Source organism: Pseudorasbora parva, chromosome 3 (assembly GCF_024679245.1).
Source record: "Pseudorasbora parva isolate DD20220531a chromosome 3, ASM2467924v1, whole genome shotgun sequence".
Classification (NCBI taxonomy): domain Eukaryota; kingdom Metazoa; phylum Chordata; class Actinopteri; order Cypriniformes; family Gobionidae; genus Pseudorasbora; species Pseudorasbora parva.
Genome location: NC_090174.1, coordinates 46,672,474 through 46,729,425, shown reverse-complemented (window position 1 = coordinate 46,729,425; position 56,952 = coordinate 46,672,474). Strand labels below are relative to the sequence as shown.

The window sequence follows — 56,952 nt, the reverse complement described above, 5'->3', positions numbered from 1 at the left end:
ATAAATGTCTATAGTTATAGATAAAAGGAGGTTTTGAAGTCTTGAGCACCAGACTGGTGACATTTCAGAGATATGGTGATTATGACAAAATGATTTTTACTATATCTCTAATATATTATTTATTTATTTATTTATTTTTACCTAAAATCTCAAAAAAAAAAAATCTATATTAAAGGTGGGGTAAGTGTTATTTCAAAACCGTTTTAGAAAAAGGACTCGGGCCGAGTGGAGTAACAAACTTGTAGCCAATCAGCAGGTAAGGGGCGTGTCTATGGTGAGAAGAGGGGCTCGGTTTTCATTATTCAAAACACACAAGTCACACAGGACGGAAATTAGCCAAGAACAAATTAGTATATGCTGGCTTTTGCTTGAATATGCTTGTGTGTCATGTTCGCTTGTTTGTCCATTTGCGATCGTATTGTCGCTCACTTCAGCGATGATAAAGACCCATTCATTTCCACACCGTATGGAGCATCTAAAACCCCTCAGTGTGTCAAGGTTTCAAGCGTCAGCTCACAAAATGTGTCCGACAGGTAAGATACTACTAATATTTGTTTGTTTCCTCTTTTCCTCTATATAACCCATCCGGTCATAATTGTAATATGTTGTTAGCTGGACTATCGAACTTGTATACTAACGTTATCGAGTTGTTCATGAGAACTGTTTGTGATTTGTGATCACTATAACTTTAATCTTGTCATAATTGTAATATGTCGTTAGCTGGACCGTCGGCTCATGTTGTATTGAGTTGTTCATGAAAATGTTTTGTGTTTTTGTGATGGAAGGGATTAGCCTGACAAGCCAGAGCCACATCAAGATGTTTGGTCTGGAAACTGCATTGACAGGGCTCAATCCAAGGGGCGGGATAAACGGTTGTCTTTCAAACTCCCTCTGCACACGATAGGATAGCGCTACAACCAACCAGAGCAACGAAGGTGAAACAGAGTTTGTTGATAGATTAAACATTCGCCGTATCCGGTCGGCAAAACTCCGAACACATCTTCCTTTTTTAAGAATGACTTCAGTGCCGTTCTTTGTTCTTTTCTCAGAGAAAAACTTAACTCCAAGTCTTCCAGAGTCGTGGTCAAAGTTAATTCGAAAGACCGCCGTTCGCCAGTTTCTGTGTTTACTAGAAGCACGCAAGCGCAACTTGGCAGTCGTCATTATGGCCCCGCCCACCGACTCTATACACGATGTGATTGGCCCGGCAAGAGTTAGGGGATTACAGCTCAGAAGGGAGTTGCTATAGACGACACTCGCGGGCAGATTAGATTTGCTGCCGCTAGGGTGCGTCTAGATTTCTAGGCTAGGAAGGGATGACTTTTTCATTGAATATTCGTTGCCTGGGTTACGTATGTGTGGGGTGGAGCTATAAAAATAGGGCGGAGACCCTTTTTGGGGGTAGGGGCGTGTTTGTTTCGGTGATTTGAAATATGAACAACGGTTACCAGATATCACTTATCCCACCTTTAATATTAAAAATATATGGCCTGGTTTCAGAGACAGGGCTTAAAGGGTTACTTCAGCGATTAGCATATGGCTTTGTATCAGTAGAAACCCTGGAGAATATTCAAATTATTGTGCTTTCCCCCCTCATATCTCCCTGAGACAAGAGATTTATGCATTTTATTTCTGGAAAAATTCCTCCTATGATGCAAAATGACGATTTTTGCATCATAGGAGGAATGTTTGCCCAGAGGCTAAAGACTACAGCCAGCAGAGGGAGCTATTTCCGCATGTTTTAAATCTGCGCATGGGGGATGGGAGATAACACTCAGCTGGCAGGGAGAGCTCAGCTTGCAGACAGGATCATTTAAACGGAGCTATGGTGAGCAATGTAAGTCTTTTAACTTCTCAAATTCATTTCTATGAAAGTTAAGCTTGCAAAGGCATGAACTGAAACGCGTGCCAGACTGAACTCCTGTGTGAATGTATGCCGCGAATGTAGTCGCGATTCCCTCAGCTCTCATCACTCGTGCAGTTAGTGCTCAAGGCTGTGACACTCGCGCGGTGACTCACTCATTATATTGAACAGACACGTTCAGTTTTTAATTGTAGTGTCTTCTCCAACTCAGTCACAGTAATGAAGTTGGTGGTGTTGGGAATGGCCTCACAGGGCAGCGAAGCATTCTGGGAATTGTAGTCTTTCATCCCCATGGGACAAAAATACATTTTCTGTCTTTTCTCAGTCTAGAAGACACCAAATTCAAAAATAATTTCACATTTCTACTGCATTGATGACCCAGTTTAAATACAGATTCATCTTCCCAGCGCTGAAGTACCCCTTTAAAGCAAGAAATAGCTTTTTAGATCAATTATAACATTTAAGTGACGTGTTTAATGCGCATCAGAAAAATCTTGAGGGGGAAAAAACAATGACACTGACATATTTTAAGATATGTCAGTGCAATTGCTTTCAGTTAAAACAGCTCAAACATCTAGCCTGGGACTATGCTTAAGCCTTGTCTGTTAAATCGGGCATACAAATACTTTTAAAATTTAAAGTAGTACACAAAAGGGATTTTGTAGTACAGTGGCACTGATATGCTCCATATTCATACACTACTTATTTGCATGATTCTACAAGTTTTCAAAATAAATAAATAGGCCTACTATTAAAACTGCTTAAGTGTAAATCAGCACACAAGAGGGCGTTGGTAGTACAATGTATATAATGGTAAATGATCTCCATATTTATAGACTGTTTATTTACATAGTTCTAAGGTATACTTCAAAGAATGCCTTGGTAACGTTATTAACTTAGCATAACGTTATGGTATTGTCCAAGAACATGGTTCCATGTCCAGAAGTTTCTTTCCCATGATAAATAAAAAGAGACAATCGCAATAATAACGAAAGTACAAGCTTGTCTATACAAACTCTCCAATACCCATGTGTGTGCATGACATCTGGGATGATTGCCAAGGCTGTTAAGGGAGCGAGAGAACGAGACTGAAGGCTTATGTAATATACTCTCTCCTGAGAAAGAGACTCATCACACCGCTTCGTGCCAATGCGGAATCATCAACATGCACACGCAAACCATGTGGAAATAGGTCATATTAAAATCTGGCCATTGTACAGTTCTGGTGTTATGCCAAAACTAGTGTGGATCCTGTGTAGGCCTAATACACTTTCTTACAATGTGCACTTACAGAGTTCAGTGAACCAGCCATCTGTTTAAATTCAGGCAAACGTACATAATGTCGACAGTCATTCCTCTCACAGTAGAGTCGAGAAAAACATTTCAAAGTGCTGAGCGGGCAATAAACAAACTCTGAATAATGTGTTTTCCCCCTTTGTAATAAAATACTGCGTTGCATAGTAACCGTGTTTGCATTTTTCACGTCTATGATTTTTCAGTGATGCAATGGAATGCTGCATGCTGATTGGTTGAGGTCAGGACTGAGTGAGGACGTAAACAGACAACCTCATCTACTGTAGTCAGTGTACTTCAAATGCTTTCCAACTTTTAACTAAATCTACATCAGTTGTGCATACGCTGTGACTCACCTGCAGGACTAAGCTTTTGTAAGTTCTTTTAAGCACCAGAACTACACACGCAGTTCTGAGTTCTACTTGGCTGTTTCACTTGAATTTTAGGTGCGAGGTCCCCCTAATGGAGTGGCGGACTCGCCCCTAGGAAAATACATAGGGAAAATATAGCTATTTAGAAATTTAAAATAGAGCTCTTTGCCTGCATCTTACTGGGCATATACTATCCGTCCTATATAGTACGTGACATCAGTAATATTTAATACTATTTAGGGTGGATAGTATGGATATTGGGATGCAGGGTTTAACATCGTGAGCAGAAAGGAAACTTTGGTTTGCCTTTTTTGTTGTTGACAAAAACCAAAAAAATATATTATATTATATAATATATAATTATATTAATATTAATTCCATGTTGTAGCCTATTTCTCATTTGTAAATCGTTGTGGGTAAAGGCAAATGCTAAATAAATTTAGCTAAATGCGTAAATTTATACCTATACCTATTTTGTAGTAATTAATTCATTTAGGCAACAATAACGGTGGCGTCAACAAAGACCTGTCAACACATACCATACTAAGGTTTACAAATGGACACACGTGTAAGATTTAATTAAATAATTAAGTTACATGAAATATGTTTTTATTATAATAATAACGTCCTCCTTCGGTTTGATAGTGTAAAATGATTCACTAAATAGTATATCCGCACAAAATGTTTCTATTAATTGTAGTCTAAGCTTTGATACGTTTACACACAATTTCACCAGTAGAGGGAGCCAAACCCTGATGTGATACTAAAGTGATAGCGGATTCTCTTATATTTATAATGCACATACTGACATGTATAGAAAAAAAGGAAAAGCGAGCGGAAAGGCAGCGAAAGACAATATGACACATCATTTGCTGTCAGTCACGAATTGCCTACATTTATTCTTTTCTCCCCAGCTCATAACAAAAAGACGTGCACGACAGCTTCAACCAGTTTCCATGACAACTAGAGCCTCCTTGACTTTAGAACGGAAACCACCTGCCAATCAAATAAAGCATCAGCACAGCTAATCAGGCAAATCCCTTGTAGCTTAGAAAATAATAAGGCACCGACCAATGCTATTTCACCCACCACATTTGTGATGCATTAGCCTAGTTACTTTTTTTCTACATAAGCAATTGCTTTCAAACAAACTGAATTACAGTGCACAAGTCAGTGCATGAGAAATACCTATGATTGGTCACACATTACTGTTTGGTTTGGTATAGGTCATAACTTTATATTCTAATTTTTGTCATTAAAATAGGCATTACAGTCTTGGTAGGTCAAACAGAGTTAAACTTTTATACTGTCACAATAATTGTTAAGCACAAGCATGCTTTTATGCTGATGGGGTTAATTTTGCTTCCAATATGAGATTGTATCTATAACCCCCCCCCCCCCCCCCCCCGTGTAAGCATGCTGAAAAAGCTCAAAATCTGATTCTTTTCAGACACTGCATGCAAAAAGACCAATGACATGCTAACAAAACAACTGCCGTTTCAAACACCAGCACTTTTGATGGTACTAAAAACATTCCACAAACTTGCAGTACTGAAGTCTCAAAGGTTTATTTCAGTCAATGTTGATTCCTTTGTTGAAAGAGGTTGTGTTAAGGAGTACGATGGAGTTTATATGTTGATATGATATGTTGATATGAGGCTAATGAATGTCAACTTTAACTGAGATGTTCTAACATTCTTTGTCTGTATGTACATCCTTGTATATATATAAAAAAAACACCAAAACACACACAAAAAAATACTTTTCTGATTGGGGGGGTACCAAATGCAAGAAATGAACAGAGCATTACAGAACAGCACTAGATTCCTTTGCGGGGGATAAACAAAGGTTGGTTAATTCTTAAAAGCTGAATATAAGCACTGGCAAAAATGGTAAGTGCACTAAGCTTTGGCATTCTGATGAGGGTAGATGATTGTGACGGTAGTACAACAGCAGAGGACAATCAAATTACGTCATTAAAGGCTTTACTCACATTCTGTCTTAAATGACTCAAGATAGTACCCTTTGATTAACAACTACATAGATCATATGATTATGATCTTTAACATAGATTACTGAAGACTTTAGGCCAGATCTGATTCGCATGTATGCAGAGAATAAGCAAATATATCCATACAGTTGATATAGAACGTTATGTACTCCCGACCAATCACACACTGTTTAGCAGCAAAAAAAGGAAAATAAACCAGATTCTAAACACATTTCCTTGAGTCTTCAGTAAATAGTGGGGGTATTCAAAATACAACTGAATATGGCAGATGTGATTTAACAATGAATGTAGTCTGTGCTATGCCAAAAACAAAAATAACCATATAAAATAAGAAATTGAATGCAACTAGCTAAACAAGATGTTTAAAATGTTCCAAGATGTAAACATTTATACTTATAACATACAGCACATTTTCAAATTCAAAAGTGTTGTATTAAAAAAAAATTATCAATTCAAACCAAGTTTGCTATTTGAACAGGATTTAAAGGTGATATTGTTTCAATGTTCTAATTACGTTTTTTTTTTATTCTTATGCTAAAATAAGTAATTTATAGCATTGTTGTCTTTTTTTTTTTTTGCAAATATAATAATAGCATATCTAAAACATCCGAACAAAATGGATGAATTTCATTGGCAAAACCTGGCTACATAAATGCAAAGCAATATGGCATCTATATATAGACAGCACCTGCTGAGTAATGCTGTAACACACAAGGTACAAATACTCTTAAAATCACGGAAAAATAAAAATAGCTCAAAAACTACACAGTACATCACAAAAAAGAAAAGAAAAACATAGCTTATCCGGCAGTAACAGCAACTACAGTGTGTGTGTGTGTGTGAGAGAGAGTGTAAGTGTGAGTGTGAGTGTTTGAGTGTGTGTGTGTGTGATTCAATTCAAGAGTTTCAGTAAACATCCAGCATCGTCTTTGGTGACGAGACTTTCCTTATTTGTATTATTGTTTTATTTTGATTGGGAGTAATTGTTTATAATTTGGGTGGTGCAAGGGTAAAACTACCCTCTAGGTCCCCCCTCCTGTTCTTCATGGTAATTTCCCGATGGTCTGTGGATTGCTCGGAGCGAAGATGGGGCACACCTTGAGTGACTCCAACAGGTCGATTCTTCCATTGCGTGCCTGCAGGGGGATAACTGCAGGGATAAAGAGCATCGCCTCCACCAAACAAGATCTCCCCCTCACCATCCACTCTAGTGGCAACAGGGAGGTTATGTTTACGGCAGTTGTTCTTTAGGGGGAGATGTGAAGGTCTTACAGTGGATTGGCTCACATGTGGCACCTTCGGTTCTTGCTTAGAAGAGTTGGCATCAAAACCCCGCCCATAGCCCCGTCTCCAACTATCAATAGTAACCCTGCAGGGTTGCTTCTGTAAAGGCATATCACCACAATCATTAGTCCTACGCTGTGAAAATGCAGCCCCCTTTGAGTCATAGTTGGTTACGCTTGTGTAAAGCTCACTCTTAAACTCCAAACTGTCAGTGTCAAGAGAACGACTGCGTCGATTGAGTGCTAATGGGGCGGGGACTGGAGGACAAGGTCGACCCAAACTGAGGTGGCGTGGAAGGCTTGCAATGCCCCAAGGGTTACTGAGCAACAGACTTTGTTCGTAGGCATCGAAAGTACGCTGGTCACACTCTGCAAAGGCGTCTTGCTGAAGGTAACATCCATCATCCTCGAAGGGTTCGTAAGGAGACGCCAACTCTTCCTCTTCTTCGACAAGCTCAGTCTGCTGCTCACATTCACCCTCATTTTCCATGTCCACCACATCGAATGTGACAATGGCGGGCAAGGCACTCAGACTCGGACCAAAAGGAGAACTTGACTCTGAGCCATCAAGACTCTCAGTTGAGTTGCGGTAAAGCCGTGTGTTCTTTGTGAAATCTACCAGCGCTTGGGAGAAACAGACCATCAGCTCTTCTTGGGACTGGCTGCAGCCTCTGGCGAGTAGTAAGGGGCTTTGATCTTCAGATTGAGGCTGCGGTCTGGTTGTGTCAGTGACATGTGAGCTAAACCCAGAATCAGCACGCGGTGCAAATAATGGACTCTCCTGAATCTGACCCCTGTTGGTAAGAACTGGCTTTATGACAGCCTGGGATTTCTGTGGAGATTGGGGATAGTGCTGATTGATAACTTCTCCTAAAACGGTCTTACCGGTGTCGACTGTGGGAAGCCTTGAATCATCGTAGAAGCAGTCGACATGGAACAGAAGCTGATCTTTGGATGGGCTTCTGAGATTTTGAAGTTCACAACACAGAAGGGCATGCTGGATCTTGCTCAGACGCTCCTCCTCCGTCTCCATGGTTCCTGACTCTAGAGCAGTGGATGCCAGGGTGTATAGAGGATTTGTTGTATTCTTGTCACCCTGCAAGGCTGCACCAACAAATGAGTGGGCATCCTTGGGGGGAAGAGCAGGGCTGAGCAGATGATCATCAGGTTCAAAAAGTTCATAAAGGGCATCACCACTATAGCTGTCCCGTGGAAGCCTTTCCTGGTGTGGACGTTCTCTAATCTCTTCCTCCATTCCTGGCGTGGTGGAGTCATAGTATCCCTCATCACTGTTGGGTACAGATTCTTGCCTATCACTCTGTGGGCTTAAGAGCTCCGCAGATGTGAGGACCGTTTCTGTGCATCCCATTGGGCTGCTGTTGGAGGTGGCATGGATAGAGCTCATTTGCTCATTTGCATCGGGGGTGAGTGAAGGGCTTTCTGAGCCCCTGTCTGAGGGGATGTAGCAGACTTCATTACTAGTTTCAGATTCCCATAAGCTCTGCAAATAATCTGCATCGATCTCATCGGGAGTTGCCATCTCTTCCCCCCCACCTTGATATGTGACAAAACACGAGCTCCGTTTTCCTGCATTTCGGCTGCCTCTCTCGGCAGACACTGAGCTCTCAGCAACGCTGACGTCATCCTGATCTGCAATGATGTCTCCACAACCTGTCAGTGAATCAAAGCTCTTCAATGATGAAACATCAGCAAAGATTAAGTTTTCAGAAGAGCAGGATGCAGCAGGAGGCTCCCCATCAGGAACGTCCATATTCTGCTCAGCCAATCGGTCCAGTTCTGACTCCGCACACAAGGGTTGTTGATATGTCGCCAAGCCTTTCTGTCTCCCATTTTGCTTGTCACCCCCCTTTTCCTCTTCTTCTGCCTTCTTCCTCTTATCCAGCTCTGGTCTGCTCTTCCGTTTCTCAGGCACTAACGTTACATCTTTCGTACATTCGGTGGCAGCCAATGGCAGTTCACACTCACTGCCTGTGGTTTGAATAGGCACATCTGGCACGAACTCTTCACCCTGACTGTTGCCATGGTTATCGCTACGGTCACTGACGCTTGACAGTGCACCAGGCACTGTTTCGGCATGGATGCTTGAAGACATTTCAAGTGCCTCACGCTTTTCTGATTCCACATTTTTGTTTTTCCTGTGTCTCCGAATGCTGCTGAAAAGACTTCGAAGACCTCTACGTTGCCGTGGTAGAGACTGAGATTTCCCATGGTCCTCGTGTGATTTCTGAGGTTCATTGGAGGTGCAGAATTCAAAGTCCCCTGAGGCCACATCACCACTACCTTTGCCCAAATCTTCCCAGCATGCTCTACTCACCCCATCGTATGTTTGGCTCTTTGTTACACCTGTTTTTGATGACCCCTTTCTCTGACTTCTTCCACGGCTGCTGAAAAAGCTGGGCAGAACACAGATGTTCTTCCGACTTCCAAAAAACTTGAAAGTCGACTTTCGTATTTTCACAGTAGGGGGTGACTGAGGTTGAGGGGTGTCATGGGAAATGGAGTCTGACTGTGGACCCCCTATTGCACCAACAACCTCAGTTCCTGTGGCGGTCTCCATTGTGTCACAGATCACTGTGGCTAATGGAGCATGTCTGTGGTAAACACTCCTTCCTGAGAGGCAGGCTGGAAGGAATGTGGACTGTGTCTATTAGGCATCTGTGAAAAAAACAGAAGTCAACGACAAACTATTAGAAACAGTCAAAATTAATATAAAAAACAACAACAACAGAACTAATAAGAATTGTCCTTTGGGGATCAATTCAATTCAATTTTTCAATCAATAAATTAAGTTGTTGATTTTATGCATGTCATAAGTGTTTTTAGATGCTAAATAGTTGCTTTTTGCCCAGCATTTCAAACACCTCTAAGGCAGGCATAATGTAGTGTAAAACTTAAAACTTAAGCCCCATTTCCACCAAAATTACCCGGAACAATTTGTACCAGGAACTTTTCTCCACCCAGACCTACAAATTTCTGCGTTTCCACCGTGATCTAAAGTTCCGTGAAGATTAGGCAAATTAGTCCGGTGATGAAGGACTGCGCGCGACTGCTCCTCAAGTCAGTGACGGACAGTAATCATTTTTGCACGACACTAGCCACGTTTACAAGCACACTTTTTTTGTCATTCCGATTGAAAGATTTAGTGGACTGTTTACATGAGACATTATCTAAACCGAACTGGTGTTTACATGTGATGACTTTCAATCGCAATCATTTTGTGACATGCAGTTTGTCTGCTGCATCAAAAATGTCAACGCTGTTTTCTCCACCAACTGGAATGTATTAACTGTAGCCATAGCAACTCTTAACAGCCACCAGGACTACTACAGTATTATATAAGCTATTTATTTGTTGTAAAGTGTAATAATCATCTCAGAAAAAAAAATATTCTTCTGTCAGGTGCAGTTAAAGTAAAAACTGCCTGGGGCAATATACGCTGTGTCATTATTCCAACATTATCTTCATAACTTACTAAATAAAAAAGTTTACCCCTCAGAAAAATGAACTTTCCTCTCGTCAACATGAGCGCGGCGCGCGCTGTCACGTCATGTAAGGACGCACACTTAAAAGTAATGGGTCAGGTCGTTTACATGGTGAAAAACCGACTGTAAAAAAATGAATAAGGAGTATGGAAGAGATTCAAGCTGGGCTGCTTTTGCTGGTTGTGTATAGGTTTACTAAAGAGGTAATTAACAACGACAGAAAAGAGCACTATTCAGAAAGCTTGTAAAGCTAGATTTAAAATGACAATGTATATTATTATCAGCTATTACGGACATTGAACGCGAGATGGCTGAGACGAACGCCTGCCATCAGACAGAGAGCAAGACTGATATTTACTGAACGCAGAACGAACCTCGCAAAATACTTTTAAAAATGCCGGTTGAAATAAAATGCTAAACCAATCAGCATGTTCAGCGCCTTAGTGTAAAATCTTAAGCTGCGTTACCATTGTGTGCACACTGCAGGGCACTTGCAAAATAATATTGTTTAATGTACATGGAGGATTCTACTAGCATTCCACAAAATGTACCAAAAAAAACAACCTACTTCAAATAAGGAAATATGCATGTACAGAATATCTGTAATTTTGTTTTCATAGCTCCAAAATAATGCAAAAAACTACCTTGTAAATGTGAGGTATGAGCCTTATAGTCTATATAGGAAAAGTAAACGAAACAGCTTATGGGACCTTTTGATCAAATATTTTAATGCACTGGTGTATCAGGAGGCAGGGCCTAAATTTTGTTTCAGAAAATAGGGGGGAATTGCATTAGGTGACTCTTTTGGGAAGAATGTTTTTCATTTGAGGGGGATTTTAACATTTGAACTGAATTAATAACAAAGACAATAAAGAGTCAGTAATAAAGCAAGAGCAAATAAACTAATTACAAGCATTTGCACAAATACTTATAATAAAATAAAAATGCAAATTAAATAAACAGCCCCTTACTTTTTATTGGCCTAACAGAAGTATTCAGGTAAATACCACAGAACTTTAATAATCAAATATAAAATAGTAACTGTAAACATTAAATAAAGATTAATCCTTATTAAAGATACAAAAGTTATTCAGTCAAAAGCAGCCAGTGAGTGTTATTTTTAAATTCTTTGATTGATGACATATTAGGCTGCTGTCATTTTAAGGCCTAATGCACAGATCCAATATGCTGTTATATATATAGAATATATATAGAATATATATATATATATATATATATATATATATATATATATACACATGCATTTTCTTTTTAACTGTTCAATAAAGACATAAATTACTGATAATGTTTACGTAAATACTCACAGAGAGTACTGGCATTTTGACAGGCATTATAGTGGCATTTTTAACAATTTTGTGTGTATTTGAACGTTTAAGCATTAAAAACAATCTGGTAATCCGGTAGCCCACAGGGGATCCGGTACCCCCCAGTCTATTTTTAATTTCTTAAGGAGGGTCCTCTAAATTTCAAGAACTAATTATTAATTAACACAACCTTTTAAAAATGTAAACGCTGCATCTATAGACCGCTACATGAAGCTACAATTAATGCTAATAAACCCTCACTCAAGTCAGGAAGAGAAAGCTACTTGCTGGCTTTGATGGGCTAATTTTCTTCTAATCTTTCTACTGTATTTATTCACTCCATGTCAGGGCGTTTGCATTCCATACCTAATGTAGGTTACAGAAATAGCACACATGTAGGCATACTCATTTTTCATTATTACTATTCTAACATTTTATAAATATTGCAAAGTCATAAAAACTATCTTGTTTCATCAAAACAATTTTGTGACCAAAAAATTTGAAAAATACATCTAAATGATCATGCATGACATTCTTTTAACTATAAGCAACCCAATTATCGTAGATCTGTAATATTATTTCCCCTGTGTAATGAGATTGTCTTATACTTGCATGTATAACATATGTATATTTAGAAATTAGTTAGAAAAGCCCAACCAGGGACAGGAGTTGAGAATTAGCACTAGATATTAACTCTACAGGTCCTTCTCAAAAAAGTTCATTATTTTCCATAATGTAATGATAAAAATTAAACTTTCATATATTTTAGATTCATTGCACACCAACTGAAATATTTCAGGTCTTTTATTGTTTTAATACTGATGATTTTGGCATACAGCTCATGAAAACCCAAAATTCCTATCTCAAAAAATTAGCATATCATTAAAAGGTTCTCTAAATGAGCTATTAACCTAATCATCTGAATCAACTAATTAACTCTAAACACCTCCAAAAGATTCCTGAGGCTTTTAAAAACTCCCAGCCTGGTTCATTACTCAAAACTGCAATCATGGGTAAGACTGCCGACCTGACCGCTGTCCAGAAGGCCATCATTGACTCCCTCAAGCGAGAGGGTAACGAATAGGCTGTTACCAGAGTGCTGTATCAAGGCACCTCAGTGGGAAGTCTGTGGGAAGGAAAAAGTTTGGCAAAAAAACGCTGCACAACTAGAAGAGGTGACCGGACGCTGAAGAAGATTGTGGAGAAGGACCGATTCCAGACCTTGGGGGACCTGCGGAAGCAGTGGACTGAGTCTGGAGTAGAAACATCCAGAGCCACCGTGCACAGGCGTGTGCAGGAAATGGGCTACAGGTGCCGCATTCCCCAGGTCAAGCCACTTTGGGCTACAGAGAAGCAGCACTGGACTGTTGCTCAGTGGTCCAAAGTACTTTTTTCGGATGAAAGCAAATTTTGCATGTCATTCGAAATCAAGTAGCCAGAGTCTGGAGGAAGACTGGGGAGAAGGAAATGCCAAAATGCCTGAAGTCCAGTGTCAAGTACCCACAGTCAGTGATGGTCTGGGGTGCCATGTCAGCTGCTGGTGTTGGTCCACTGTGTTTTATCAAGGGCAGGGTCAATGCAGCTAGCTATCAGGAGATTTTGGAGCACTTCATGCTTCCATCTGCTGAAAAGCTTTATGGAGATGAAGATTTCGTTTTTCAGGACGACCTGGCACCTGCTCACTCACAGTGCCAAAATCACTGGTAAATGGTTTACTGACCATGGTATTACTGTGATCAACTGGCCTGCCAACTCTCCTGACCTGAACCCCATAGAGAATCTGTGGGATATTATGAAGAGAAAGTTGAAAGACGCAAGACCCAACACTCTGGATGAGCTTAAGGCTGCTATCAAACGCATCCTGGGCCTCCATAACACCTCAGCAGTGCCACAGGCTGATCGCCTCCATGCCACGCCGCATTGAAGCAGTCATTACTGCAAAAGGATTCCCAACCAAGTATTGAGTGCATAACTGAACATAATTATTTGAAGGTTGACTTTTTTTGTATTAAAAACACTTTTCTTTTATTGGTCGGATGAAATTTGCAAATTTGAGATTGAGATTCTGGGTTTTCATGAGCTGTATGCCAAAATCATCAGTATTAAAACAATAAAAGACCTGAAATATTTCAGTTGGTGTGCAATGAATCGAAAATATTTAAAAAGTTTAATTTTTATCATTACATTATGTTAAATAAATAAAGAAATGTTTTAAATTATACATTTTGTATTTTTATTATGCATTTTATACTTTGTGCAAGTGTTCATGGTCTCGCAGTCGTGTGATTTAATTAGCTTGTGAAATTACTTCTATGTAACAGTTTGCTGAGACAATTATGTAAATAAATACATAAATAAACAGGGTTCCTGTGGTTAAAGAGGGAATCAATAGCGTTTCCCCACTGGTTAAAACGAGCATCAATTACTAAAACATATTATTATGCAGTGTAATTTAGATATAAAATGAGTACATTGCATGTGCACATTAGGTGGATTAGATTTTTTTTGTTTGTTAATTATTTGTTTAAAATGTGTTAAGAATATTTTTCTTAACCAATGGGGCAGACAACCTACAATAACATGAACACAGTCAAAGCTAATGTTGAGTCTTGCAGTTGTAATGCATACATACACAATGCAATACATAACGTGAGTAAAGTTCCGCTGGATTAAATTCATCAAAACAAAAGCTGACTGAAGCCAACGGGCCTGAACACTCACTGAATATACATCATAAACAAAGGAAAAACGCATACAGATAGCGTACACTTAAAAGAGCTACACCGCACAAACTAATTACACCGACTATTGCACTGAACATATAATTTGTAACAAAAAACTTCTATCAACAGATTGCACAGTGTCCCCAGCTGGACACCATCACTGCGAATGAACGCGCAACTGGCGCGCGCTAGCCCAGACGCTAACCAGCTCCCGACCGCTTCACTGATATTCACATAACTTGCATATAAAAACAGCTGCTTATGCGTGCCTAGTCACACAGTGAAAAGGCAAATAACACAAAGGTGGGAACATGATCCATACTCGCCTTATTTTTCCATATTTTCCGCCGTAACGTGCAGTGATGTGCTCTCTCCTCGCGCAGCGCTGGAGGAGCTCGCGGTTGTGATTGACTTTGTTCAGAGCGCTGGAACGGCTGGCCGCTGGCGGCGTTTCCGTGTTACGTGCATTTTGGGAAGTGTAGTGGTATATCTGTTTCTTTTACTGCATTCATTGGCATGTACACAATAAACAGCAGTGGCAGGAAAACATAGGAAAGGAGACAGAATTAAAATGAATAAAATATTAGCAATGCACAATAAAAATAATAATAATTAAATTAATTAATTAAATAAATAATCTGTTGCACGTGTACAAGGAAAACAATTGAATATGGTCATTAAAACATTGCTATTTATGTGTGCAATGCAAATTTGAGCAACATATACAGTGAGGAAAATAAGTATTTAAACACCCTGCTATTTTGCAAGTTCTCCTACTTGGAAATCATGGAGGGGTCTGAAATTGTCATCATAGGTGCATGTCCACTGTGAGAGACATAATAAAAATAAATAAATCCAGAAATCGCAATATATGACTTTTTGCTGCATAAAGACACCTGTCCACCCCATACAATCAGTAAGAATTCAACTACTAACATGGCCAAGAACACAGAGCTGTCCCAAGACACTAAAGAGACAAAATTGTACACCTCCACAATGCTGGAAAGGGCTACGGTGAAATTGCCAAGGAGCTTGGTGAAAAAAGGTCCGCTGTTGGAGCAATCATTAGAAAATGAAAGAAGCTAAACATGTCAATCTCCCTCGGACTGAGGCTCCATGCAAGATCTAACCTCGTGGGGTCTCAATGATCATAAGAAAGGTGAGAAATCAAAGAGGAGCTAGTCAATGACATGAAAAGAGCTGGGACCACCGTTTCCAAGGTTACTGTTGGTAATACACTAAGACGTCATGGTTTGAAATCATGCATGGCATTAAAGGTTCCCCTGCTTAAACCAGCACATGTCCAAAGCCGTCTTAAGTTTGCCAATGACCATTTGGATGATCCAGAGGAGTCATGGGAGAAGTCATGTGGCCAGATGAGAACAAAATAGAACTTTTTGGTCATAATTCCACTAAACGTGTTTGGAGGAAGAAGAATGATGAGTACCATCCCAAGAACACCATCCTTACTGTGAAGCATGGTGGTGGTAGAATCATGCTTTGGGGGTGTTTTTCTGCACATGGGACAGGGTGACTGCACTGTATTAAGGAGAGGATAACCGGGGCCATGTATTGCGAAATTTTGGGGAGCAACCTCCTTCCCTCAGTTAGAGCATTAAAGATGGGTCAAGACTGGGTCTTCCAACATGACAATGACCCAAAGCACACAGCCAGGATAACCCAGGAGTGGCTCTGTAAGAAGCATATCAAGATTCTGGCGTGGCCTAGCCAGTCTCCAGACCTAAACCCAATAGAGAATCTTTGAAGGAAGCTCAAACTGTGTTTCTCAGTGACAGGCCAGAAACCTGACTGATCTAGAGAAGATCTGTGTGGAGGAGTGGGCCAAAATCCCTCCTGCAGTGTGTGCAAACCTGGTGAAAAATTACAGGAAATGTTTGACCTCTTTAATTGCAAACAAAGTCTACTGTACTAAATATTAACATTTATTTTCTCAGGTGTTCAAATACATATTTGCAGTTTTATCATAAAAATAAAAAATTATACATTGTGATTTCTGGATTTCTTTTTTTTAGATTATGTCTCTCACAGTGGACATGCACCGACAATTTCAGACCCCTCCATGATTTCCAAGGGGGAGAACTTGCAAAATTGCAGGGTGTTCAAATACTTATTTTCCTCACTGTACATGACTGGGATCTGGGGGTCCACAAAAAAAAAAAAAAAAAAAAAAACTGTGTTTAAGGTTGTCCACAAAACATTCTCTTTTTTGATGTTTTTTTAACCAAATTTGAACTTTTTTTTTTATGAAAAGCAATTTACATATACATTTGAATTGAATTAAAATGTTTATCTTTTGGGTTTTGCCTAACTTTAAAGAGGGGGTGAAACACTCAGTTTCAGTCAAGCTCATGTTAATCTTGAGTACCTATAGAGTAGTATTGCATCCTTCATATCTCCGAAAAGTCTTTAGTTTTATTATATTTATAAAAGAAATATGGGCTGTACCAAGTCTTTCCGGAAAAAAACGAGCGCCTGGAGGCGTATCGTGTGGGCGGAGCTAAAGAATGACGACCGTGCAAAGCGGTGACGTCCTCAAGCGTGGAGAAACCCATGGCTATCGATCTCAGCTTATAGATATATGATCCAGAATCAGATTCAGAGGCTGAAATATATTGAACAGGAGAAACAGCAACAGCAGGACGTCCATCTCTGTGGTATGTACTGTATTTAGTGGGCTGTCAACATTTGTGTGTGTTTACTCGCAGTTTATGAGGACATGATTCGGTTTATGGACTATTGTATGCGACTAAACCTTAGCAGCAGCAAGCAAAACGGTTTTGCACGTCAGACTAGTGTAACGTTATACATAGAACAACAATGAAGTCCGTTAGCGCATTTGAATGACGAAGCACGCGATCGTGTCGTTTACTGGTGTTTACTCACGCAACGATAGCCAACAGCACAGACATTTGAAGCAGTTTTATTGGAAGCTCGCCGGCTGCTTCCAAAGCAGGACCGAACCTTTATCGCTGGGACCGCTCCGTCAAAAACACACTTCTTTGGTATGATTTGGTAAAGTCCTGACAGCAGTGAACGGTGGAGAACTTTGTGACGCGACTGAAGCGATGTTGTGAAGCTTCCCATCATTTCTGCGTTCAAATCGGTTCAAATGCAGCGCTGCCTTCCCGGAATGCTGTGCTGAAGCGTTGAAGTCGCTTGATGTCACCCATAGGAATAAAGTGGAGCGCGGCGCGGTGTTGATGGGCGTGCATTTCCTCTCTCGCTCTAGTCACGTGTGCGCGCACCCTACCGGGAGAAGAGCCCGTACGGCCCATACAAGGACCTTCTGCTCTATTAACGTCAAGCGGACCCATACTCGAAAAAAACTCTCTGAAACTTGTGATTTTTGACACAGAAATACTCCATCAAACGTCCAACTTTAGTTTTTGAAACTTTGTTTTTGAAACTTTGTCTATGTTTAGGATGGGAATCCAAGTCTTTAACAGTGTAAAAAGCTCAGTATGCATGAAACAGCATCCCCCCCCCCCCTTTAATAACGGTATTGGGTAGAAGAAAAAGTATCCTAATAAAAATAAATATTGCCCAGATTAGTTTGTTTTAGTACAATGAGATTATAAAAGCCAATTATTTAATTTAAATGTAATTATTTTATTTACTTTAAAAAGGGGGTCTTTGACATCAAAACCTTTGAAACTGGTTTGTTAACTAAAACTATTAAAATCGGCTAAAATAAATTAAACTGAAAAAAAGTTTAAAAAAAAACATTTATTAAAAAAACAAAAGCACTAAAACTACTAAAAGTTAAACTAATATTAAAAAGAGCAAAGAAAAGGCAAATACAAGCTAATTCAAAATATGAATACATACTATAATAGTAGGCTAGTATATAAATAACATTGGATTTTAAAGCCCTGTTTTATTTCTGTATTTCTTGAGCAGTCTCTGCAATGTTTATCTCAGCTCCTCCATGCTAAATGCTAGTAATGTAGATTTTTCACATCAGTGCAAAAATAATTTTTATGAAGTGAATAAAAACCATTCTCTATATGGAAACCAGCTCCTCAAATTACCCCATAAATTTAAAGGAAAAACAACAACAGAAACATTGTGATGTACAGCACTTCATTTTTATGAATTAACAAGCCAGATGTCATCCATTGCAGAATAATGTTGTCAAATACACTTGCAGAAGCCGATATGTATATCCCATTAGCATAGATTGATACACGTTTCGATCTTTAAACTACATACTTCAATACCTGTCATAATTCTTTATGAAGACTCCGGAACCGATGTTCAGTTTGAAGCCTTGAACCTCACATGAACAGAATGATCTCCATTAGACTCTACATTCACAATGGAGGTTATACGACATCTGTTGATAGAGTGCATCTGCTCTAACAAGGGTTTCATAGAGAAGGACATCACAATGGATTTTATACATCATATTAAGACAGTTACCAACAATTTTACATCATTCATCAAGCCGTTACTAATTAAAAAATAATTTACAACAGCTCAATTTACTATGGCAAATGAAAACCTCCAGATGATCTTGAAAAGAGAGAACAAGGCTGTATGACAACAGTTCTAGAGCATTAACTCTATTACATACATATAACATATTACAAATTTGAATGACTATTGAGCAAATTAATGCATGAGAAGTATCCTAATAAAAGTTTAACACACACCATATATGTAAACCGAGGTTGTTAGCAGTATATCGGTCCGTCTGTGAGATTGCATATAACTGAGTCCATGTAATTTACTACAGAGCCTTCTCTCTAAATATCTGTATGTTCTACCTGTCCAATCTATGTGTGAGGGATTAAGTCTGTCCTTTAGTAAGGCACAGTTGAATATACTCTGGTTTGTCAGTAAACCAATACACTGCTCATGGACTTGTGTTTAAGGTAGTTGATGAGCCTGTGTGGAATCTCCAAAGTGTCCAAAGAGTGAATCTTGTTCACCTGTATCAGGTGTCTACGAATGGCCAATCTACACTGAGATGCCAGAGTCTTCGGACACCCTGTTAAAAAAAGACAGATTAATAAAACAGTTATTTAAAAAGTGCATGGCAATCAGTGTTATTTTAATATTATAGTATTCATTAATATTTTAAATAAGCTTTTTTATATTCTAAATAATTAATTTTGTGTTTTTGATATTATATATATATATATATATATATATATATATATATATATATATATATATATATATATATATATATATATATAGAGAGAGAGAGAGAGAGAGAGAGAGAGAGAGAGAGAGAGAGAGAGAGAGAGAGAGAGATTTATTTTTATTTCAGTTTTAGTAATTTTAGTAATCCAACTTAAACATTCTAATTTAAAATTTTAAAGAGAAACTTTATCTAATATTTATGTTTTATTTGCGGATGTAAATTGAATAAAATGTATACAGTGCCGATCAAAAGTTTATTAGATTAAGAATAAATAAAAAGTTGTTTTTATTTTAATATACTTTTAAAAAGCATTTTATTCTTGTGATGCATTGAATTTTGTGAATCATGTGAATTTTCAGCATCATTAATCCTACAGTCTCCTGTGTCACATTATGCTTCAGAAATCAATCTAATATGCTGATTTGCTGCTCAAGACATTTATTATTATTATCAATGTTGAAAACAGTTGTGTACATTGTTTTCAGGAATCTTTGATGAATAGAAAGTTCAAAAGAACAGCATTTATTTGAAACAGAATCTTTTGTAAAATTATAAATGTATTTAAGGTCTCTCTTTTACCCTTGCTGAATACAAACATTTATTTCTTTAATTTATTTCCACCAAAAAAAAAATTCTTACTGACCCCAAATTTTTGAACGGTAGTATATAATAATACAAAAACACTCTATCAGATAAATGTTTTTCTTTTGAACTTTCTATGCATCAAATAACTCTGAATAATAATAATAATAATAAATTTTTCTCGAGCAGTAAATCAGCATATTAGACTGATTTCCGAAGGAAAGCTTTGCCATCACAGGAATAAATTAAAAAATATATATATATATTCAATAAGAAAACAAAAGCAGTAAAATTGTAAAAAAGTAAAAACTGAAATAAAAGCAGTGTATATATTCTTAATAGTTTTGGTTACCAAAAACAACACTGATGGAATTTTTAAAAAGAAAAAAAGCATCATACTGCTAAAAACTATTTTCTCACCTCGCTCTTTCAGCAACAGCTCAACAGCTTCATTCTGTTTGGTGCTCTTCTCTATAATGAGCGTCGGCAGGTAGACGTTTGCCCCAAAGTCAATGAGCAGTTGAATGTATTCGACTCCACAGCCATGCCTCAAACACAATTCCAGGACCGTCTTTTGCTGCGTGGCCCTGCCGACCACCTTCTCTTCCGGGCTGTTATAGTTCGGATCAGCCCCATATAACAGCAACATTTTAAAGCAGTCCAAGTGTCCATATATGGCTGACAGGTAAAGCGGTCCACTGCACACAGCAACCCCAGATGCCCACAGCGTCACCTTTGACCTCGCGTTGACCTCTGCCCCGTGCTGAAGCAACTGGCGGAGGATCTCCGGGTCACCCTCTCGGGCGGCGGTGAGCACGGGTGAGCTGTTGTTCAGGTGACTTCCGTTCGGATTAGCCCCAGCACGGAGCAGGGCGAGCACACAGCTCAAGTAACGGCCACAAACGGCAGTGAAAAGAGGAGTCTGGGCTTTCACATCAAGGGGGTCCACCTCTGCCCCATGGGCCAGGAGCAACTGCAGGCACCTCAGGTGACCTGCAGGGGAAAAAACAGCTGCGTCTTGGTGTCCAAAAAACTCAGATGTGACATCAGCGAGTGCGTGCAACGGTGACGCATGTACCTTTGGACGCAGCCATGCGTAACGGGGTACCTGGGATACCCCAACCACTCTGCTGATTAATGCACTTTCTGTAGCGTTCTTGTGACAGTAGCTCAGCCAACAAGAAATGGTCATCGTCGGCCACAGCTCGGTTCAGTTCCAGACTCTCAGCAGCAGATTCATCCTCTTCCACTGGCCGTAGCTGGAGCATAGAGAAGAATAAACTGTGGAGAACTGTGAAGAAAAAGAAAGTTTGTGTAAACCTGCCTACATAGACAATGTTTATTTGTTATTTCAGTTTTAGTTATTTTAGTCCTTCAGTACATACTGATCACACTAACATAATAATTTGTTTTATTTCAGATTTATTTAAACTGACAAAGTATATATGTTTAATAGTTTTAGTTACCAAAAACAACACTGGTGGCTAGGCTAGATTTCCAGCAGAACAGTCAAGATAAATTGCATTCACTTCAATACGTAGTGTTGCACTTTCAGTTCAGTTGTGCACAACAACAAACCCTTAACGTTACATGTTGGGCATAACAACACATCCTTACATTGGGATGTTATTGTTATTATTGAGTAAATTATAATTATACTATATTATGCATGACAGCGTTCAAAGCATTAAAACGCTTCGTCATGATTAACTTTATTTATTTGGATTAACATTAGCTTGGCTTTAAAGCACTAGCAAGCAAACACAAGACCGGTTAGCCGGCTAGCAAATGAGATGACACCAAAAACACAAGCAAAACGGAATTCTTAAAGGCTGTAACATACGTTACTAAACTCAACTAAGAGTAACGTTATTACTAAGCGTATACGGAAGGAAATTCGCTCTCGAGCAACGTTAACGTTATCTGTAAATAACAGTTTGATGCGCTCTCTCTGACCTGCTGTCAAAAAACACATTTTAACGCTGTAAACTACTACAAACATACAACATGACCATTTAGCAGATATTTTAGTGTGTTTTCGTCTCAAGGACACTCACCAGCAAGCTAATAATAAGCCAAACACTGACGACGAGCAGCGGAAGATGTTCTGCGGGCGGCCACAGGGGCGCTGTGCGCTCACACACCACCATTGGGATTGGGACATTCCTGTATGTGAGATGATGAATGGGTTAAATATTCTCCTAAAACATAATGCAAATAATATGATCGATTAAAATAACGCACTTTTTTTTTTTATTAAAATCTGTTTATTTAAAGAAAATATACATTTAAATGTAATGGTGTACAAAAGAGGTACAAAACAGTGCAATGATCAAAAGCGTGTATAAAATTATGTAATTAGTAATTACACAGCAAAACAATAAATGTAACCAACAGTGTCATTTTCAGTGACAGCACTCATTACTTATTTCAAATTTCCCTTTTGACAATTGCTGAACATTTAATAAACAGATTTTTTTCTGCTTCTCAAATTTAATCAAATAATGTAATTATTGTAAACAAATGCTTCTCAATAAACAAAGAATTTTTTTCACTTAAGAAAAACCTGTCTGTTTCTCCACAGCAGCCAGGGTTCGAGAATTAAAGAATTCTAGAACTAATGCTGTAAAATCTTTCCCACATTTTACACATTGAGTAGACATAATTAAAAACAATATTGCTTCGCAAAACCATATATGAAATGTATTCAGAAGGCTTTATCAAAAGGTAATATTTTAAAAGGTCCCCCATCAAACTTTTTATGTACATCACATTATTTGCTTGGCAGAGCTAGGCTTTAGCAATCCGGCATTCTATTGCATTCGACCAGCAGCATTTCAGCTGTGTTTCTTTGGATTCAAAACAAACAGTGCTCATAGTATAGAACACCACAAATGTAATACCGCACCCTTGTGCAAAAAACAAAAACAAATTTATATATGACCCATTTTCTAATAGTGCGTTCCCTTTATCTACCTGAATCTCACACCAGAGGCTTATGTCTGAATAAATCAGCAACAGGGTCTGGTTTTCAAATGTACTATACATATTACAGAGATTAAAAGAAAGACATTGCAAAACAGTCTATTATACAAAATAATGCAAATGAAACACGGTCAAATTTGATCAGAATGGCATTTAAACAAAACAAATGTTTCTGATTGCCTATGATCAAAGCATATAGCTTCAATCCTCATGGACTGAAGGCCAACAAACGCACTCAAGTCCACAAAAATGTATTGAACATTTCATGAATGTTCAGAACAGACATAATGGGGTAAAGGAATACACATATACAATCTTATGTATAATAACACCAATTCACAAACTGGTGTGAATGTTCTTTTTCCGTATTATGGTGGCCTCAATTAAGGAAACAGTACTGCATATATCTTCAACACTCCGGACATTTGTTCTTAGGGTTTCAGTCAAAATATCCAATCTGTTACTATGGAGACTCAATAGGATTCTTGTACCTCCTCTTTGGAATGTTCTGTTTCCACAGAAACAGGTTTGTCCTTAGAGGAGGTCAGATCGTGTTCGGTGGCTGCTGGATCTGCCCCTTCTTTCTCATTGCACTTTCCCGCTCCTGGACCAGCCTCCTCTGTGTTGCCATTAATCAAAGGAGCAGTGCTTACATTTGATTGGACAACAGGAACAGTGGGGGTGTTATCATTTGAACTGTTCTGTTCTGCAGTTGTGTTGATTGGCCCAGATGGATCAGGGAGAACTCCATCTGCAACAGCCAGCTGCTGTAAATGGAGGAGACAGAGAGACAATGAGATGTCAATCAAATACCTTTCTACTCAAAAACTGCAACTCCCACAACCCCACTTACTCGCTGTAATTCAGTCATGGTTCTTTCTCCTTCTACCTGCTTCTGTGTGAGGGACAGCAGCCGGTCTAGAACAGACTGTTTTGGGTGCATGCCTCTGTCATAGTGGTTATACATCCCACACCAGAACCTGGGGAACACAATTACACAATATAGCACGTCATTAAAACCTTTGATTGAGTACATCATTGGTATATTTTTTACCATGCTTTTGGTGCTAAACTATTCAACTAATGAATTAATTTGGTTTTACGAACAGTATTTGAGCAGTATTAGATCACCATTATCTTTTTGTTTGTAGTAAGCACAGTAGAGTGTGAAGTTGTGCATTTGCACCCATCTGTGTTTGCTGGAAACAAGTGGCAAAGCTGTTTTGTTTATGTGTTTGAGAGCGTGTATTCATACTTGAAGTGCAGTGGTAAAGTGCTTGGTCTGAGAACTGTAGTCTCTACTGTACGTCTGTAAAAGGGGTTTCGATACTGATGCTGGTTCTCCAGAAGATGTGCCCACAGCGAAAACGTCTTTTCCTGCAACCTAAAATCCCACACAGGATGTTGAAGCAAAGCATTTAAAATCATTCAAGACTAAGAGTATGGTTGATTTATCTTCTGTTAGAATAAAGAATATTTGCTTTTAATTATGAAGCACACACATTAAATGCTGACTGATTTTTATTAGACATAAATGTATGCGTGTGTATGTGAATTCTGTCCTCAACCTCATTTCCAGTCGCTCTTTCTGGCAGTTGCCGATGAAGTTGCCGTACTGGCATGCGTAGACTTGGTTGTGTATTTCTATGAGGTAACGTTCACTGAACTCAAACACACAGGGAAATTGTTCTGACAGCTGCCACACGCACTCCAGGAACTGGGTGAACACTGGAGACACTTCCTTGGGGTCAGTGTCTAGATGGCCACACCTAGAGCACAAACGCATGATGTCACAAAATCTGACACAAACGTATTGACAATAATGACTACAGATAACTATTAATTAAGTAAGCCTTCTTATAGCATACAAAAGGTAATCACCACATTTTAGCACTATTATTTCAATATTTAACATATTAATAATACTGCTATATAGTATTTATATTTGTTGTTATTAAATGCTGTGGTACTTTTATTTACCAATTCATGTAACAACAGAGAAAGTTTTTACCTGTGACTGAATTTATGACCAAAAGAGATCCACTCCTTTTCTATTAAAACCTGTAAAAATAAAAAAGTCAAATGACGAATTAACCCTAACCCTAGCAAACTGAACACAATCAAGATAATAAATGCTATAATTTGACCTTTTCATTATGTTTTTTACTTTTTAATATACACTACTGTTCAAAAGTTTTGGGATTTTGTGAACTAAATTAATACTTTTCTTCAGCAAAGAGGCAAGACACAGCAAAAAAAAATATTTTTCTATTCCTCAGAGAATCCTGACAAACCAAGTATCATGGTTTCCACAAAACTATTTTCAACATAGTATTGCACCAAATCAGCATTTTATAATTATTTCTGAAGGATTATATGACACTAGAGACTGGAGTAATGATGCTGAAAGCTTTGTAATAGCAGGAATACATTACTTATTATAAAATTTAGAAAACAGTTCATTTTAAATTGTAATCATAATATTACAGTTTTGCTGTATTTTTTAATCTTACAACACTAAATTTTGAACAGCAGTATATTTTTGGTTACACAGAAATAGCTGATGACTTAATTAGCAAAGCCATGACCTGCCTAACAGTGACATAAATGTGAGCATGCACTTAAAATTCATAGGTGTCATGAGTGGAATGTAGAGGTTATAGGTTACTATCTCATTACCATGAGGCCTTTAATGGTTCTGTAGTATGGGTCCAATAGTATGCAAGCCAAAGAGCACACCTGAGCCGTTCTGTCCCATCCATCGGAACAGTGTACCAACACGCTCGCCCTCTCTTCACAGACAGCCTATACCACAAACAAAATGACTGAGTAAATCAGAAATACTTGCTGATCATTTGTGTTGGTGGTCAGTACCTTGGCGAGGAACACGCCTGCATCCATCACAGATTTGATGTGCCTCAGCCAGCCGGAATTCTCCAAACCTGTCAGATAGTCACTCATGGAAGGGGATTTCATAGAGCACACTGGAAAGAAAAAAAGGTACAACCAACTATCACTTTATCTACTACTGGCTTAAAAGGTATAACCAACACTCAACTAAGCTTAATTAGTTTATATAGAGTTCATACTGCATATACCAGTACAAATGAAAAAGCTTGTCCTCTCACCCTCCAGCAGTTTTTGCAGGCTGTTTCTCATAACGTGGATGTTTTCAATTCCTTGGAAATGAAACCTGATATTGGAGTAATTGTCCTCATTCTCATAGCCTTTACCAGCTGCACGGTTCGCCATTGCATTCAACTGACAAAGACAAAAAACGAGTATAAATATATGCACATGTTGCTCCAGATGATCAGGTCATGGCTTACAGTTGTTTCGCTCTACAACAATAGGGAAAGGAATGCAGCGTTGTTTGTCCAGTTATATTGATGAAACATGAGATGGGCAAAAATAAATAGAGCAGTATTTACAATATCTGCAATACATACAAAAAATGCATTGCATAACTAAAAACAAAAAATAAACTATGACTAGAATGTAATGGTTAACTAATCAGATTTTTTAAATGTTCATTACATAAATAGAAGAGTAGATGGGGTCAAAGGTCAGAGGGAGAAAGATTACACATGACACCTATGTGACTCCTACATGTATTGCAGAGCAGATGGGGTTGAATGTTTAAAGATAAACATTTACAAGTCGCATCATGGAGTTGTCCTCAAATGTATATAGAAAGGTTAAGGTTAAAGATCACACCTTAGGCCGTGTGTCCACTACATATATAAAAGGGCAGTTGGGGTTCGCTTGGCTGATGACCTGAAGCATCTGCTCGTCTTCTACACAGCGAGAGTTCAAACCCGACAAAGGCTGACTGCAGCGACAGATCGCAGCCTGCAAGACAGTAAAACAAAATACAAAGAACAGACGAGGAAGTTGTTAGCTGCAAAACTTCACATCTTTCCAGTATAACCCTAATGGTGCATTTATATGCCCTCAACATGGTGCACGGCCAACTGTAAAAATGCGATTAATAGACAAAGCCTAGTAAAGCATTTGCTGCCTTCTATCTAGGTTTAATCTACTATATAAAGTGTTTGTTTTATTTGTCCATATCTTTTTAGATAACTGGTAACAACCTCAGACATGTTTGTTAAAGTTTGCCAGGTCTTCTTAGGTAAATAGAAACCCTCCTTAAAGGCTGTGTTCCACATTATTAAGCAAATCACAGTTCTCATGCAATATGGGGAGGAAGAAAGATCTTTCTGAAGATGAAAAGCATGAAATGGTGCAATGTTATACAAAAGGCATGAAAACAACTAAGAATGTGTGAAAACTAAATGGAGATTTTAAAACTACCAAATGATTTGTAAGTAATTTACAGCACAAGAGAATGGCTTATAAAGGCTTATAAAGGCATGTTTGTCAAAAGGTATTTGGTAGCCATCAGGATTTTGAAGCTGCTGGAGTCTCAAGATCCTCTCCATGCAGGCTGGCAGTTGTGCATAAAGTTGCATTTCAGCCACCTAACCAAAGCTCACAAAGAGAAACACTTACAATGGGTTTAGAAATACTGTACATTTTCAAACAGTTTTAGTGCTGTGGTGTTTTTTGCAGCATGGGACAGTGCATTGACCTGAATGAAAATCCTTTTATTTCAGAAGGGGCTTTCATTCTTTTATACTATAGCAGAAAATGGCCAGTTATAAACTACATATCTTGCAGAAGTCATTTTGAAATCCTCAGAGACCCTAAATGGACTTTCCATCTCACTTCCCAGTATCACCCGTTAGCTCCTTGCTGATGTCGTAGTCTTGTTGGAACGTGGTGGCCACTGACCAACCATAAAAAAACGAGTCTTCATGTATTTCAACACCCAATGTAAATGTTTCTCTTTGTGGCTGAAATGCAACTTCATGCTCAACTGCCAGCCTGCATGGAGCGGATCTTGAGACGCTGCTCAACAGTGGCTTTTAATACAAGTCATTTCTTGACAGAGAATGTCCTTAAGCCTTTATCTGACAGTTCTCTTGTGCTGTAAATTACTCACAAATCTTATGATAGTTCGATAATCCCAGTTATTATTGCAAACAGTAAATTTAGTTTTTACTTTTCAGTTGTCACAAAGTCTTAGTTGTTTTCATGCCTTTTGTATAACATTGCACCATTTCATGCTTTTTTTCTTCAAAAAAGATCTTTCTTCCTCTGCATATTGCATGAGAACTGTGACTTGCTTAATAATGTGGAACAAAGTATTTAAGTAGAGTTTCCATTTAACCAAACAGACCTGGCAAACTATTTAACAAAATAAAACAAACACTTTCTTTGAACAACTAAAATCTGAATGCTTATCGTACTAAAATCCTATTGATATGTCACTTGAATAATAATTTGGAACACATCAATTATTCATTTAATTTATACATTAGATTTGACTTTTTATTCAATAACTGAATTTGATGAGTTTGTTGAAGTGCATTTTTGGGGCTCCATTATCTGTTAAGAATATAATGCTTTCTTAGAATTTGGCCATCTGTCATAATTAAGATGTCTACTGTTTGAAAAAGCCTTTGCATTAGAAGTGTGCCTATGATCCTGTCTAGGTGGGGAGCATTTAAGTGCATTCTATGTGCTTGTATACCTTTGTATCTTTGTGATAGTAAGACAGAACAGGCAATCTCCCTCGACTCCTAAACTTGGCACTGCCTGTTACCATAGCAACACTGGCACTTTTGGGGAGTCCAAGGATAGATGGATAAGTGCTACAGATCTGTGTTATAGAGAGAGGGAGACATTTTTGAGAAATCCACAATACAGAATATAAACTTTAAAAAGCATTATTATAATATAACACAATATATTTAACACTTAAGTTAAAAAGTTTGGGGTTTGTTGATCAGTCTCTTATGTTCACAAAGGCTGCTTTTATTTGATCAATTAAACCGTTAAAAGAGTAATTTTGTGAAATATCATTACAATTTATTTAAAGGTGGCCTAGAATGATTTGAAACAATATGTTAAATTGTTCTCTGATATCTACTACATAAAGGGTATGTGGCTTATTTAAGGGCAAAAATTGTCCAGATACAGTTTTACAGGTCCATTTACAACCCTAGAAATTGTCCCTAGGATGTAATGCTCTGTTTTTGCCTTATTTGGAAGGGTCATGAATATTAATATTGAGCTCTGCTCTGATTGGCTTATTTCAGCAGCTCACAGCAGTCCAGTTGTTTAGCGAAGCGGCTCGTGAGTCCTGACAGAACACAGACCGACTGAATGACACTTTAAGCAGAACATCTCAAATGGAGATTGATAAAATGCAGACCACTTGTTTATTGGCGTTTTCAGATCATCCGCGCGCGAGGAAGAGCTCGCGTTCGTGTGGTTGCCAGATTTCAGTCATTTAAATCTCCCAAACAGAGCTTTTCTGTGAAAAGAACACATACTTTAGGTGTTTTACCTAAACATGTCCAATCTGGCAACCATATGCATGCGAGCTCGCTCTCGCGCACGCGCGCGCGCACACACACACACGGATGATCTGAAAACACTGATAAAAAAGTAAGCTGCATTTCAGCAATCTCCATTTGAGATGTTCTGCTTAAAGTGTCATTCAGTCTACATTTTAGACTTGTTTTTTTTCGTCAACGATATTGCATGTTTATATAACGTTAGTCACAATGTAGGCTACGCAGTGACTGTGATGTACTCTGAAAGGTGCACTATGCAACTTTCCGTCCACTGGAGGGCACCTATTCAAAACAAATGCGTAGTTTGATGAGGCAAAGTGTGAGCACAGTATCTTGGGACATGTAGTCTTCACCTTACAGCCGGTGGAAAATAGGACTCAGGCAGAAATCACGTTCATGCATCAGGTAGGTTATTAACGTTACTGTAGTGTAAAGCAGAGCAGGACCGAGTGTTGTGGAGCTGAGCTCAGCTGCTGGAGCGATTGTTAAACAAACACACGTCTCGCGAACACCGGGACTTTTATTATGACGGGACGGGACAGTCGCCGGGCACCTGCACTGATCCGCTCTTCCGGTTATTATTATGAGGTAATGCAGCTCTGTTTATAATATTAGATACATTTAAGTGTTTTGAAAATGATGCTATGACGTTACTCCGTGCATTCACTTGTTCACACTGCTAAGAGTAAAGCGCTCCTGCCAAATAAAACCCGAAACCGAGGGTAGCGCAGATATGACGCAATTGACAAGCGACTTCCTCAAACGCTATGCTGAAACATCCCGGTCCTTAGTTAAAATAGCAATTTTCTCACAATTTACAAATATATAACAGTTGGAAACATTTGGGATATTGTAGGTACTCAACTGAACAAAATATATAACAACACCCTAGTGGTTTTTGGATATTTTACTGCAAAAATACTACACAGTGCCCCTTTAATACAAGCATGCAAAAACATTATAGGCCTACTTCAGTACTCAAAAATATAAATATATAACTTATATTTTTACAAAATGAATAGCCTTGTCAAATGAGTGTCGTTTTAACTTGGTGGAAAAGGTGACGTTTGCTAGAAAGATCGAGTGAACGATCTGTAAGCAACGTTTGTTTTTTGTAATACATAATAATATTAACCTTTGTCATTAGATACACTATTTAGTTTTGTATGGTACTTTGAGTTTCTTATTTTCACTGTACTATCATCTTGCGTCATCTAGACAACGTGCTCTCTCTAAGAAACCTCAATTTAATCAGAAATTGTTTAAACAGCTAGTCAATAAGTGGATAAAATCACTACCTACTGCTTGCAGGAATAGTTTCCCCTTTCTTCAGTTTAAGACGCTGAGCGAAGCTTGCTTGAAATGGGCCGAACAAACTAGCGATTTGTTGTTGTATCCGATATAATAAACCTCAACCATGACTGTTGACATATGACAAGTCCTCTCCTGCACAGCCTAGATCATAATGTGTGTCCGAGCTGCCGTTTTTGCTATCCTCAAGTGTCGTTTGATGATTGAGCTTCGTCAGTTCCGCCTGACAATGCACATGTTCGGACATATGCAAATGTTGGGGGCGTGCATATAAATGATCCCCAACGCTTGCGTCACGGTTGGCCTTATGTTGAGAAGCACTTCTTTTTCCGTGGTGTTTTTGATTCACAAGATTTACATAAGAAGTAGGAGGCAATAGTGTTTGAGACTCACAGTATGTGATGTCCATTTAATTCAATTTTTCATTCTAGGGCACCTTTAAAAATTAGTATTTTATTAAGTCATTTATTCCTGTGATGACAAAGCTGAATATTCAGCATCATTACTCCAGTCTTCAGTGTCACATGATGCTTCAGAAATCAGTCTAATATGCTGATTTGGTGCTTAAGACATTTATTATTATTATTATCAATGTTTAAAACAGTTGTGTGACTTTTAACTGAATATAAAAACAATGTCAAGTCCTTACTATCACCTTTGATCAATTTAAAAAGTGTCCTTCCAGAATAAAAGTTTTTTGTTTGTTTTAAAATCTTACTGACCCCAAACTTTGAATGGTAGTGTGTTGTGTTAAACTGTTGCTAGGTTCTGCCTAAAACATATTTCTCATGGTGGTGTGTGAATAAAAAAAAAAGTTTGGTTGATTATTATGAAAGGAAGCTTTAGTAGGTTTAATTTTCTACCTCAAAGTTCTTGTTGAGATGGCTGATTTCCCAATATTCATTGGAGAGGCCCATCCTGCTGAAGTCGTTCGCCACATTGATGAATTCCCAACCCCGTTTCCTGTCCTCCTCATTTTGGTTTGGATTATAGAGAAAGGCATAAAGCTCCTCATCTTTGACTGAAATGACACAAAATTGTCACTATTGACCCAGTCCTGCCCTGCTGTGACTACATTCATTAAGCAAGTGCTGTTAGCCAAAATTATAATAAGTACAATACGTTTTATAATAAGTATAATAAGATTTTCCTCCTTGTCGCCATCTCTGTTTGAAACCTGCAATGTTTTGAAGAGAATGTGTGGCTTGATGTCAGTCACCGGATCGGTGTGTATACTGTACTTTGGAGTTTGAAATCACAGGTTCTACGCCTTGGAATTATGACCAATATAAGAATTTTCAACGCAAAATGTCTTCTGAACAAGTAAGTAACGTGTCTGCCACTATTGTTCTGACTAACTAAGAAAAAAAGCATTACAATAAATAGTACTACCAACATGACTAAACCTAACAATTGCTTGGCTCACATTACATCAAACTAAGCAAATTATTATTGTTGTGATACTTTGTTCTCAAATTGTTCATGTTAACAACATCAGCATTTCGTGACTGTGTTTTTTTATATTAAATAATATTTTTTGTTTTAAATCAACAACAAAATAAAAATAAAAATCACAAACACTGCTCATATCAATGCACAAAACAACTTGTATGTGTGTGGTGTGTGTACCTGGTTGAGAAAGGCGCAGAAGTGATTGACAGACGTCCTGACAATCTTTCTCTCTTTGGAACAGCAGATGAAGCAGCTGGAAGGTTTTACAGCGGATCAGGAGTGGACAACCAGAAGCGGTTAAAGGAAGTTTCTCTACTGATCCAATGTGATGATGCAGCACCTTCAAACACACAGGCATATCTAGATGTACATTTCTAAAAGACTCAACAACAGATAACCTATGGTGGAAGACCATGGCTGCATCCGAAATCACCTGTTACATAGTACGCGAGAAACAGTGTCTGACAAGTAGTATGTCCAAGTTAACAAACAGTACTCATAAGAGTAGTAAAAAGTACCCGGATGGCCTGCTACTACTGCCGGTGAGACTCTAAAGTGTGCACATGATGGACACTTTACTATCCCATGAGGCCACGGGAATGTCAGTGAAGAGACGCAACTGATGCTGGTAGGTCACATGATAATGACAGCATGGCGAATGTAGTAAATCCAGATTACAATTGTAGTACACACATCCACACTATATAGAACATATTACTTCTTTAAAATATGTACCTACTTAAGAAAGCAAGCGATTTCAGATACAGCCTATAACACATTCTGCTCCCACTGTCCTCATTACCCATGTTTCTTTGCGTGTGTTGTTGGTTTGTTCCACATAGATAAGGTGAGTAGCGGTCAAGTAAAGAGTGCCCAGAACTGATGACTTTTCGGTGTACCTGTTCAGTAGTTTCACATACAACACCTGCAAAAAAATTCCAGTAAGGAAAGCATTAGCACAGAATTATTGACTCAATGGTCTTCTGTTAAAGGGGGGGGGGGGGGGGGGGGGTGAAACACTCAGTTTCAGTCAATCTCATGTCAATCTTGAGTACCTATAGAGTAGTATTGCATCCTTCATATCTCTGAAAAGTCTTTAGTTTTATTATATTTATAAAAGAAATATAGGCTGTACCAAGTCTTTCCGGAAAAAACATAGCGCCTGGAGGCGTATCGAGTGGGCGGAGCTAAAGAATGACGAATGCGCACAAAGGGGTGACGTCCTCAAGCGTGGAGAAACCCATGGCTTTCGATCTCAGCTAATAAATATATGATCCAGAAACACATTCAGAGGCTGAAATCAATTGAACAGGAGAAACAGCAACAGCAGGACGTCCGTCTCTGTGGTATGTTCTGTATTTAGTGGCCTGTCAACATTTGTGTGTCTTTACTCGCAGTTTATGAGGACATGATTCGGTTTATGGACTATTGTATGCGACTAAACCTTAGCAGTAGCAAGCAAAAGTTTTGCACGTCAGACTAGTGTAACGTTATACAGAGAACAACAATGGAGTAACCGTTAGCGCATCTGAATGACGAAGCACGCGATCGTGTCGTTTACTGATGTTTACTCACGCAACGATAGCCAACAGCATAGACATTTGAAGCAGTTTTACTCACCGACTGCTTTCAAAGCAGGACCGAACCTTTATCGCTGGGACCGCTCCGTCAAAAACACACTTCTTTAGTATGATTTGGTGAAGTCCTGTGACAGCAGTGGCGTGGAAATCCACTTTGCGACGCGACTGAAGCGATATTGTGAAGCTTCCCGTCATTTCTGTGTTCAAATCGGTTCAAATGCAGCGCTGCCTTCCCAGAATGCTGTGCTGAAGCGTTGAAGTCGCTTGATGTCACCCATAGGAATAAAATGTAGCGCAGTTTTTGAAACTTTGTCTATGTTTAGGATGGGAATCAAAGTCTTTAACAGTGTAAAAAGCACAGTATGCATGAAACAGCATTTCACCCCCCCTTTAATAAACAAAGCACTATCCAGTGACTGAAGGGGTTAAAGCAGACAGAATCATGTCTGGTGGGTTTGGATGTGCCCCTCAGGGAGCAGAATCCATTTTCCAGACTATGTTTAACACAATGGAGAGGAAATCCTACAGAACCCCTTAAGTCTACTGTCAGCACATCCTGTAGTTCCATCTCTGAACTTTTGTCATTTTGGTTACTGAATAACAAGCAATGAAACACCCAAGATGCCAATTCAGCTATAAGGAACATTTTCTTATGAGTCAAAGTCTAATGTATTTAGCTCATTTATACTTGATAAACTTTACAAGAACTAATCTTATTCAGACAGGAACTGATTCGAAAAATCTCTTCATGTCTGTAGGATAGCAAAATGAAGCTGGTCAGGTGTGAGATCTCTATTATGTCCATAAAGTGAACAGGTGAAATCATGTGTTTCTGCATAAAATGAAAAAGCCCCAGCTAAGCCAGAGTCGGTCAAATTAGGCTTGAATTGATCAAGATTCAAACTAATAATTCTATGTGAGCGGGAAGAGCAGATCTGACAAGAGGTGTTCGCTGCTAATATAGATGGCTCTGCTGATTCGACATGTGACATCCTTTGAGTTGACCCCTCCATGCCCCTCAAACACACACAAAAGACAATGCTGCAGCAATCATATTTCAATGCTTGCAACCACACTGCGCGATCATATGACTATTTAATGTTATGTGACAAAATAAACATATTTTCTACAGCATTCCTTCTCAATCCTGGTCCTGGACTGCAACCCAGACTGCACAGCATAGATATGCAAATTACGAATAAGATTATGTGCATCAAGTGTATTAAACAAGGTGGGATACTTAATGAATAGGACTGAGATCTACCGTCATATACAGTTACATCCTGTGCCCTAGGGGTTTCAGGGGGGAATTCTTTCACTGCAACATTTCTATTTAAAACAAATACATTTCTTTATTTAAAATAAAGAAAGAATGAAAATTTGATTAAAATAAGTAAATAAAATAGTAAATTAAGTACATGTAGATGTATATGCAGGAAAATATATAATGCTACTTGAACATATAAGAATATTTTCTTAAAATAACATCTTAATATAAACATTTAAATATTTTCTAAATAATATTTTAGACATATTTATAATATAATTATTTCACAGTATATAAATTGGGTCTTTTTATACAATAAACTGAATAGATGCCTTTTAATGATTGCCTGAACAGATGCCTGAATAGATGATTGTAAGACAGGGTCCCTCAAACGAGTATGATCATATTTAGGGGTCCATGGCATCTAAAAGATTGCAAACTTCGAAACAAGTTTCCCTCAGTTTGCCTACAGGTTCACTTCAAACAAACCTACAAGTGGAATTTGTACGTATGACAACTGAAAAATGATGGCTTACATTCAGCAATCAACTTTAAAATGCATTTGGATGAATTTAACAGCAGGTTAAAGCTCGGAATCGTTTTTAACACGTAAACGCTTCCTTATGGATGTTTTCACACCTATCGAGAGTCTGACATAACACGAGATCGGCTAACTTTACAAGAGTACACCTGTTGATTCAGACCTACCTTTGGCGTTATGATGTGCTCCATATTTTCATTAGGTTATCATCCAACTGTCCACGTTAAACTTTCGCTTTTTGTGTGTTTAACGGTTAACATGTTTGTTTCGGGAAACCGTAATACGTTGCTAGCGTTCCTCCCAGACATGAAGACTACAATCATGTCAGCTGACGGGGAGCAGATATCGCGATAAGACAAAGAGCAACGTGATTTCAGTAGCCTGCTTGAAGTTGCCTACAGGTCGCGCATGACGGGTCGTCAACACTAGTCATTCCTCAAGCATGCTGTAAGTACAGTCCGTAGTAAATAAAAACATATCCATTAAAAATAACTTATGCCACTTATTTTATTAACACATATTTAATGGTAACAAAAAGCCTTATAGCTAGCTACAACATCTCTGAATTTAATATCCTATAAAATATACGTGAAAGGGACAAATGCAAGACACGTAAGTTAACAAAAGTTAGCTTTTCCTTTTTACATGACACTAGAAGTAGTTTTCAGTGTATGGGGGCTTGTTGAAAAACAATGTACAAAAAAACAATGTAAAAATGTACTAATAATAATAATAGCCTACACACAGAAACATAGGGTGTCAAAATTGTACCTTTAGCTTGTCGCTGGGGCAGTAGCTACCCTTAAAAGGACATCTTTGTACCTGTTTTAATCCTAAAAGGTGCATATTAGTACCTTTGAGTACAAATGTGTACCTTAAGGTACTACTATGAACCTTTTTGTGGTAAAAATGGTACAACGTTGTTCTTTTAAGGGTACTGCCCCAGCGACAAGGTGTTGTACCCCTAAAGGTACAATTTTGACACCCTATTTTTTCTGTGTGTAAGTATTAAAATATGAATAGCCTAAAATATTAGCTACATATAATACAAAAAACATTACATAATATATAGGCTAATAGTACAGGACACATATGTAGCCTATGTCACAATATTATTATAATATATGTTATAATGTATTTTTTTCACAGAGAGCTAATTGCATATGGGTCTTTATTCATTAAAATATGAAGCTGCATTTAAATTAGTGTCCCTCACACGAGTATAATCATATTTGGGGTTCTGTCTGTGGCATCTATAAGATTGAATACCCCTAGACAAGCCATAACATATCTGGAAACATAATTAACCCTTGCCTACATCCAGACACACGTAGCACAGGGGGGTTGCTCCTGCAGGGTGGCCCAACCAGATTTGTCTAATTGCTGGGGAGGACCCCCATCACTTGACCCATTGTCACCATAACGACCTCCAAACTCTTAGGCTCAGTTATCTGATAACAGGCGCACTAATGAAGAACATTAACATACAGCTCACCCAGTTTAAGCTAAATTCCCTCTCAAATACCGGTCGATGTCCTGCATACACAAAATACACATTCTGTAGAATCTGACATAACAATGATAACAATTATTGACTGCAATTAAGAGCAAAGAGTTTTATTCAAATCAAGGCAGCTTATTCAAGAAATACAAGCAGCTAAAAACTGTGGTTACTGCCTCTGGATATGCATACGCCCTCGCTACACTGATACAAATGATTCTGAAGTAAATTAAATACTACAGAAAAAAAAACGAATGTATTTTCAACATGAGAAAGTTAGTTCAGGCAAGTATTCACAAAAAAAAAGTAATGTCTATGTAAGTACTCAATTCAAGCTTGTAGAAATGAAAGTTATACAATTATTTAAAACTTACTCAACTTTTCTGATACTGCTGAAGCATGAATAATTAAAAAGGTTTATTTTTATTTTTTTGAAGGTTGAGTTTTATCATTGCTTTTGTTAGGTTTAGTAACTTGTTAAACTACGTGTGACATGGAGTTCATTTTCTACTCAGAATGACACATTCATACTCGAAAACAATCCATTGAATGTTGCCATCATTGTGTATTGCGCACCAAGTATTGAGGTCTCTGTGTTCAGGTGCTGCTTTTTTATATTATGTAGATATGCTGTCTACACAACGTCTATTGTATTTACTTAGATGTTTCAAAGTAAAGCATACCGTCAACTTTAAAAGTGTGATTTAATTCAGTGTTTGGGTAAATATTGCAAAGCTTCAACTACACACAAAAAAAATGTGTTAAATATTAATATTTTTCTTACAAAAACTTATTGAATTGCTTCAGAAGGGCTTTATTAACCCCACAGAGCTGTGTGGAGTACTTTTATAATGGATGGACACGCTTTTTTGGGTTGCCCTTCACTGCCATTTTAAAGCTTGGACAAGCCAGTATATTTTTAAATATAACTCAGATTATATTTGTCTTAAAGAAGAATGTCATACACACCTGATGACTTGAGGGTGAGTAAATGGTTGGATAATTATAACTATCCCTTTAAGTAGTCTAGTAGACTAGTCTTTGTACTTAAAAATCATAGTATTTTTTAAGTATCAAGCAGAACATTTTTATCAGTGTATATGTGGTCGACAGGATGTGAAAATAATATTTCTGAATTCAAATTATTAAAAAAACAGTAGGCAAATTACCTACTACTTCAGGGAGATTCTGAAGTGTGCATCGAATGGACAATTTAGTATCCCACATGCGTTGCAATTGAGAGAAGTTGCAAATAGTAGTGAAGTGATATACAGCTGATGTTGTAGATCCCATGATATCGACAGCATTACAGATGTATAATGTTCATACATTCATGCTGTATAAAACATACCTTTTTTCTACTCAGAGATTTTGGATGCATCTCATGAGTTATTTTTCTAATGGATAGGCCTTAAGATGCTAGAGAAGATAATGTGTTTTTAGGAATCTCAACCCAGAGCAGGGAATCAGATAAAGAAAACAGATTAATCAGACCCTTCAGGATAAAGATAGAATCTGCAGATGGATCTTACACACAGATTTGAATGCTTTCGAACGCTTAACTCAGCTCCATCTGACTATATCATTTCATGTATCTCATTCCTTCACTCTCAGTGTGAGCACTGGTTTGGGCATGTCAAAAGGGAAAGGACTGAGATGTTTGTCTGATTTTTACTTGAAGATACAAAACCTGTACTGTGGTATGGTTTCATGTTTTAAAAAGTCACCTACATACTTTTAGACGCTTTTAAATAAAGTAGGCCTATATATTAGGTTACTTATAAAACATTTTAAATATTTTATTAATATATAACAATTGTGAAGTAAACAAAAATGTAGCTTTTTTGGGAATTTAGGTGTGAATGAAAATATTTAAAACAAACTGAAACTATTGCACTCTCAGTTTCTCTTTAGCTCTACTCATTTTCTCTCTTTCCAACTGTTTCTTTTTCCTCTCACTTCCACTGTTTCATTCTCCACTCCTCTCTCTCTCTCTCTCTCTCTCTCTCTCTCTCTCTCTCTCTCTCTCTCTCTCTCTCTCTCTCTCTCTCTCTCTCTCTCTCTCTCTCTCTCTCTCTCTCTCCCTCTCTCATATGTCCCTCCCAGTTCTGTAATCCTACCAGAAAATCTGCCAAATGGTGTCACATTACTATATATTGTTTTAAGAAAATACATTTACCATCTGGAGCTAGCATGCACACACACACACACACACACACACACACACACACACACACACACACACACACACACACACACACACACACACACACACACACACACACACACACACACACACACACACACACACACACACACACACACACAGTCTCTGAGATGTAACTCTAGCTATAGTTAAAGTTAATGACTTTATATTGACTTTAATGACTAATATTCAGTAAGCCCAGTCTGTGACACCCTCAGGAGACGAGCTTTGTTGACCTAATGCTAATGTGTTAGTTCTCAGACAATGGCAATTTACTGTCTTTTGTGTCAGGACTAATCTCTGTTAATAGCTTGACACAATAAGGTCTGCTCAGCTGCAACAGAGATTTATGTGAACGATGGTGTGTGTTGTTTTTTGGGATATAGTGTAAGGTGTAAAATCTGAATGTTTAAGGGCATATTTGGAAATTAATAATGAAGACACCGATGCGCAGATAGTCTGAATATATAGATGTATTGGTAGAATAAAATGAATAGAAAATAATAAAAAAAAAAATCTAATTATTTATCAAATGTATTTGAATAGTCTGTAGGTTTAGTGAACAGCTAAAGGAATCACAATTTTTCTCGGAAAAAATGGCGTTTGTGACATATGAGGGGGGCATGTTTTTGTGACATATGAGGACACAAATGTGTATAATGACATGGGTATGACATAGGTATTACAAGGAGAGGGTTAAATATGAGGACATTGGCCATGTCCCCACTTTTCAACATGCTTATAAATCATACAGGATGAGTTTAGAAAGTAAAAATGCAGAATGTTTCTTGTGATGGGTAGGTTTAGGGGCAGGGTAGTGGCAGTGGGGATAGAAAATATGGTTTATACGGTATAAAAACCATTACGCCTATGGAGTGTCCCCATATATGTCACAAAAACAAACGCTTGTGTGTGTGTGTGTGTGTGTGTGTGTGTGTGTTTAGATATGTGTGCATTGATAGTGAATTGACCTCCCTGTCTCAGATAAAGTAAACAGAGACAGACAAGCACAGTCTGTAACCTTTAACCCCACATACAAAAGGCATGCCTACAGACATGCATGCTATTTGTATAGGCTATTTAAGTTATGTATCTAACTATATTGTAAATATTTAGGTTTGTGTGAAAGATTCTCTCTCTTTTTAAGGAGAACATTTTAGACTGATTACATTTATGTTTTGTTGTAAAGTCCATGAACAGAGTCCTCAGATGCTCTCACCTTAAAAAGGATTTTGATCTGATTAAAGTTGTGATCAGTGTTGATGATGGTGTCATTTAAAGTGAGTTCATCAACAGTCGTCATATCTTGTATACAGTAATTAGCAGCGCAAACAAACAAATAAACAACCCAGTCAATCACTAAACCCCGCCTAAATTTAAATGCAGAAGACCGATAACGAGGGACTGATGGGAGGAGGGGCTGCTAATGTACGTGTGTGTATGTGTGTTTGCAGGGGGAGGGGGGTCCAACAAAGTAACCGCATAAATGACGCTTGCAGACAGTACCTCACTCCAGACTGGCTTGCGGGATTTTCGTAGTAACTTCACATTTAAAACTTCTGCAACCCAAGGATTTCAACAAACGCAATAATGACTTCACCGGTTTACTGCGCGCTCTTTCTGTTAATAGCAGTCGTTCTCCCACTGTCTTTTGCGTTATCGGGAGAATACTGTCACGGCTGGACGGATTCCTTCAACTCTTGGCACCGGGGATTCCAGTGTCCGGAGCGCTTCGACGGCGAGGACGCGCGCTACTGCTGCGGAACATGCGTGCTCAGGTACTGCTGTACGTACGCGGAGGCGCGCCTCGATCAGAGCACCTGCGACACCGGATCAGAATCTGAGAACACGGACGACGTGAAAATGACAGAAAGCGGTGAGTATTTATATAAACTTGCATAATTTATGTTTTTATCGTAGTGTACAAGTCATTTAAGGAAACACATTTTTTTTTCAATTTCATTTCAATTGAATGAACTAATTTATTTGCCACTGCTACCTCAGTGCATTTATTCTATTCAAATGTGCCTTTACACACTGTAAAAAAAAAAAAAAAAATTGTTGATTTTTGTTGGTTTAACTTAAAAAAGTAAGTAACCTGGTTGCCTTAAAATTTTGAGTTGATTGAAATTAAAAATTTGAGTTGATACAATGAAGGAAATTAGTTTAATAAATAGAAACTCAAAATATTTTTGTATCTGAACCACATACAAAATTTGATAAATCATGAAAATATCACAGTTTCATTGCGTCATCAGAAAAAAACACACACAATTACCCAATATGCTTACAAAAGCTTTAAAAAATATTTTAATAAAGGTTGTCAAATCTCAAAAAAATGTTCATTGTATTAACTCAAAAAATTTAATTTCAATGAACTCAAAATTTTAAGGCAACCAAATTTTAAGGCAATTATTTATATTCTAAATTTTTTTTACAGTGCAGCAACAAAATAAAATATAATAAAATGCTATAATGTCTTGAAGTACATTTTAACTTGTTTTTTCCTTGTCCAAAAGCATATTAAAATACCTAGACATGATTATTCAGATATGTTGTTTTTTTTCCAAGAAGAATTTAATTTAAGTTTATTTTGGCATTTTTCATTTCACCAATTCCTGAGATGCAATTTTTTTATAAACCTCATGTTTTATCTCTCTTCCTCTCCAGTTCCAACATATCTCCCATTTGTGATTGTGGTGAGTGCATTCCTGTCTTTCGTTCTGGTCGGTGCTGTTGTGTCTATCTGTTGCTGCCAATGTGTGAAACCCAAAGCGAGCGAACGGCTAACAGGGCCATCCGCTGCTCAGACCAGCCTGTTGGAGTCTGGAGGACCCTCTGTGGACAGCTCAACCCCATCCCGCACCTCCACTTCAGGCTCCTCCATGACAAACGCTCGCCCTCCACCATCTGAACTCAGCGTTAACCTCTACGGCCCGATGGGAAACCCATTTCCATCTTCTCAGTCGCAGCAGTATGTTCCTCCAGTCCCCCAGGGGGCGCCACAGTTCTATCAGCCCTACATTAATTACGCTCTCCCCCCGGAACGCAGCATGCTGATGGCCCCAACGTTCATAGACGGGCGTTCTGCATTTGGGCAGGTGCACGGGCAGCCTTTTCCACAGGCCCCCATGCACACAGAGCCCATCTATCCCACTGTCACTGTCTAATGATGTTTATAAAGGTACAACTGGACTTTAAAACTCGGTGGGGCTACACAAAGAATAGGAATGTCTTGAACATGTTGTTTTTGCTGTCTCAGATGGCTCCCATAGACATTTTCTTTACCCACACAGACAGTCATGACTGACGTCATGGTTGGTACCTTTTGATGATCTATTAATGCTTCTCATAGGAGTGTATTTGCATGAACACGTGATTGTTTGCTCAGCAATCACTGATTGTAATGTTATTTATAACAGATTAGAGAATAAATTTATTTTCACAGGAAATTAGACTCCCTTTATTTTTTTACACAAAACTATGAATATTTCAAGATGTGTGTCTGTGTCAATCTACTTTTAAAAACAAAGGTTCTTTATTAGCACCTGTGATTCTATGAATAACATATGGAACCTTTCCATTACACATTTTATAGTGGGAAAAAGTTTCTTTAGGTTTTTTTTAAAGAACGCTTCTTTCACTGAAAAATGTTTCTTCTATGGTAAAAGCCATTTTAGAACCTTTATTTTTAAGACTGTAGGATAATAAGCTATGTGAAAATATTTAGTTCTCATAGACTTCATGGAAAACTCAGAATTGGTTAATAACTAGAAATGCTTTCATTAACTGAAATGAAGCCCAATCTTTTCCTTAAACCAAGGTTCTAGAGATCTTCTAACTATCTGAACAGAAAGTGGCTCTTTGTCCTGCAAATGGCTTTGGGTTTTTCCTTACAGTACTTTGTGATTGTAAAGCTCTCTAGCCGTTCCAGCTGCTTGTGTGTGTGGCTGAGCGGGTTTTGTGCGTATTTGAATGGTTTTGTGTGTGGAACGGCAGGAGGGGAGAGGACAAAAGATGCAGATCTCCTCACGCCCCTGAGAGTGGGATTAGCGCAGGTAAAGAGGGGTGTGTGAGTGAGATTAGGCTCTGGATGGCCCAGCTGGAGTTTAAGCAGATGCGTATGAGTTCATTAACGAGCTGCAGATGACCCCACTGAGTTTCAGCCCAAATCCTGTTATGATGTAAATAATGTCACATGACACATGAATACATACATCCATGCAGCCAAATTAATCTGCTGAGGTTCACAACTGTAAATACAACCAGTCTGCTTTTCCTCACTCAAAAACAAACATAGCACAGTGTTTTAACTTAAATGCTAAAAGGAAAACAGTAAAAAACACATCTGCCAAAAACCTCTTAATGTAAATATTAAAGTTAATGTACTTTAATAGGTAAGCGTTCATTCCACACTAAAATGTTATTGTTAATGGTAAAAATCAAAAGCTTTAACATATAAAGTGATTTCCAACAAACAAAACACCTGGTTTATGAATTTAAAAAATTGAACCCCATTTTTCAAAACAATATTTCCTCTGGTATTTCGGTTGTAATTATGTTATACAATTCTGCTTGTTTAAAAAATTATTATTATTATTAATGCAAACCATAAACGTGATATATAAAAGTAATTAAACACGATTCATTTTAAGATTATTAAAGTTTCTGTTAGAATAGTAATTTAGGAGAATTTTTTTTATTTCAGCTTAGGCCTACTTAATTTTGTCAAAACAAAACTTTTGTTTTTAAAGTCATCCAGTGAGCTCCTAGGAAGTTTGCTCATGTCCCCTGGTTTTTTTTTTTTTTAGAAATCGCCAGCACGCCACATTGTTCTGAAATGTAAACATCGCCCCCCTCAGGATCAAGAGTAGAGTGCACAAAGAGTGTAAAACCTTATACTGGTAAAGACATTAGCCAGAAAAAAAGAATGATTCTAGCATTGTTAGGGGTCATGGGTGAAAGGTCAAATTCCAGATATATATCAAACCAACCACAGCCATAGTGACACAAAGAGAGAGAGAGAGAGAGAGAGAGAGAGAGAGAGAGAGAGAGAGAGAGAGAGAGAGAGAGAGAGAGAAAGAAGAGAGAGAGAGAGAGAGAGAGAGAGAAAGAAAGAGAGAGAGAGAGAGAGAGAGAGAGAGAGAGAGAGAGAGAGAGATAATAAATCATTCTGATGACATGACCAACTGAACAGAATTGCATTATACATTTATCACAAGACTTCCACAGTTTATTAGTTTCACACATTTTAATTAATAAAAAAAATATTTTCAGGAAAAGATGAGACAAACACAATGATTCAATACTGAAGAATCTAACAACTCCTAATGCCCCTTCAGTCAAATTCCAAAACACAAAGTATCAGCTTATTTGCTCAAATTGAACGATGGTTCTACAAGAAGTCAAGCTTTAGAACTCTCATTCAACTTGTGTTCCGTAATTATTCTACTTCTAATGGCCTGTTCACACAGGACACGTTCTTGCGTTCAGTCTGCGTTAATATTTAATTGTTGGTCTTTTTAACCAGAGTATTTGTTTCAATGTCTCATTTTTTTTTAGCATCTAATGCCATTAGTACCACTTTTTAAAGACGCTTTAAATTGTACAGCAAGCAATTTGTGAGAAACACTGTTGAGAGTGGATCGGACCAAGCACGAAAACACACTTGTAGCCAAACAGCAGTAAGGTGCTTATGCACTCATTACCAACGAGGAGTTTAAATGGTTAAATGGTTAATTGTTAAAAACTCATTATATTAACTTCTGTGCTCTCCATCTACATCCTGTGTGAACGGCCCAAAGACATTCTGGAACACTGACATGGTCTGAGACAGTCCATGGTTACATAATACAAGAAAAACTATTTGTACTTAGCAAGAAAAACATTAAAACACATATGAAATCATACCAATATGAATTAATTAATTAATTAATTAAAATGATTAAAGATCAGTTTAAGTCTTAAATGAATACCGTACAAACAGCTCTACTGACTAAAGCCACTTTAGAGAACTAATGCATTAGAATTAAACCCCACAGAATAGTACACTAAACCAGCATCCATTTCCACTACAAACTAAATGCAGACACGGTACAAACACAATATCAAGGTTTCACTTATATAAAAATGAAATGAAAAACTGAGACCTCAAGTACACTGAAGCAGGAAGACAGATGAAATACAGGATCACTATGAGGGTTATCAAGTTATCAGACTGCAGATGGTCCATTGCTTCAGCGGACAATGGAGTGTGTGTAATAATGCACAGTGTGTGGCTTTGTGGTGTCAGTGTGTACGTGTTTGGGAATGTGCATGCATGAGAGCGTGAGTGAGTGTGTTTATGTGTAAAATGTTTTCTGTTAGGGTTGTGTGTGTTAGTCAGGTTTTCTCATGGGTTGTTTGGAGCCATGTGTGTCACTCGTCTGGTTTTCTCTTAGGTTTTTTAGGGTTGCGAGAGCGACTTTTGGCTTTGCAGAGAGGACAGATTGGTGCATTCCGATGGATTTGCTGGTGGCAGGACAGACAAGCCTAGAAACGGACAACAAAATTAAATCAGTATTATTACTCCGAATCCATACATACTGTGTTCAGTTTAGCAGTTTCTAATCTGATTCAACAATAAGCAGGCACACTACCATTTAAAAGTTTGGGGTCAGTAAGATTTGTTTTTTTAAGAAACCAATTTTATTCAGAACGGATATATTCAATTAAAGGTGCACTGTGTAAATGTGTAGCGACATCTAGCGGTGAGGTTTGCAAATTGCAACCACCTTCTACTTGGCACATTGAGAAGCTACGGTGGCCAATACAGGACAAAGATGTCATAACAAAGAGCTGTAGAGAAGTTTGTCCTGTAGAGAAGTTTGTCCGGTTTGGGCTACTGTAGAAACATGACGAAAAATGGCACCTTCAGTGTAAGGGGACCGCGGTGTATGTAAATAGAAATTTTCTATTTAGAATGAGCTATTCTATTTATAGCTCATTCTAAGGTAATAAAAAAAAACATAACATTTCATTATGTACGGAATACATAGTCATGTATATTATACTGCATTTCTGTTAGTAGATCCTCGTAAATTTTACACACTGCAGTAAAGGCATTTATAATGTTATTAAAGACTTCTATTTTAAATTTGAACCTTTTTTGGTTTCAAGTATCGATGCATCTGCCCTCTTCAGGGAACACAGGCACGAGCAGTGATCTCAGATCATTTAATCTAGATATTTTAATCCAATCCGCAAATTCATTTGAAGAACCAAATTAGCCAGAGATCCGTTATCACGATTAAAAGATCTGGGATCTGTCAAATCATCTCGGATGTATTAAACGAGGTACGAAGAACGGGCCCCAGAGCCCAGTTGTTTCAAAAGATTAAGCAGGATCAGATTTATCTTGATTTGAAAATCCCATGTTTTACTATTCAGGATTAGGTAATCACTCTTATTTTGTGCCAGTTTTTTAAAGCAAAATAGGATTGGATAACACTGCTACAGATACTTTTTCAGATGATCAAAGCTCCAAAATGAGGCTACATTTACTATGTAGCCTGCTATCGATGTAAAAAACAACAGGTAGAGCAATGTAGGGTCACTTTATGTGTTTTATCTGAAGAGAAAGAATACAACATAAACAAAACATTTGCAACTTCCTTTAAAACAATAAAACTTTAAAAAAAAAAATTAAATGCTTTTGCATCCTCAAGAAACTTTGCAATCATTCGCCAAGAACTCAAGTTTTGAAAGTAAATGCAAAGATTTTTGGAAGAATGCTAAAGCATTCATTTTTTCTTCCATCTCATATTATTCCTCCCATCACCATGTCCCTTTAGAATTTCCACAGCCCCTCATGTTACCCACAATAAAAACAGAAACTATTTAGATACTACGTATAGTTACTTCATTTTGAATGGTTCATCTGATGCTTGTGCCTATAATTATAAAAGCAACTTAAAATTAAATATATTATTTTTGTTTCATATTGACAGCTGATTGGGGGGCTGGGGGGGGGGTATTTAATCGTGTCAAAATCTCTCGCTTTTTTACTTTATTATACTAAAAGACTTAATTACTAAAATTACTTTATTGTACTAAAAGGAAAAAAAAACATAAAAAATGTGTTTTAATATATATATATACACACACACACATTTTTTTATGTTTTTTTTTTCTTCCTGAAATTCACCCTTTGGATCAAATTATCCAGTTCTTACTAAAAAAAGAACACAAACTGACAATTTGATTAGATCAAAATAAGAATTAGATTTTGTGATCTAATCCGATTCCTGGATCCTTTTTTCCCACTTCTTTTGAACAACCCATTTTTAAGATTTGATCAAATCCGATCAGATTCTTTTTAAAATATTGGGCCCTGGGATTTTAGGAATTCTTTCGTGAATCAGAATACAGTGGAACAACAAGACCAATGCAATAGAAAGATGTGTTTTATTTTGCAGTACCTGGATCATCTACCTCATAACAGTCAATTCAGAACACAAGCTAACAACGAAAGTAATATATATTTATGTTTTGCTAGTAATGTGTAGACTCTGTCAAATAAGCCAAACATATTTTCCACATGTGATTAAGTGTGTATACACAGATAGAAATGCACTAATGTAAAAATTACCTTCATAGGAGGAGGCTGCTGGCGGAATGTCGCTGTCTGCCTGGCGTCCTGCTTCCGTGCAGCTTGAAGCTGCTGGGCTGCAGCCGCCGCTGCTGCAAGGGATTCTGGGATAGGAGGTTCCTGGGGTTCTGTCTGCCACTCAGCCTTTTGCTTTTCAAAGTAACTGAAAGAAGAGGAAGAGTACACCAACAAACTGTAAGCATTTTAGCCTTCCTTTACACACCACACACACTCTCCGTCTCACAATTTCTCTGACTCAGCTTTAAGAATTACTCTGTTGCAAACACACACTCCTACACAGTGACTCATTTCGAGGAGTTCCCCCAGTCAAACACACACACACACAGATACGCGCACACAAAGAAACAGTATTACTAACTCCAATGAGAGCTTTTCCTCTTCCTGGCTGAGGTCAGGGAGTCTCTGTAAGCCGAGGGTCATCCTCAGGGCGTCCACGTGTTCTTTCAGGGGCTTGTATTCATCATGGAGACGTCTGGTGGACTCCAGCAGTTTGTTCAAGTCACTTTCAGACTGTTTGATAGTGTTTTCCATCTGGGAGAAGAAATACAACCACTCCATATATCACAAAGCTGGTAAACTAATAGCTGGGCGTCTGATCTGGTCACACAGAAGTTACTGGGTCAGATTCTGGATATTGCAGAAACATTTAGCTTGTAGAGTACAATATAGGCTACACACTAAAATTCTAAAGTTTGGGGTTTTTGAAAGAAGTCTTTTAAGCTCACCAAGGCTCCATATTTGATCACAATAAATAAATAAATAACTATTTAATAACTATTTAATAAATAACTTTCTATTTCAATATATTTTTAAATGTAATAGTTCCTTTGATGGCAAAGCTGAACTTTTAACAGGCATCATGTCAGTCTTCACTATCCCATGAAAATCATTCTAATATCCTGATTTGGTACTTGAGTAACCTCTTATTATTATCATCAAAGTTGAAAACTGGTTAATATTTTTTTGGAAACAATGATGCATTATATGTCAAGATTCTTTGATTAATGGTGTGTTCAAAATAACAGCATTTATTGAAACAGAACTCTTATGTAACAGTATGTAATGCATGTCTTTACTGTCACTTTTGATCAATTAAATGCATCGATGCTTAATTTATTTTCTTTTTTAAAAGTGCTGACCCAAAATTTTGAACAGTATTGTATATTGCAATATATTATTATTTTGTGCCCCTTTGTGTAGTTGCATTAAAGGAATGGTTCACCCAAAAATGAAAATGTTGTCATAATTTACTCACCCTCATGTTTCAAACCTGTATGAACTTGTTTCTTCTGCTGAAGACAAAAGAAGATATTTAGAAGAACATAGGTAACAAAACGGTTGATGGGCACCACTGACTTCCATAGAATAATAAAAAAAAAAAAAAGATATATACTATGGAAGTCAATGGGCCCCATCAACTGTTTGGTTACTAACATTCTTCAAAATATCTTCTTTTGTGTTCATTAGAAGAATGAAATTCATACAGGTTTGGAACAACTTGAGGGTGAGTAAATGATTACAGAATTTCCATTTTTGGATAAACTATCCCTTTAAGTCATAGTAGGAGAGGAGATGCACTGGATATATTAACTCTATTGAGTGCTCTACAAACAAAAATAGTGCAATGGAAACCAACAAATCTGTTATCTTATATGTAATGTGTAACATTTTGTTTTCTTATTTACCACATTAATATCAGCATGTATGAGACGCAGCTCCTCTACGTGAGCCATTTTCTCCTGCAGCAGTAGATCCATTTCCTGTTTGTACTCTCTCAGGTGCTTCTCTTCTGACTCCAAAGCTTCAAACTCGCTCCTCAGTCTAGACTTGATCTTCTCCATCTGAATTGTCTTATTTCTGCAAAACCACAGAAACACACTAAACATATAGCCAGTGCTTGACAGCATATGACAACGCAATGCAAATACTTCTGATCTGGTGCATGTGGTTTCAAATGAGTAAGGCATAGATATCTATTATGTGGTTTCAGAGACTCGATCACAAAACGTTTTAGAACCCACGTGTGCACAACGGCACATCAATACTTAACCAGACAGTCAAGTGTATGTCTGAGGGCTTTATAAATGATGAAGAACCGTGCAGGAAATGAACCGTTTGCTCTGCAGTTTCGTGTCAAACCACAACAGGAAGCTTTCACACAAACTAGGCTAAAACAACGATGTGACCAGAGACTTAGTTAATGCAAAATTAGTGCGAGATGTTTTTAGTGCAAAGCTGCGTGTTTTTTATGGTTTAAGCGGTCTGGTTTAGCAACATGACCAACACAAAGAGCCTGTCAAAGGAGGAATTTCTTAAATTATTTTTTAGGTAGACTTTACATGCAAACTCATGCATTGCTTGTTAAATGCAGTGATTAAGTAGAAATACACCGTTTTTCGTGATCCAGGCGGAATTGGCCAGATGTTGAAAACAGGCTAGCCATTCTGCTTTAGGATCAATCTCAGCTTTTCTTACCTTATTTCTTTGATGTTTTCTAGCTTGCACATTATCTCTTGCTCATCCGACATGGTGGACTATGAAATCTTAAGACGTTCGTGAGAATAAGAAAAGAGACAACGATTGTAGCGGATATCCCTCTCATAAGAAAGACAATAGAAATGCTAACCAGCTGTGGACAACAGCAACACGGCGCTGACTACATTTCCCATAATCCTCGGCGGAGTTTAAAGAGAGAGTGTTAAATAAAACCCATACGCAAACGTTATGATATTCAGAGTGTTCATGTTCTTATATGAAATGTTGGTTAAGCTATTCAAAAATGTAGCCAACTAAGATACCAGCTACTTAGAGACGGAAGGTAGAAGCACATGTATTTCTTACATTTAAGCCACTTTATATTTTTAAAAGTATGAAATAAACTGTAAACTGCATGATCTAAATATTAGAAAACAAACCAACAAAAACAAACTAATACAAACATTTATATTGCTGTATATGCAACATTCATATATTCACATATACATACAATACCATATTTATCCATTCATGTACTGTATTCTACGGTATTTCATATAATGATACATGTGCAAAAACAGTGCTAACGCAGGTTTTTTTGTGTGATACTTTTGTTTGGTGTAACCAAGACGGTCGCCTTATCTACACAAGCTCAAAGTCTGTTTTTAGTAAGACATTATTCATCATTGGCAAACGGTTGGTTTCTTGTAAGCAAATATCCACTTATTTAATCCAGTAAATGTCTTCGATTTCGAGGAACCAAATGATTCAGTTCGCGACTGAACCGTACAGAAGACGAATCGCGAACCGTGCTCGAGCAATTAATAAAAAAGGAATCGACTCAAACGAATCATTCATTCGCGAATCGTGCATCGGAGTTCTTCTGATTCAAAACAGACATCAGAACATGCAAGACAGGCGGCTTGAGAGCTCAATTATTACCAGGGAAATGCATTGCTAAACTGACCATTACTCCTGAAAAGCGACATTAAAAAAAACAAAAAAAAAACAATATCGATGTTAGCACATATGGTACCAAGAATTGTTGTTAAACAGTTTAAGCATTCGTGGCGCGCTACATGCCCATCACTGTTAATAGGCTGACTTCATTATAACGGATTTTAGAACAAGATAAATATTGTATCAACCTGAACAGTAAAGTTGGGAGTCTGACGGTCATATCGGAGCGCATTCAGCGCTCAACGTGTCCGATATATTTTTAACCCTCGGTTGCTGCATTACCGGAGTCCCGTCCACCCACGTGCTTCAAACCGCGTGCTTCAAGACGGAGGCAGCAATAACACGCACTTTCTGCGGTTCTGCCCGTCCGAGCGCAGCGACAGGGGGCGTCCGACGTGTTACCGAAGCGCAGGCGGTGGGTGCAGTCGGGGCCGCTGTAGGGAGGGAGGGAAGTGAGGAAGGGAGGGCGAGAGGAGAAGGAGGGATGGAGATGGATGATAGATGCTTATGTAGCGCGTCCCGTACGTTTGCCGTTATGCTCGGCCGTAGACAAACTTGCATCCTCCCATGACTTTCTTTATTTTCCCTGCTGCTCCACCCATGAAGCAGGACGCAGGGCGAATGCGTGCCAGTGTTCCGGAGCACGTCGTGATCGCTTATTTATCCGTCTGATAAATGGTTTTGGAGCTCGCCGCGCCCGCCGGTGCAGGCCCTGCGCTCCAGCGCTGCATCCCGCACATCCAGCGGGTTTTCCGTGTCAGAGTGAGCTACAGCACCGCCGAGTCCAGCTGCAACATCCCCAACGCCGGCTCCAGTATCATCGTAAACATCGAGGACGGCAAGGAAGAAGACTGCACTAAAGCTAAAGTGAGTGTATGTGTGTGAGAGAGCATGTCGCAGGAGAGCTGAGCGAGCACGACCTGTATTCAAGCTCCTTATTTCAGTACATTTTCGGGTTTGCTTTTATTTTCGTGGGCAAATTATGAACTTTGCTTGCTGCTTACGTGATTAAGTAAAATATACCAACTGTAAATGTTTCAGGTAGGGCGAAATTATCTTTAAATCACGGCCAGAACTGATGCTCACGACTCACGTTTTACAGAGATTTACTGAGTTCAGTTTGACAGACGGCGCGCAAACATACACTTTTGAAGCTATAGCCTAAAAACAAAGAAACTGTCATAGGCGGAATACTTTTTTATACTGATATATTTTCTCTTTAAACCTGATGCAAATACAAAACTGTTGACATTATTAGAGCTGAAACAAAACATAATGTATACTCACGAGCTGCTTAAATAGTGTGGGCGCCTCAAAAGTCCACAAGTAGATCTTTCACATTTGTTATTATAGGCTATTTTCAAACATTTGGCTCTTGCAAATATAGTCAAACCTGTAAACTCGTGCATCTTTAAAATAGTGTATTTTGCTATTTATAGACAGGTATTCTTCAATAATAAACTTTTTTCCTACTCCATATCCAACTGTAAGCAGGAGGCATTACACTTGCAGGATGTTGGCCATGATAAATTATGTCTCCCTACTTGTTCCAAACAGTTAATGCAGTTATAGGGTCAACACACACACACACACACACACACACACACTTTTGTCATTGTGCATATATGTGCATAGAGCATCAGCCTTCGGCCTATTGCTGCTCCATTTGCCTGTGTTTGCGTTTTGCATTCACCTAACGCATTAAAAAGTAAAGAATGCAGCTTTAGTTAAGACAAGGCCTTCTCTTCTGTCTGTGCACCTTTGTGTGAGTGCATGCTTTCACCTCTTGCTGACTATTTTGTAAAAACTGCACCATATGATGCTGCCACCCACTGTCTTTAGACTGAGTGCCTGAGCTCGGAGCTGCGCCGTGGGCCTTAAATGAGCTTCATCTAGCCATGAGCTCCAGCATAGAGACTCCACTTGTTGCTATGAGACAAACCAGCATAAACCTGTGTGTGCTCGAGTGCATGGTGGCTTTGCTGATTGTACGCCTGTGTTGTGGAGGAGGTGAGGAGAAGAGAAGGGAAAAGAGAACGAAAACAAGGCAGAAATGAAAGGGGAAGAGCGAGGGAAGAAAAGGAGAAGGAGGGAGACTTTTATGAAGAGGATGCTTTCTGTTGTTCTGCTTGTTTGTGGTGTGTCTGCTGAATACTCTTGTGGTGTTTTGCTGCCGGCTGTTTGAGTTGCAGAGTATTGTGTGATTTCTAGGACATGAGATATGACCTGTGTGTTTACAAAAAAGAAAAGAAAAGATATTCGGTGGTCCACTCGTGTGCGGCTCCCTAAAAGCTGCCCCCACATGATGGGCCACTTATTTGTCCATGAGATGGCCATTCTGGCTTACTGTGCTGCAGTTTATATCTGCAGTCAGTGAAGTGTTTGGTGTGACAAAGAACAGCCTTTCTGTATTATTTCGCCGGCTCTTTTATGCTTTATATTAAGTTTTACCTTTGAAAAAGGCTGATTCTCTGGCTCTTTCTTACTGAGGAGCGGGCTTCCACCTTTTCACCCACAGAGGGATATTTCAGCTTTCTCCTCCTTTCTTCCTTGCGTTTTCATGTGCACCGTGCACACAGACCTCTCCCACCCACTCAGCAGCTTTCCCGATCAGTTCTTAAAGCTAGCCGGGTAATTTACAGAAAAAGTGTAAATTTACGTCAGACACATCCTAATGAACAGGGGAGTGTGCATTTTTTTCTCTCCCCCTTTTTATTTAAAACTTGCTGTGAGTCTTTTTTCTGGTTTACGTCAGCTATTTCAAATAGTTTTTTAGTTCAGCTCTTCAGTTTTGTTCATTTGTACGCCGCTTTTGGCTACTTATATCTATACCAGAATTATTTCAGGTTTTCTTTGGGTTGTTCACTGATCTCAGAACAGTTTCTCAGTGTGCTGTGGTGGACTGCATGATGCAGCTGATCTGCATAATTTAATGGTGCATACAAAACATATGATGTTTTTAACACAATAGATTTATATAGTACAATTTGTATTTTTTATTTTTATTTTATTATATTTAAATTAAAAAATATATTTTAATATTAAACTTGTATTAGATACCTTTTAACATCTTTATGATGAATAATAACAACAACAACAATAATTATAATAATAATAATTAATAATAGTAGTATTGTTAATTAGTAGTTAGTAATTAGTATTGAGAGTATTATTATCATTAACAGATGTTAAAAATAATTAATTATAATAATTAGTAATAATTAATAGGAGCAGTACTACTACTACTACTACTACTAATAATAATAATAATAATAATTTATATTTAAAATATTTTATTTTTTATTATATGAATGTATTTTAACATCTTCATGATAAATAATAACAATTAATATTTAATAATTGTTTTATTATTATAACTTAGTATATATACATTTTTATTTTTTATATATTATCATGAAGATGTAAATAAAAATATATATTATGTTAAATATTATTCTAATATCTTATTGACAATAAACCTATGGTATCAAAGAAAATCTCAAAATATTTGCTTTAAGATTCAAAGCAGTGGAATGTATGAAGATGTTAACAAAAACTTACATCTACTCTGCTGTCCTGTCCAGCTATAACACTTTAATATGCAACTGTCTGTTCTAGCTATAGTGATTATTAAAAATATTTCAGGTTTGCAGCAGGCTATCTCACTGATATCAGAACAGCTTCTCAGTCTGCTGTGGTGGAGCACTGTTGCTGACTGTGTGACGCAGCTGATCTCAGAACCGCAGTTGAAGCTGTGATCCTCAGCTGGGGCCCGTGGCTTGCGAGTGCAGACGATGCGGTTCAGTGCCCAGGGGAACATGCTGCTGGAGTCAGCGTCACGACTCAGAACAGCAGCTATGTCACGCTGGGGAGGAAATTCTTCAGTACGGCACATCTGCAGAGAGAGAGAGAGAGAAAGAGAGAGAGGGGGGGGGGGTAAGATTGTATACGCTGTCAGTTTAAAGTGATATTATTCGTCTTGAATGCAAACAAACAAACTCTCTCTCTCTCTCTCTCTCTCTCTGTCTCTTTCTTTCTCTTTCTTTCTCTTTCTTTCTTTCTCTTTCTTTCTCTCTCTCTCTCTCTCTCTCTCTCTCTCTCTCTCTCTCTCTCTCTCTCTCTCTCTCGCATGTGCGAGCAGAGCTCCAGTTCTGCGCGTAGGTGTTTATTAGTGAAGCATGCATGTGTGCTGCTTTATACTTGTGTTTCGGCTTTGCACATGGAGTGTATGGTTTCTTTGAGCTGTGTAAATGTAATATGTGCACTGTGTGTTTATGTGTGTGTGTGTTCCAGGCTTTCCCAGAGAACACTGCGTTGTGTTAGTCGTGACTGCTAAAAAGCAGTTAGCTGATGACAGGGCTGCGTTGCTAGGCAACCGGTGTCATGAGCGCAGAGGAGCCTCTCGTAGCTGGATGGTGCTATCGGTTTTCTCTCTACACACACATGCACACGCACATACTCTCAACCTACACATACAGACATCCTTCTCACCCCACACAAAAACAAACAGAGATGCACACACATGCACACACAGATTCACATGTTCTCACTCACTTTACACAGACACACATCAACCTTGATAGAACAGGCTAGTATTATCTGTATTTACTTCTTTAATATTCACTAGTTTAAGCTTTAGTTAAAGAAGTTTTTGGAAACGGCAGAGAATTATGGCAGATGTGCATGAATCTGCTGAAGGAAAAGGAAATGGGCCCGGATTCAATGTGATTTAAAACAAAAAACTGAGCAGAAGTTTATTGCCACAGTATCATTTCCCCTCAAGGAAGTTCAACCATAGCCACACCCGACGTTGCTTCTCTTTTTGTTATATTGAAATTGTTTACAATACTTAAATACCCCCCCGCCCTCCAGCAGCCTATCATAAATATATAGATATTTTCCATGACTCACAGCACATCATTTGGAGCGGTTTATGACACAAGGGCACACACGTCATTGTGATGTCTTTTATGAATATGCTCACCTCTGTAATTTGGCTGACTTAAATAAAGATAAAATAGTAAGCTGTATATAAACAGAAGAAGTTCAGAGCCAAGATGTGTGTGACGTGTGTTAGATTTTACAAGACAAAACATTTAAAAGACTAATTAAAAGCTCATTTGTGTGGAAGCTTGTTTCCAGTGGTGGAGGAAGTACTCCAAGTATCCAGAGACATATTTACTTTAGTAAAAGTAGAAGTACTACAATGAAAACTCTACTTAAGTAAAAATTGGCTGATTTAAAACGTACTTTAAGTATTAAAAGTAAAAGTACTTGCATAATTTATTCTCTTAATGTATATATATTCTAATAATTAAAAAGAAAAAACTGTATGGGCTGTGGCATTTTTATTAAGTTAGTTTTGGGTTAATGTAATTGTGCTAACCACCTGTTGCCTAGTTTATATTCTGACTTAAACTTAAATAGTTCAATTCTGTTCTATCAGGGAGATTTGCAGAGATAAATGT

At 38.1% G+C, this 56,952-nt stretch overlaps 6 protein-coding genes across 12 annotated transcripts in view; 2 read left to right on the top strand and 4 right to left on the bottom strand.

The window, feature by feature from the left end:
• Window positions 1-5,077: 5,077 nt before the first annotated feature.
• Window positions 5,078-14,820, bottom strand: amer1 (APC membrane recruitment protein 1). Its single transcript, XM_067439220.1, has 2 exons — window positions 14,700-14,820; window positions 5,078-9,498 (listed from the first exon to the last, which is right to left on the bottom strand). The coding sequence occupies exon 2, from the start codon at window positions 9,398-9,400 to the stop codon at window positions 6,527-6,529; it is 2,874 nt and encodes a 957-aa protein (XP_067295321.1). The 5' UTR covers window positions 9,401-9,498; window positions 14,700-14,820; the 3' UTR covers window positions 5,078-6,526.
• Window positions 14,821-18,460: 3,640 nt separating this feature from the next.
• On the bottom strand, window positions 18,461-22,288 carry asb12a (ankyrin repeat and SOCS box-containing 12a). Of its 4 annotated transcripts, none has more exons than XM_067440246.1 (4): window positions 22,186-22,288; window positions 21,207-21,419; window positions 20,549-21,121; window positions 18,461-19,387 (listed from the first exon to the last, which is right to left on the bottom strand). In XM_067440246.1, the coding sequence occupies exons 2-4, from the start codon at window positions 21,394-21,396 to the stop codon at window positions 19,233-19,235; spliced, it is 918 nt and encodes a 305-aa protein (XP_067296347.1). In that variant the 5' UTR covers window positions 21,397-21,419; window positions 22,186-22,288; the 3' UTR covers window positions 18,461-19,232. The 4 variants fall into 4 exon arrangements, with proteins under 4 accessions (XP_067296347.1, XP_067296348.1, XP_067296345.1 ...); XM_067440247.1 differs by lacking the exon at window positions 22,186-22,288 and adding an exon at window positions 21,595-22,173; XM_067440244.1 differs by having other exon boundaries at window positions 20,549-21,419.
• Window positions 22,289-22,612: 324 nt separating this feature from the next.
• mtmr8 (myotubularin related protein 8) lies at window positions 22,613-36,020 on the bottom strand. Its single transcript, XM_067439219.1, has 14 exons — window positions 35,860-36,020; window positions 33,107-33,229; window positions 32,482-32,644; window positions 31,716-31,873; window positions 28,713-28,841; window positions 26,831-26,965; window positions 26,242-26,374; window positions 25,988-26,097; window positions 25,793-25,918; window positions 25,125-25,174; window positions 24,682-24,882; window positions 24,369-24,497; window positions 23,967-24,093; window positions 22,613-23,880 (listed from the first exon to the last, which is right to left on the bottom strand). The coding sequence occupies exons 1-14, from the start codon at window positions 35,881-35,883 to the stop codon at window positions 23,587-23,589; spliced, it is 1,902 nt and encodes a 633-aa protein (XP_067295320.1). The 5' UTR covers window positions 35,884-36,020; the 3' UTR covers window positions 22,613-23,586.
• A 4,704-nt stretch (window positions 36,021-40,724) lies between these two features.
• Window positions 40,725-42,839, top strand: shisa2a (shisa family member 2a). Its single transcript, XM_067440243.1, has 2 exons — window positions 40,725-41,275; window positions 42,070-42,839. Exons 1-2 carry the CDS (start codon window positions 40,990-40,992, stop codon window positions 42,567-42,569), a joined length of 786 nt encoding a protein of 261 aa, XP_067296344.1. The 5' UTR covers window positions 40,725-40,989; the 3' UTR covers window positions 42,570-42,839.
• A 1,792-nt stretch (window positions 42,840-44,631) lies between these two features.
• On the bottom strand, window positions 44,632-51,850 carry zc4h2 (zinc finger, C4H2 domain containing). Of its 2 annotated transcripts, none has more exons than XM_067439217.1 (5): window positions 51,673-51,850; window positions 49,735-49,906; window positions 48,408-48,580; window positions 48,029-48,191; window positions 44,632-45,930 (listed from the first exon to the last, which is right to left on the bottom strand). In XM_067439217.1, the coding sequence occupies exons 1-5, from the start codon at window positions 51,714-51,716 to the stop codon at window positions 45,817-45,819; spliced, it is 666 nt and encodes a 221-aa protein (XP_067295318.1). In that variant the 5' UTR covers window positions 51,717-51,850; the 3' UTR covers window positions 44,632-45,816. The 2 variants fall into 2 exon arrangements, with proteins under 2 accessions (XP_067295318.1, XP_067295317.1); XM_067439216.1 differs by lacking the exon at window positions 51,673-51,850 and adding an exon at window positions 50,525-50,719.
• Window positions 51,851-51,942: 92 nt separating this feature from the next.
• The window catches only part of zc3h12b (zinc finger CCCH-type containing 12B), a 21,504-nt gene continuing 16,494 nt past the window's right edge, over window positions 51,943-56,952 (top strand). Inside the window, exon 1 of one of the 3 annotated variants that reach the window (XM_067439207.1) lies at window positions 51,943-52,351. In XM_067439207.1, the coding sequence (XP_067295308.1) occupies window positions 52,160-52,351 (192 nt within the window). In that variant the 5' untranslated portion in view covers window positions 51,943-52,159. The remainder of the gene's footprint in view (window positions 52,352-56,952) is intronic. The other 2 variants (XM_067439209.1, XM_067439211.1) reach the window with 2 other exon arrangements.

What these genes read in the sequence shown, in the direction of transcription:
- asb12a (XM_067440244.1), bottom strand. Translation starts at nt 21,320, where the DNA reads ATGACCATTTCTTGTTGGCTGAGCTACTGTCACAAGAACGCTACAGAA. An exon ending in GCTGTTGCTGAAAGAGCGAG is followed by an intron (nt 19,388 to 20,548) that starts GTGAGAAAATAG and finishes TTTTTTTAACAG; the next exon opens with GGTGTCCGAAGACTCTGGCA.
- mtmr8 (XM_067439219.1), bottom strand. Translation starts at nt 35,883, where the DNA reads ATGGAGCACATCATAACGCCAAAG. An exon ending in TCTGCGCCTTTCTCAACCAG is followed by an intron (nt 31,874 to 32,481) that starts GTACACACACCA and finishes GTGTCATTTCAG; the next exon opens with TCAAAGATGAGGAGCTTTAT. An exon ending in CCTGCAAAAACTGCTGGAGG is followed by an intron (nt 26,098 to 26,241) that starts GTGAGAGGACAA and finishes TTTTCTTTCCAG; the next exon opens with TGTGCTCTATGAAATCCCCT.
- shisa2a (XM_067440243.1), top strand. Translation starts at nt 40,990, where the DNA reads ATGACTTCACCGGTTTACTGCGCGCTCTTTCTGTTAATAGCAGTCGTT. An exon ending in CGTGAAAATGACAGAAAGCG is followed by an intron (nt 41,276 to 42,069) that starts GTGAGTATTTAT and finishes CTTCCTCTCCAG; the next exon opens with TTCCAACATATCTCCCATTT.
- amer1 (XM_067439220.1), bottom strand. Translation starts at nt 9,400, where the DNA reads ATGGAGACCGCCACAGGAACTGAGGTTGTTGGTGCAATAGGGGGTCCA.
- zc4h2 (XM_067439216.1), bottom strand. Translation starts at nt 50,577, where the DNA reads ATGTCGGATGAGCAAGAGATAATGTGCAAGCTAGAAAACATCAAAGAA. An exon ending in GAGGAAAAGCTCTCATTGGA is followed by an intron (nt 48,192 to 48,407) that starts GTTAGTAATACT and finishes CTCTTCTTTCAG; the next exon opens with TTACTTTGAAAAGCAAAAGG. An exon ending in AGCAGCCTCCTCCTATGAAG is followed by an intron (nt 45,931 to 48,028) that starts GTAATTTTTACA and finishes GTCCGTTTCTAG; the next exon opens with GCTTGTCTGTCCTGCCACCA.